General features: G+C 34.4%; 1 protein-coding gene across 1 annotated transcript; it reads right to left on the bottom strand.

Moving 5' to 3' along the window:
- Positions 1-20,186: 20,186 nt before the first annotated feature.
- TDRD1 (tudor domain containing 1) lies at positions 20,187-67,145 on the bottom strand. Its single transcript, XM_044662582.1, has 24 exons — positions 66,848-67,145; positions 63,181-63,236; positions 62,248-62,395; positions 60,144-60,249; positions 57,545-57,608; positions 56,644-56,748; positions 56,000-56,182; positions 55,220-55,363; positions 53,266-53,437; positions 52,266-52,352; positions 50,765-50,935; positions 50,526-50,633; positions 41,854-42,024; positions 41,356-41,601; positions 37,773-37,910; positions 34,879-34,989; positions 33,523-33,693; positions 32,494-32,769; positions 23,622-23,738; positions 22,518-22,634; positions 21,318-21,485; positions 20,586-20,813; positions 20,361-20,398; positions 20,187-20,279 (listed from the first exon to the last, which is right to left on the bottom strand). Exons 1-24 carry the CDS (start codon positions 67,143-67,145, stop codon positions 20,187-20,189), a joined length of 3,516 nt encoding a protein of 1,171 aa, XP_044518517.1.
- Between the last annotated feature and the right edge of the window lie 4,944 nt (positions 67,146-72,089).

Here is a 72,089-nt window from a genome sequence, read left to right as displayed (position 1 = left end):
TCCCTCAATCTTGTGGCTATACAGGAAGTCAAGCAGATGATTATTGGGATATTCCTGTCCACAATAAGTCATTTATTAAACATTTACTAAGTGCCAGGCACTATGCTAAGAGCTGAGAATATAAATACAAACAGAAAGACAGCCCATACCCTCAAGAACTTACATTCTAAGTGGGGAAGAAAACACAGAAAAGGTAGCAAAAAAAAAAGGGGGGGGTGGGCAGGAGGCAGAAAAGACAAAGGCTTTGTAGATAAAGTTCTGGAGAGTCAGGGGTACAGCCAGGAGGGGAAGGAAAACATAGCTACCTAGTCTAGGCATTCTTTTTAAAATGAAGGTTCTGGGAGGAATTAGCCAATCAAAGAGAGACCACAGGAGAGAAAGCTAGTTCCAGTGTGTAAAATCCAGGGTGAACTGAATTTACTGAGTAAAGAGACCTCTGAGACATTGTTCAGAAAAGTATGGGTAAGTCAAGAGTAAAGTCTAGAAAAGAATACCAACCACAAGAAGACACAGGTCTCCAATAATGTCCTGTTACATTTTAAAGGAGGAGATTGGATTATTTATAGGTTCTATCAAAAGTCTCTTCCAGGGGCATCTGGGTAGCTCAGTGGATTGAGAGCCAGGCCTAGAGACAGGAGGTCCTAGGTTCAAATCCGGCCTCAGACACTTCCCAGCTGTGTGACCCTGGGCAAGTCACTTGACCCCCATTGCCTACCCTTACCAATCTTCCACCTATAAGTCAATACACAGAAGTTAAGGGTTTAAAATTTAAAAAAAAAGGTCTCTTCCAGCTTTATATATATGATTCTATGAGAATAGGTTAATGAGCCTGGGAAATTGGGAAGAAGTCTTCAATGCCACTAGACTAAGTGCATGAGAAGTTATTTCGGATGAAAAACATTCCTTACACTTAAACGCTTATAAATTTAATTAATAAGCTACCAAAGGTAATGGGCTGCTTTGCTGTTGGGCTAGGCAGGGTCTTGGGGTCTCAAAGTTGGCTTGTCCCAGGTTTGGAACCTGGAGCATTGGGGAGGGGGAAGTAGCTTTCTTCTAGCTTCTAGGGTTCAATTATTACCTTTACAGAGATAAATGGAAAAAAAAAAAAACAAGCACTGATCAAAGAGTTGGTGATGTAAGCATCAAAAAAAAGTTTACTGTCTACATAAAGCTTATACTCTAATAGGTAAAGACAATAAACACAGAAGAATCTCATATACTGGGAGGGGAGTTTTGGTCTGGGGAGCCACTAGATGAATGAATGAATGAATGAATGAATGAATGAATGAATGAATGAAAAAACACTTATTTTTATGTATTTCCAGAAGTAATGATACTATTGTTTTATTGATTTGATTACTGTGCCCATAGCAAGAGGGACATTTATTATTATATGCCCCAGTGGCAAACACTTGACAAAATGACCTCTGGGTGGAGGACTGGATGGCTAGATGGGATGTAAAGATAAAGCCAAGTCTGGTGCCTAGAGCCAGCTAGTAGATATAGTGAGCTGTGGTCTTGTTTACAATTACTAATCAGCTGGGCTGCACCCTAGGATTGGAGCTACAAATATTAGTGGATTATTTTTTCCAGGGACTCAGGATATGGGCTCTCCAGCTCCATGGTCCAGAGGTCCAGATTTGGAGGTGTTATACCTCCTAGATAAATATATTCAACACAAAACTACCTACTGAACATCTCCAACTATATATCCCATAAGCGTCTTAAATTCAAAACATCCAAAACAATTTTTATCATCTTTCCTCCCAAACCTACTCTTTCTGAATGTCCCTATTTCTTTTGAGGATATCACCATTCTTCCAAGGAACCCAGGTTCACAACATCAAATTCAGTCTCAATTCTTTTTCTCTACAATCTAGTCAAGTTGTCAAATCTGGTTGATTCTACCTCCATTTTAACTCTCAAATCTATTCCTATCCAAAATGATCCTCCATAGCCATAAGTCTCCTATATAATATTAGAATATCGATTAGGTTATCCATTAGATATCTATTCTTTTGCTATTAGAATATCTTTTTCTTAATTCTCTCTTTTTATATTTATCTCCAGCACAATGACTGGCCCATAGAAAGTACTTAATGATTTTTATTCTATTGCTTATTCATGTGCTCCCTACTCAGGTCTACTACCTTCATTCAAATTCTCATCCCCTCTCCTCTGGACTATTACAATTGCCTTCTAATTATTTTTCCTGACTTCAGTCTCTCTTGTCTTCAATGACCTGTTCTGAGAGTACAGGTCACTCTACTTATTCAATAAGCTCAACTGGCTCCCTGTTATCTCTAGGAAAAATACAAATTTCTCTTTTTAGCATTTAAAGCTTTTTATAACCTTGCTCCAGTCTACCTTTCCAGTTTATATACTTATATAAACTCATGTCTTGCCAAACTTTTTTTTTTGGCTGTTCCTCAAATTCTATATTTCTTCTCCTTTCTTCATGATTTGCTTGGCTGTCCCCAGGCCTGAAATTCACTCTTTCCTAACCTCTTAGAATCCCAAGTTTCCTTTAAAGCTCTGTCCAAGTGCTACTGCCTGTTTAAAGCTTTTTCGGATGGCCCTTCTCCCAGAGTCTAGTACTCTCCCCAAATTACCTGGTATTTTATATTTATTTTCTATTTCCCCAGTAGAATATAAATTTCCTGAGAGCAGAGAATAGTTCCTTTGTTTTTGTCTAGTATTCCTCTTCTCTTGCATGGTGCTTGGCATATAGTAAGACTTTTTAATGAATCATCTAGCACAGTGCCTGGCACATAGTAGGCACTATATAAATGTTAGCTATTATTATTATTATTATGAGCTTGTCGATGGATTAATAGACAGTGATAAAACAGGAGTGCAAGTGGCTTTGGAGTAGAGGATAGTTTAAAGTTGAACTGGTTAAGTATAAGTTAAGGAAGAACAAAAAATGAATCAAGAACAGGGATGAGGACCCAGGAAATCAAGCACTGTGAGATGGAGTGATTGGAGGTCATGATGATGATAAAATAGGTTTTAGGGAAGAAATGGAATGTTCTGACAGAGGAATTTCAGAATTCTTGAGAACACTTGAAGAACTAGGAGGCCTATGTGTTTAATGAAACATCAACATATATTCTCAAGTGAATGGTTTGGAAGCAGCTAGGTGGCTCTGTAGTTAGAGAGTCAGGCCTGGGGATGGGAGGGCTTGGGTTCAAATCTGACCTCAGATACTTCCTAGCTGTGTGACTCTGGGCAAGTTACTTTAATTCCTTTACTGTTCTTTTTTTTAATGTATTTTATTTTTTGTGAAGATATATAATTTTACCAATTATATATAACAACAATTTTTTACATAAGTTTTTGAAATTATGTAATCCAAATTGTCTTCCTCCTTCCCTTACCTCCCCTTTCCCAGAGCTGGTAAGCAATTCAATATGGGTTACACAAGTGTTATCATACAAAACATATTTCAGTATTCATTTTTGTAAGAGAATACTCAAATAAAACCAAAACCCCCAAATAAACTAAAGTAAAAAATTGTATACTTTCATCCACATTTCAACTCCAACAGTTCTTTCTCTGGAGGTGGATACTATTCTTTGTTATATGTACCTTCCTACGTTTCTCTTGAATCTTGTATTTGGGAATCAAATTTAGAACTGATCTTTTAATCAGGCATTCTTGGAAATCTATTTTATTAAATGACCACTTTTCCCCCTAAAAGAATATACTCAGTTTTGCCAAGTAGGTGATTCTTGGCTGCAAACATTGTTTCCTTTGCCTTTTAGAATCATATTCTAAACCTTCCAGTCCTTCAGTGAAGAAGCTTCTAAGTCCTGTGTAATCCCAACTCTGGCTCCTTGATATTTCAATCATTTCTTTCTGGCTGTTGCAGTATTTTCTCGTTAGCCTGGGAGCTCTGAAATTTGACTATAATATTCCTGGGAGTTGTCATTTGGGGATTTATGACAGGAGGTTGTAGATGGATTCTTTTCATTTCTATTTTACCCTCTTGTTCAAGAATAGCAGCGCATTAGAAGGAAAGCAACAAACTGCAAATGGAAAAAAAAATTCATAAAACTTTCTAACAAAAGCTTAATTTCCCAAATATATAAGGAACTAATTCACATTTACAAAAAAATCAAGCAATTTTGCAATTGACAAATGGTCAAAGGATAGGAATAGGCAATTTTCATATGAAGAAATAAAAAATAAGCACATGGAAAAATGTTCTAAATCCCTCTTGATTAGAGAAATGCAAATAAAAACATCTCTGAGGTACCACCTCATACCTAGCAGATTGGCTAATATGGCAGCAAAGGAAAGTGATAAATGTTAGAGGGGATGTGGCAAAATTGGAGTATTAATGCACTGTTGGTGGAGTTGTTAATTGATCCAACCATTCTGGAGTGCAATTTGGAACTATATACAAAGGGCTTTAAAAGACTATCTACCCTTTGATCCAGCCGTACCACAGCTGGGTTTGCACCCCAAATTGATAATAAGGAAAATATGTGTACAAAAATATTCATATTTTTGTACACTCTTTGTGATGGCAAAAAATTGGAAAATGAGGGGGTGTCCTTTGATTGGGGAATGGCTGAACAAATCGTGGTATCTATTGGTGATGGAATATTATTGTACTGAAAGGAATAATGAACTGGAGAATTTCTATGTGAATTGGAATGATCTCCAGGAATTGATGCAGAGGGAAAAGAGCAGAACCAGGAGAACATTGTACATGGAGACCAATACACTGTTACACAATCAAATGTAATAGACTTCTGTACTAGCAGCAATGCAATGACCCAGGACAATCCTGAGGAATTTATGAGAAAGAACGCTATCCATATCCAGAGGAAGAACTGTGAGAGTAGAAACACAGAAGAAAAACATATGATTGATCACATGATTTGAGGGGGATATGATTGGGTATCGTGACTTTCAGGTAGTCCAATAATTCTTAGATTGCCTCTCCTGGATCTGTTTTCCAGGTTGTTTGTTTTTTCAATGATATGTTTCATTTATTCTTCTATTTTTTTCTATTTCATTTTGACTTTTTTAAATTGCTTGTTGATGGCTCATGAAGTCATTAGCTTTTATTTTACCAATTCTAATGTTTAAGAAATGATTTTCTTCTGTGAGCAAAATTTTGAACCTCCTTTTCCATTTGGTCTATTCTACTTTTTATGCAACTCTTTTCTTCACTGGATTTTTGTGCCCCCTTTTCCATTTGGCCAATTCTGCTTGTTAAGCCATTATCTTCTTTTTGCACTACTTTCAGTTTTTTTCTTCTTCCTTTATTATTTGATTTTTGAATAACTTTTTTCAGCTCTTCCAGAGCCTGAGACCAATTCCTATTTTTTTTTCAAGTTTTACATGTGGCTCCTTTGATCCCGCTGTTTCCTTCTGAGTCTGTGCCTTACTCTTCTTTGTCTCCATAAAAATTTTCTATGGTTAAGTTTTTTTGGTTTGTTTTTCATGTTTACTCATTTCCCCAGCCTTTAAAAAAATCAAAACAAAACTTTTACTTTTATCTTAAAGGCGAGCTCTGTTCTCAGGGTAGAGGAGGCACTCTCTTAAACTTGTTTTTCCTTGCTGCTACCCTCAGCTCTAGTTCTCAGTTTCCATAAGTTCTTCCAAGGTGGTGTAATGGCCTGTGGGCTGGCTGTTCTGAAAGCTAACTCCTCCTGCTGATTCAGTCTTCTCCAGGAATTGCTGATGGCTTATAGGGCTCAGAGCACTGTGAGCTACCTTGTGCTCGAGCTCAGGGCTAACCCCAAGCCAGGGCAGGGGCTCTGAGCCTCACTCTGGGCTTGCACAGGCCTGTTCCACTATAGACTGCTTTGCCTTGGGACTGGGGCCTCAGTGCTGGCTTGGGCAGGGATCTGGGTCTCCACTTATAGCACCAGCCAGACAAGGACTGCCTTGCACTGGGGTTGTTCTGGGGTTTGGGTCTTCACTGCTTGTCTGGGCAGGGGCTTAGAGCCTCACCCTAGGCTTTTCTCAGCCCCAGGCACTGTGGACTGCCCTGCAATGGAGCTTGTAGCCTTCTAGGCCTTTCTTTAGGCTTGAATGAGATGAGTGCCATGGACTGCCTTGTGTTAGGACTTGATACCTCACTGCAGGCTTGTGCCAGGGCTTGGAACTTCAAAGGGAGAGTTTATGGGCTACTTTGTTGTTGGGCTAGGAAGGGTCTTGGGGTCTCAAAGGTGGCTTGTCCCAGGTTTGGAACCTGGAGCATTGTGGGGGGGGGGGGGAGAAGTAGCTTGAACTTCTTGGTGCAGAGCTTTCTTCTAGCTCACTTCTCACCCTAATGAAGTAGCCCCTTTGCCCAGCTTTTGAGTTGTTTTCTGCAGGAGAGTTACTTCACTCCTTCCCCTTACTAGTTCTGTGACTTCAGTATTCATTTTGAGGGGCTACTTTAAGGTTGATTTGAGAGGATTCTCCAGCTTTCATGCCACTCCACCATCTTGGCTCCTTAGCCCTCCAAAAGAATCCAAATTTAAATATTTTGATTTATTTAAAATCAAATTTAAAATCAGTTAAAAAACCAATGATTGGAAAATTTTCCATTTTTCTCCACAAATTTAGAATGCTCTTAAAATTGTATAATACTCAGTGGATTGGTGAGTCACTACTTTGATAGAAAAAAAGGTTCTAGATCTCATCCCCTTCCCTTCCTAAGTAGATTTGTGTTACTAATTCTAGGTCTTTGCTAAACCAACTAATTAAATATCAAGACTCTTATGCTTCCAATAAAATAAGAACTATTTAGCATATTTTAAGGTGGGTTTGGGGAGAGGGATAGTTGGCCTTTGACCATTTGATTTCTATCACCACCACTACCACTGTCCTTTCTCACATGTAAACAAGCCAAAAAGACCACATGGGTTATGCCTTTGATTTTCTATGGGGTTGATGAGGGACATTTAAAATAAAACAACCCACAGGAAAAAAGATATTTAATGAATTGAATATTAAAATTCTTAAATGCAGTTATTCAGTGTTGAGGCAAAATATTTTAGGTAAGAAAAAACCTTTTAAATTATAAAATGGAAATCAATGAGAAAATTATTCCATAGATACTTATTTTACACAGAATCTATCAACAAGCATTTATTAAGGGCTCACTATGCATCAGGCACTGTGCTAGTTGCTCAGGATACAAACAGAAAAATAAAAGCCCCGGACTCTAAGAAGTTTATATTAACTCGAGGGTAAACAATATGTACTTGTAACTACTATGTAATTTGTACATAAATAGTTAGTTACAAAGGGTACATTAGTGCAACAGCAAGGGGAGTAGCAAGACCTAGCAGAGGAATCAGAAAATGTCTCTTGTAGTGTTACTTGAGCTGAACTTTGAAGGAAAATAGGAATCCTCAGATGTGAAGTTAAGGTGGAAGTATTCCAGGTATAGGAAAGAATCCATGTAAAGGCACTAAGGCAGTACATGAGGACAACAAGCAGGCCAGTTGGACTGGATGGGAGTAATGTGTAATGTCTGGAAAGGAAAACTGGAGTCAGGTTATGAAAGGGCTTTAAATTAATTGAAATATAGCATGGACAGATTGATGATTTATTTTTTTCAAATGTCAAGTAATATTCTGTCTCCTAGATTAAAGGGAGCACAAGAGTGCATTTCTACACTAACTCTGTGTTCTGTGTTGTTTCGTCCCTTTGACCATTTCAAATTAAAATGAGGTTCAACTGATGCTTCTTCTCCTTATTTGGGTAGACATCCTGATTTCATGAATTAAGTCCCTACACTATTCTTCCCCCCTTTTTTCTCCAAACTTTTCTTCTTTTAAGATAACCAAAACATTAAAAAAAAAAACCACTACCAGACATCTTATTTGACTCCATGCTAGGAAGTGTCTGAAGTCACATTTCAACCCAGAACCTCCAGTCTCTAAGCCTAGAACTTTATCCCTTGAGTCATATAGTTACCTCTTCTTTCAGGATTTCTTGAAATATGATATCCAGGCTTATTTTGGTCATGGTTTTCAGATAGTCCAATTTAAAAAAATATATGTACTTGATATTTTATTTTTACCCAATTACATGTGAAAACAATTTTTAACATTAATTTTTAAACTTTCAGTTCCAAATTTTCTCCTTCCTTCAATCTGCTATAGATTTTACATAACATGTAAAACATTTTTCCATATTAGTCATTTTTGGGAAGAGATTTTTAAAAAGAGGTGAAATATAGTATGTTTCAGTCTGCATTTAAACTTCAATTCTTTCTTGGAGGGCAGATGGCATTTTTCATCATGAGTCTCTGGGAGTTTCTTGGGTCACTGTATTGTTAAGAATAACTAGGTCATTCACAACTGTTTATAAAATAATTGTTGCCACTGTGTACAATGTTTGGGTTCTGCTCATTTCCCTTTGTATCAGTCCAAATTTTTCTGAAATCATCCTGCTTGTCATTTCATGTGGCATAATAGTATTCCATCATAATCCTGTACAACTTGCCCTTAATTTCCAATTTTTTGCTACCACTAAAAGAGCTACAATTAATATTTTTGTACAAATAGGTCCTTTCCCCTATTTGGGGGATCTCTTTGGGATATAGACTTAGTAGTGATACTATTGGATCAAAGGGTATGCAGAGTTTGAATTCTTTGGTGAAAGTTCCCAGTTGCTCTCCAGAATGGTTGGATCACATTACAACTCCACCAACAGTGTATTAATGATCCAATTTTCCCACATCCCCTCCAAAATTTATCATTTTGCTTTTATGTTATACTGGTCAATCAGATAGCTGTGGGGTGGTACTTCAGAGTTGTTTTAATTTGCATTTTTTGAATTGAGTGATTTAGACTATTTTTTCATGACTATAGATGGCTTTGATTTCTTCATCTAAAAACCTGTTCATATATCCTTTGACCATTTTATCAATTAGAGAGTGACATATATTTGATTTAGTTCTCTATAAATTTGAGAAATAAGAGCTTTATTGAGATTCTTAGGAACATTTTTTCATAGTTTTTTGCTTTCCTTCTAATTTTGGTTGCAGTTTTTAAAATCTTAATGATTTCTCCTTGGATGTGTTTTCTGTCAGCTATTGGTTTTTTATTTCATTTTTTGTCATGTGGAGTCATTAACTTGTTTGGTCTATTTTAATTTTCAGGGAGTCTATTTTTGGGTTAGGTTTATACCTACTATGCTAAGCTTTTAATTTTTTTCCAAGGTTTTCCTCTATAGCTCTCATTCCCCCTCACCCCCAATTATTTTCTCCAGTCCTCTCACATCACTAAAGGAAATGTTTTATCATTTCTTCCAGGAATATGAATTGATCATATTAGGGTAAGATGTGTTTTTCAAAGCTTTCCTTATGAGTATTTTGGATTTATTCTTCTGGGTTTATCTTGGACAACTTTGGTATCAGAATTGTAAGCTGAAAGTGAAGGGAGGAAGGTAGGAATGTTGGATGGAATGTGAGAAAGAAGAGAGGAAGGTAGAGGAAGGCAAAGAAAGGTAGCTCCCCAGCCCCTGCTGGGGGAAATTGACCAGAGCCCTTTGGGGCTCAAATAAAGATCTGAGAGCAACTTTAGGGTTTAGAATAGCTAGATTTCATTTAAATTAGAAAGGTGAAGGTCTAGGAAAAACTAGGAGGTAGATAGAAAGGGGAAAAGGCGCTGAGAGAGATCAGGGTAAATAGCATCAGCCAGCCTCCAGACTCAAGAGAGCAGAGAGCTAAAAGGTGCCCAAACTTTCTCTTCCATACTTTCTCCGACACATCCCACAAAGGAAGATGGAGGTGTCAGGGGAAGTTGTAGCAGGGAGCCCTGGGAATTGTAGTCTTCCAGGGCTTACAACAATTCCAAATGGCACAATCATACTTTATTTATTCTTCCAGCCTTACTTCCAGATTTAAACTTTGTGTTAGGTCTAGGTTCTGTCCACTTCTGGTGGAACTGTATCTGGTGTCATGCTACTAGAATCTGAGAGACATTCAACAACTCTCCTCCACTGGGGAAGGGGATGGAGGGCGATGACTAGCTCTAAGATCCTGGGCCATGCTTATTCCATATTGTCACTTGCCTGTGGGTCAAATATGTGCTCTAATGTGGAACAACTCATTGTGGCTTCTTCTTTTGTTTGTGATCAGTACTTGATTTCACTCATCTGAAATCTTTCTTGGAGTAGTTTTAAGAGGGGCTGCATTGCTTTTCATCTGGTTGGTCCTAGCTTGTGCTTTAAAAATAGAATTCAAGTAACCATGTCATGGTTTGGAGACAAGAGAACCTAAAGACAAAGTGATCAATTGAGAGCCTATTCTTAGTACAGGTAAGAGGTGATGAATGTCTAAACTAGGGTGATAATTTTGGGAGCAGTGAAACAACTGACCTCAAAAAAGGTAGTAGGTGGCATAAAACTTGGCAACTGATTGCCCATGTAGGGTGAAGGAGAATGAAGATTTGGGTGACTGGAAAAATGGCAGTGTCTTTAACAGAAATAGGCAAGTTCTGAAAAGGAATGGATTTTGAGGGAAAGATACAAGACCTATGTTTCAGATGGATAGGCTAAATTTTAGATTTCTATGGGACATTTAGTTAGAAATGTGCAGTGTGAGACTGGAGCTCAGGAGCACTAGGGTTCCATGTAGAGAGAGCAGGAAGAAATCTGACTAGAGATAACTAAATTAATGGGTGTTAACAAGATCACCAAAAGAGAGCACAGACAGCAAGAAAAAGCCTAGGGAAAAGTCTTAGTATACAACCAAAATTAGGGGCTTTGATGTGGATAATGATCCAGCAAAAATGACTAAGAGGAGGCAAATATGGAGAAGAATAAAGAGAAGACAGTGTCATGAAAATCCAAAGAGAAGAGAATATCCAAAAAAGAATGGACTCAGTTTAACTGCATAAATATCTTGAATTTTAAGTATTGAGCTATAATTAAAATGGGAGTACCATAGAGGAAAAGAACACATAATGATCCTTTAGAATCTTCAAAAGACCTCTATAATAAATAATGTAAGCAAAGTTACTATTTGCAATTTGAATTTATAAAATTGAAAAACAGAATTGATATTTTACAAAATTACACAGGATTTCTATGACTTCCAAGTCTTCCTTATGTAAATAAAATTTAGAACAATATTTTTAGAAATAATTTTTCAAAAATACCTTTATTTTTAAATTTCACATCTCTAAGCCAATCATACAAGGCCATTAGTTCTACTTCCAGGATTTGGAAATCTACCTATGATTAAAAAACCACAACTCAATGTTCTCATCCAGCTTAGTTTCAACTCCATAATAATGAAACCTTTTAAATGATTTATTGTAAATATTAAAGAACAATACAACCAGTTGCACTGAAGCTATTTACATTGAAATAAATGAATTTCAACATAGAAAATATAACTTTTTAGTTACTCCTCTCACTCCATTAAATTTTTTCATCAACTCATTCTTTTCCTCACAAGGAAACAGTATTTTCTTCTTTTGGTTCTGTTTCCCCCCCCCCCCCCTTTGCGTTATTTTAGTTCTTTTCATAATTTTTTATATTTCTCATACCTGCTGATCTTAATTATGACATTATAACATTAACAGATCATAATTCTTTTAGCCTTCACCTCTACTGTTAGACTTTTAAGTTGCTTCTAGTTTTTTTGCATTTTCAAAAAGCCCCTAAATGCTATGAAGATCTTAGAACAGAGAACATTGATTTAAAAAAAAAAAGTTTAGTCCCAATAATGGAATTATTGCATCAAAAGGTACAATTTTTGCTAACTGATTTCAAATGGCTAGACTCTAAGAACATTTGACTGATTTTCAATTCCATCAGCAGTCTCTATTTTTTAACAACCCTCCCAGCATGACAGCAGGTTTAATTTTTGCCAATTTGATGTCATTATGAGGTTAATAGCATGGACGCCTCTTAACTAGAATGAGGGTATTTTAAATACATTTAACAATTTCTTTGAAAATTAGCTCTTTATACACTTTGATAATGTATCCATTGTGGCCTGGAGTTGCCTTTGTAAAATTTTACACTTACTCATGTTTTACAGGTCAACTTTGTCATATTTGCCATATTCCTAATTTTAATCTTGTTCTTGTTTTTAACAATTTTGTTGTGGTAGAAGTTTATTTCTAATGCATGTTTTCTTGTCCTCAATAAGGTTATCTTCCTTTCACTTCAGAGATGTTATTCTATTTTTTAACATGATTTTTACTATTTCTACAAAGTTTGTTATCCATCTAGAATGCAATGAGATGTATCTTATGTGCCATGTGGACTTAAATTAAAGGTTCTTTACCTCTTTTGTTTCATGGATCCCTGTGGCAGTCTGGAGAAGCCCACGGACTCCCTTCACAGAATGGTGTTTTACAAAGAATTACAAAGGAAACAAAAGATGTAACTCCCCCCTTTCCCCTATTAGTTGATAGCGCCTCTTGAAATTTATGAAATCTACATGAAATCCAGACTTAAATGCATTTTTTTTTACTAAAAGGCTAACCAGTTTTCCCAAGTATATTAATTAAACAATTCTTTCTTCAGTTTTAAGTCTGTTAGTTTTTAAAAAAAATTAATGTTTTATGTGGATATGGTTAGGTGTCAACTATTTTTATTCAATTTCATTGCTCTACCAAATTTTTTTAAAGCCCTTACCCTTCCATCTTAGAATCAATACTGTGTATTGGTTCTAAGGCACAAGAGCGACAAGGGCTAGGCAATGAGGGGAAAGTGACCTGTCCAGGGTCACAGTTAGAAAGTGTCTGAGGCCAGGTTTGAACACACATTGTCTCTAGGTCTGGCTTTCCATCCACTGAGCCACCCAGCTGCCCCTACCAGATAGTTTTGATAACTGCTCTGTAACATGTTTCAGTGTGGGATCCCCTTAACATGCCTCTTGATAGTTCTTGCCCATTTGCTTTTCTTCATACATTTCATTATCATTTTATCTGTACTAAAAAGAAATCCCTTCATTATTTGCCTTTTTAAAAAAGTGAGACCTGTGATTTCATTGGTAAACAAAACTCCTGAAGAAACTCACCCCCTCCCCCATCAGGGCATATCTGTACCTATTTGCCATTTATCATCTGAGTTGTCTTAAGCTAAGGAGAGGCTAAATGACCAGGGCAAAGCCGCTAAACCCAGCGGTGCAGAACCAGAAGTCAGCTTTTCCTGACACTGGGGCCAAGTCCCGATACACCATATAACTATATAAATTGTGGAAATATTTTATTCATCTAATTTCACCCATAAATATCAAATCTCTTCAGTTACTTCATTATTTCAGTCAGAGGATTAGTTATAGGGTATGTGTATTTTAAGTGTGTTAATTCTTCCACATTTGGCTATTACTACACATTGTTCCTCATGTTTTCTTGGTCCATATTGATGCTAAGTAAGAATTTGAATGATTTTTTGAAGTTAATATCATCTGAAAATATTTCAACCTCCTCATTTCCAGCATTAATCCTTCTAACATCTTTCCACTGTTTATTATAATTACTTACACTTACGAAAATTTAGCAAAAATGGTCAGTATATACCTCTGTTTTGTATATTCTGTGCATGTAGTTTTTTTCAATTGCTCTCCAAGGTAATGCAAACTTTTGAAGGCTATACACACTAAAATACCAGTTCACAACTTGGGGGCTGTGTACTTGTTACTTGTAGAATTACAAATATATATATTACAAATATATATATTAACACAGATTGTGTTAAAATAGCAAATATATTCATATATTTGCTATTTTATATATATTTGCTATTTTAACACAATTTGTTTCCTTTGTAATTCTATGTATTTTATATACTTAAAAACTTTATTCTGAGAAAGGGGCAGACCTCACCAGACTTCCAAAGGCATCTATGACACAAAATATTAAGAGCCAGTGCCTTAAAACTTTATTCATACTGCAAAAAATTAAAAGTAGACAATAGAATGGTTAGTTCTACTTTTGAGACTGACTTTCAAATATGTGACTCTGTGCAACTAATAGTGTCTCTGGGTCTTATTTTCCATATCTGGAAAAGAAAAGAGTTAGTCTAGTCTCTTACTGCTCCAACTCTAACCTTTCTATGTTGGGAAGAACAACATATTATGACTAAATTGAGGTAAAGGAATGAAAAACATTAGCAGAGGGAGGAGATGAAGAAGAAAAAGAGGAGTCGCAAAGGCACAATAAATTAATTTAGAGGGAACCAAAAGATCAGAGGTGTTCTTGAAAGTCTGAACAGCAACTATTGACATGAGAGGGGTGAAGGGTGAGCAGATGAAAGAACAAGACACAATGCATACGAAATGAAAAATAAATGAAAAAGAAAACATAAAGAGACCTAATTCTATGGCTCTGGAAAAATAACAAATGCTAGGAGAGAAATTATTAAGAGAAAGAAGAGGATGATGTACCACTTTCCATTAGGAAGGTCAAGATTCAATAGGCTGAAAGCTGTAGATAGGATACTAGGGAAAAAAACATTCAGTTCTTAACACTGAGATTTATAATTTATTTTAATGGAATTTAGTTTTATATATGAGTATATTTTATTTTTCTGGGAGTATCAGGCAGACTTTACTGAATATAGGTACAAAACACATCTTTCTTTATCAAAGGAAAAGGAACAAAAGTCAAGTTTTGCCCTTACCCCTGAAATTATGTATTTTTTCACTTCACACCAAACTTACACCTAGCATGTATTCTTTGTATTAATTATATTGTACTAATTATATTAATTGAAGCCATTTATTGCTTTTCTTTGGTTAGCACATGTATATAGAAACATACACACAAACATACACATGTGTATATATGTCTTTCCATATGACAATACCCAAACTAACATAGACTATAACTTCTAGGGGGAAAATGAATTTTATATATTTCATTTTTAACAGAGCCTAATATCAAACAGGGGCAGTTAGAGAGTACAGAATGCTGTGCATTCTATCAAGAAGACCCAAATTCACATCTGGACTCAGACACTTCCAAGTTGGGTGATTCTGAACAAATTACAATTTCTATTTGCCTAGGAAGCAGCCAAGTGGCTCAGTGGAAAGTGTTGGTCCTGGAGCCTAGAATACTTGTGTTCAAACACGGCCTCAGATATCCAATAACTGTGCCCTGAGCAAGTCTCTTAACCACTGTTTGCCTTAATCAATTGGAGAAGGAAATGCCAAACCATTCTTTCATCTTTGCCAAGAAAACCCAAAGGACAGTATGGTTTATAGGGTCAAGAAGATTCATGACACAACTGAACGGCTAAACCACAACAAAAATATCTAACTGGCACAAATTCAAATCTGTTTTTTGAGGAAGGTTTTTTTTTAATTGAAAGTATATTATATGGCAAGTATTAAAATAAGCAATAAGTGAATGAGTTAACTCTCTCATAATGGAAACAATTGGCAGCAGCAAATTTTAATCACGGTACTCAATTAAAATTAATTTAATTGGTTGGCTAGATATCATGCTAGATGAGTCACTATAATAGCAAGCATTTATAGAGCACTTTAAAATTAAAATGCTTTACATGCTACCTCACGTGAAATGGATCTATGGCTTTCTTTTGAAGGCAGAGGTTCCTAACCTTTTTTTGGTATCATGGACCCCCTTTGAAAATCTGATGAAACATAAGGACCCATTCTCAGAATAATGTTTTTAAATAATTCAAAGAAATGCTAAACTTTGGTTAAGGGTTAGTAGAAAATGAAGATGTAATTTTTTCCTATCCAAATTTATGGACCTCTTGAAATTTAGGTTAAGAACTTCTGCTATCTGGGCTCAAAAATCTAAATTTATAAATATCAAGATATTTCATCCCTTCAGTTATTCATTCATTTATGTTATCACCTAATGGGGAACAATGAGATATTTCTTGCCCACAAAGACCTTGAGTTCTTGATAAATGTGACCTAGAGCTTTTTGCTATGTTTATGTCATGAGTAAAAAGTAGCTACTTTTTTCATGAAATAGTGATAAAGATAATTCATTGCCTAAGGTCATACTGCTACACAGATATTTTATAAAGCTATTTTTCCTTTGACTCAGTACTCAGTTATTAGCATTGACTATGTTTGTCAACCCATTCTAAGCATGTTAAGTATTCTCCATGTAAGAAGAGATTGTTATACACTGCATTACTCTGATCATTTTAATTTGGTTGGTAAAAGATCTATTTATCATAAAACATAGAGGAGCAAACCAGAACATTAGTAGAACATTTAATGACACTGAGTACATTAAAGTTTTTTTTTAAAGTTAACAAAAGTTACCATCAAAATCAAGGAGTAAAGAAATAATTACAAGTCAAAACAAATTATGATTTCTAGGCACTAGTTACACAGTAATTTACTCCAACAATACTGTGGATTCAATAGCATTTGAAACATAAGCATGTAGAACAAGCATAAAAGTAAGCAGGAGGGACAGACTTGTCTGTCACTTGTTACCCTCTATAAAAATTCTTCACAGAGAAATGAATACTAAGATCAAAAGTGATCTTTTACAGAAAATTCAAACCAAAACTCTACTGGTAGAGGTCAACTGTCATTTCAAAAAATAACCACTATAACAAAATAGCTAGATAACAAGAAATTACCAAGCTTCACTTATTTCAAGCAATATTCCATACAACTAAATTCCAGTACAACAAAATAAGATGTACACTGCTTTTAAGTGTGACATAATGGTATTTGACTTGTATTTGAAAGAATACAACACTTATTTTGTGCTATTAGTATGTGTTGCCAATCCACTTCAAGGTTAACTTTGTTTTGAAAGATTTTTTTTCCGTATTTTCCCCCTGTGATTTGAACTCCTTGGGGAAAAAAAAAGTTGATGAAGAACTATATTGTTCAGCTTTTTATGTAAGTCAGTTTTTTATATACTATTAAGTACAAAGGGAGAGGCAAAAATCTTTTGGGTAAGGAAAGTAAGTATAAAGTAAAATCTTTTAAGCTACCATGGTGTTTTAAGTAGAAAGATTTCTAATTTATTAAAACTTTTACTATTTTGTGAGTTTTTTCTCCCTCTCTTGTACAAGAAACCCAAGTTTAAGATTCTGTGTTTTCAACTGCTTTCATATCTCACTGATGCTTCAGGAAATATTTTTAGCTGGAATCTGTATGAATAGTAAACACAACAGAATAAAAACCCTATTTTCAAGCTATTTTTAAATAAGAAAAGGAAATGAAAATATTGGCCCATGGTAATAAGTCGGATAGTCTGTTTGGAGAAGAGAGATAAGGCCAACTACAAAATGGCAGAATTTTAATATCTGGTAAAAAAAGAGAAAAATAATGTTTGCTTGAAAAAAATTATAATATTCAATGTATAATAAAAATTGAAGAGTAATGATAATAAAGGGGAGGAAAGTCTGTGTGAGATCCAAATCTGAAAAGATTTTAATATGAATTCATGACTTGACTTTTCCAAAATTGTAATGGAGTATAAGGAGAAAATTCAAAGTACTATTCTCAAAACTGTGTTGCATTGGCAGGATATGAATTTAGGACATCTTTAACACATCTTTGTTTTCATGGAAACTTTTTAAATCCTCTACACTGGGCTATTTTGAAGAAATTTGTACCCTTATCAGGACAACTGCTTTTCTGTTTCAAAACTTAGTAAATGCTATTTGGAATCAAATTCTACATCATTACCATTAATGGAATGGCTATAGGTTTGAAAAAGAGAAAATGATGGTAAAGATGCTATATGACAATGCCATTGAAAAAAACAGGTCAATTTAGAGTTGGAACTGGATTGAAAGAGATGGGGAGAACTAGGGGCGTGATAATGGGGTCAGGGGAAGTAAACGATATATAAGCCAATGTTCTAGGAAGAAAAAAAACATAAGTTAGCATTTTACCAATAGGGGAAAAAAAAAAGGAGGGTGGCTGGAGTAAGCTGTATGAAGGGAGCCCAGTACAGAAAAGTAGAGGGAAAGGAAAGAAAAATTCAGAATACAAAGATTCCTTATTTTCTCTCCTAAATGAGTCTAGGCTCTCTACTGCTTAATTCCACTATATCCTATTGCTAGCCATTTCTATTTCCCATCTTAAAGTGTTTTTCTTATAATGACTACATTTCTGATAAAACAGAAAATCAGCAGCCCTTATGTATGCATTATACAATAGGCTCACTTATTATGGTTCTCAAATTATTCATTTTTCCTCCATATTTTGAGCATAAAATAAACTAAGCATACCTGAACAGAAATCAGTTTTGTTTAAGTGAAGCAGCTTATATAATTTGACAGATCTTCCATGCAGTTAGAAAATAATTCCATTATACCATCACTATGGCTTTATATTTGATGTACAATAGAAGTTTCCACCTTTCCACATGATTAAACAAAAGAAAATACATTTTATATTGGTATATGTATTCACAGTAATAGTTCCACCAGTTGTAAGAGATGACAGCCAGGTTGCAGTACCACTTGTGTCCTAATCACCACAGCACTCTCTTGTTTTGGTCAATTATTTTACTGAAAAGGTTGAAACAAAAATGAAATATTTATAAAAGTTATTCTCAATTCAAGTATACATTATTAGTGAAATCCTCTACCCCAAAATGACACAATACACCATGACACAAATTCAAAAATTTCTCCAATGGTTAGAAAACATTCTCAATATATTTTAAACCTATCAGCCATATCCACTGAAAGTATGCTTTGGATAGCTGAAAAAAATAAAGAATTGTATAGAAAGGAGAAGGGATATTTGAGCAATCAAGTCAACATTTTTCATAACAAGGACCTTGACGCTGACATTCATCTCTTCTAAAAAAGTTATTCTAATATTGTATCTTGAATACAGATGAAATCCTAGATGCATTCACTCAATAGGGAGGGGTACTTTGACAAAGAAGTGACTCTGGATTCTTGAAAGTTAAGTCAGCAGAGGACAAGCTCTGCCAGGTCCTACAACCAAGTTGGAAAGGTTTCTAGTTCAGGCCATGTGATACATCATGAGGACCAACCTAGCTAAGTTTGGGAAGGCTCATCATCAGAAGACCAGTCATCAGGTGATGAGCCTTTTTGGCTACAGCAACTCATGAAACCATCTACTAAACATGAAGGAGTTCGCTGGTAATGGGTGTGTACCCACACCGATGAAATCACAGCTCTTCTGACGTACTGAAGAAAAGTGTTCCGTTACACAGATTTCTTGTTCATCTACCAGTCCGGTCAAAAGGCTACCTTTGGGGATTAATAACTGAAAATACACATCATTTTTCATCTAAATAGATTGTTTTATAAATCATCCTCACAACACCCCTGTGAGATAGGCACATTTTACAGATGAGAAAACTGAGGCACAGCAAAGTTAAATGACATGCTTAAAGTTTTACTGTGATTTAGTGGCAGAACAATTATGTTCATACCATACATGTTTGTATCAATCAACATAGTGTTCATGAAGCTAGCTTTGATTTTTAATATGTATTTGAATTACAAATATCTAAAACAAAGGATAGATTTTTTACAACTCTACAGAAATCAATATAATTTTTAAAAACTAAAACAATTTAACCTGTGATCTTATGATTTTAAGTAAAAAATAAAACAAAAATTCCTATTTATCTTCCATTGACAACCTATATTATATTGGTTTAGAATTTGGATAGTTTTTGAAAATAAAAACCAAACAAAGAAACTGAGCAAAGCAAGCTGATGGGAAATTCCCACCACTGTCTAAAAATTCAACTAACATTTCTTGAGTGCCTAGGTTTATGGATTTATTAAACCTGAGTCATCAAAGCCACAAATAAAGATTTGTTTTGATATGAAATACATCAATACCTCAGTGTTTTCTGATTACCACTATAAAAAGTATGTGTATCTATAAATGTATATACACAAAACTTTCTTTATAAAAGTAAAATAAAGTATGAGATTTCACTTCAAAATCTGCATGTATAGGTCCATGACTCAACTAAAATTAAAGGTTATATTTCAAAAACTAAATATTTTTTAAATGAAGTTATTATAATAAGTAAATTTTACTACAACCCCAACTTCTCTTACATAGGATTTTCATCAGCAGTAGTAAACTGTATAAAAACTAAGACAACCTGAAAACATATTTTAAGTAATTAGATTTGGAATAGAGTTATTTCAAGATGTTATTCAGGAAGACATATTCAAACAATAACATACTTCACTATGATTTTTCTTAGCAAGTACAAAAAAAATGAATCACATGTCATTTAACATACTTAACTTTTTAGCAACTTTTTCATTTCAGTAAATTTATCTTGATTTGTTGGGTTATTTAAGAGGAAAAGTAGTATCTGTTCATGTTTTTCCACCTATGGGTATAAAAAACAAAATTATATTCACTATTACTAAAAATTTAAGAAATTCTTTTTCACTTTAATGAGGCAACTTACTTGTTTCCTTAACTCTATGCAGCAACAATCAGTCTGTCCTATAAGGAAACAGAAAAAAAACTATTAGCAAGTCAGTAAAATGTGCTATAATGATAAAAATTAAATACTCTAAACACAAACACATCTACTTCAACTATTTCTACATTAAAAGAAAAAAGGTGAGAAGTGTTCAACTGAATTTTACTAATGATTCTAAAAGTGTAATTTTAAGTTTGAGAAGATTACCTTTATTCAAAACACTTTGATTTTTAGTTGTGATATGCTTTGCCAGACCTTCCATCACTAGTTTATCAGCTATGTTAATAGTACCATTTTCAGAACGTTTCTGAACAGACACTGCATGGACATTCTTAATGATTCCTTTTATTGAAACCATGACATTCTGATTCAACATGAGTTTTTTTAACAGCTCTATTACTAATGGAGACCAATCTCCATCCAATTCCATTATTCCTGGAAAAAAATTAGTTACAATAATTAGTTGACAAAAATGATAGCATTCCCACATTCTCTTATTTTGCGCATAATCTTAATTGTAAAAGTGATGATATTTGGCAATCTTCTGAATCCACTGATGAAGGTCAAAATAAATTTACATATTTTAGGTGGCCCCCAAGTACTGTTTTCCTAGGGAAGATAATTTTATTAATAAATCTGGCTCCCCTCAAGCACATAAACATTCTAAGTAGTCTAATCTCATCTAGCTGGATTTATGGCTAGGATAGTTTTTTAAATGGCCTTTATTACAAATATTAAAAAAAAACCTTTTTAGTCTCATTCAAATGTTCACCAAAAACTCCAAGCAAATTATTAAATTGAGGCAGGTATATACTATAGCCTTAATACTTAGAAGGTTGTAAGGTTAGAAAAGTTCAGTTCATTGTAGGAAAATGTGTCAATAAGATGAGGCAAAGTTACAAAAAATTCACATTTGGAAAATAACCATTAAAAGTTTACCTTCAAATGAGCACCTAATTATTTGAAAAGGAAGTTCCAAGTAGCTGGTAGTGATTGGCTGAATCCGAGAAAAAGGCAAAGTTTCAATGTTTCCATAGTCAGCATAGAGTACTTTCACCTCAGATTCCGAGACCTTCAGAATGATAGCCCGGTACCAATAATTATCACCTAGAAGATGAGACCTCAAATAAGAAATTACATTTGATGTTCTCATCCCTCGAAAGTTAGCCAGTAAAATAATTTTAAATCACTCAAAAATTGTCAATGCACATATATAAAAGAAAAGGAGAGATTCTACATATTTCCTTACTTTTGACTTGTCATTACTAAAACTGTTTCAATCTGTTATATTACCAAGTTTATAGCCTACCATGGCACACAATGGGAAGTTGAATCAATAAACATACAAGACCATTTGCCTGTCCTAAAGTTTGAGAGCTTAGTTGATTTCTATGCTTCCCTTCAAATACATATAGTACAGAAGTTTAAAGATTAGTCTTTCATTTTGTTTAAAATTGTTTTCTATTATTATCAAACAACTAGTTTTTTGTTTTCTTTTTAGTAATCAGCATTTTATACAATAACAAAATATAGTCAACAAGCTATAACTTGAAGTAGCTTGGAATGCACTAATCTGTTTATAAAAAAATCAAGCATTCTATTTTGGTTGTCATATTTTTGAGGTAAATCTACAACGTCTGAGACATCAACACATTTGCTCATGTAAATATGACTATTTGGAAAAAGGTTAACATTATCTGTACCCTTTTAATTTTAATTTTTTTTAAATGAAATCAACTACTTTCCATTACATACTTTATGACATAGAACAACTGTTATTATTTACAAGCACATAATACTTTCACACACAAACATGACATTTCTCACCTATCATAAGTAGGGTATGGACAAATTGTTTTTCTAGAAGTGTTGATGGGTTTGTACAAATCAACTTATATTCTTGCCCAAATTCCAATTGTGACAGTTCTCTGCAACAGCTAGTCACAAAACAGACAAATACATTTTTCCACACATTGGGAACAAACCCTTGGCCTTGTTAAACACTATTCTAAATGACTTATCTATACGTGAATAGACAGAGAGCCCCTTAGGAGCTTAGCATTTAAAATATTTAAAATCTCCAGTTACACATAAAAAGAAACATATAAAGAGCTACTCCTTTAATGGAAAGATCCTTACTTGTGAATCTGGCACAGCACACATCTCCAATTCTTGGTTTAAAGAGTACTCTATTTTTTTGCGTGTTGCAATGTTCTGTTAATTTAACTGTCATCAAATTTAATTTTTCTTGGTCTGCTTAAAACATATAAAAAGTTATTCTGTGAGAAGTTTTAACTTGTATACCCTACATTTAACTCAAGATAAATAGGAAGAGCAAATTAATACATCATTTCAAGTGTATTTAGACAAGAATATGAACATTTTTGTGTGTTATGTTGTCCTTTGTAGATTTTTTAAAAAGATATCCATTCTTATTTTGTATTCTGTTACCTACAGAGCTGTCATAATGCTTGATCCCTAAATTTTTTTGGTACAGTTCTCAATTCATGATTAACTTTGATATTGGATAGGATGATGAAGTCAGGTACAAAGCAGATCATAGCTTTCATCATGCTTCTGGACTTAAATTTTTATTAAAAATAAGACCTTATTTGAGGCCTAAAATTCATGACTCTATCCAACTTAGATTTATTTAACTGCTCTCAATAATGTAATCTTGTATAGGAATACAAATTTCCATGTAAAAAGTAGAAAGGTATGAGTAGAAATAAAAATTTCAAAACTGAGAAAATACTGGTTTGAAACATATACAATAAAACTTTAATCAGAATTCTTAGGCAAATGACTTTTGAGTAATCAGCAAATCTTTTTCATGTCAACTCTTTGTTAAAATATTTTTGAGACATGCATTTTTCTTTCTTAGCACACTGAATGATTTAAAAATTCTTTGATGAACTGGGCTTCCTGAACTTATTACTGTATAATATCATATACTACACAGAAACTAGGTTGATGTGCTGATCTAGCTATAACCCGAAGATTTTGTTTTCTCTTGTATTTTGTTTTCTCTTGTATTTTATAAATTATGTTACTGATAGGCAAATCCTAAGCAAATTTCTCTCCTAAAATCAGGGCACAACAATGTTATAAGTAAAGAATACAAAATAACTCACAATTCACTATATGTGTATGCATATGTGTATACCATATATTTATATATACACATACATATTATTTTAAGCAAACTTCATAAATACTGGGCATGAAAATTTAGTTTCTTACCTCTGCTCTCAATTGGTAAGGCATAAAACAAGCTTGGACTTATTATTTCTAGTATACAAGCTGGTACAATTTCATCAACTGGAAACTCTATTGTCTTCCACTGCTCAGAAGAGGTAGCTAATAGGATATAAAATGTAGCTCTTGCATTAAATCTATACAGAATGGGAATAAGAATGCAATTCATCAACATGCAATTAAGTGCTTCATGACAAGCACTTTGGTAAGTACTGGGAATATAAAGGAAAAAACAAAAGTCTATTCTTAAGAAATTTTATGTTCTAATGAGGGAGACAACACGTACATTAAAAGCTACATGTGTGCCACTATCTGCTTCTTGATAGAGAGCTAACAAACTCTAAAGACTGAAGCCTATTTTCTTTGCGCGCTCTCGCTCTCGCTCTCTCGCTCTCTCTCTCTCTCTCTCTCTCTGTCTCTGTCTCTGTCTCTTTGGTGGGGAATGGGGAATGGAAGGATATGGCTAAAGCTGTAATTTGTTTTGCCTGACTATATACCCTTTGTAATAGATTTTGTTTTTCTTGCCTTCTAAACAGGTGGGGGAGGGAAAGAAAAGAGGGAAAGAATTCAAAATGGAAAAAAACTGAATAAAGAAAAATATATATGTAAGATATAAACAGAATAAGTAATAAGTAACATACAGGAAAGAAACAGCAGATAGAAGGACCCTGAAAGACTTTCTGCAGAAAAGTGGCATTTAGCTGAATCTTGAAGAAAGTCTCAGGGATTCTAGTGGAGGTGAGGAAAGAGAGTTTAGGACTGAGAATTAGCCAGTGCAAAGGCTAACTTTCCTATCACTTTCAAGAGTACCTCTATCCTTGTGATCACCTTGCAACCTATGTGCCATCCTCAACTCTTCACTTTCTTATCTACTATATCCAATTAGTTGCCTATTCCTGTTGTTTCTAGCTCTGTAACAAGTTTCACATATATCTTCTTTTGAACTCTGACATTTCCACCAGTCTCATGAATACTCTTATCACCTCATACTGGGAATATTGTAAGTTTTGGGGTTGGTCACCCTGCCTCAAGTCTCTCCCCACTCCAGGCGATCTTCCACTCAGCGGTCAAATTGATGTTCCTATAACACATATGACCCCATTTCCTTTCCCCCCATTCAATAAATTCAGTGGCTACCTATTGCCCCTGGGATTAAATATAAAATTCTCTGTTTTTTTAAATTTTAAAACCCTAATATCTTATATATATATATATATATATATGTACATATATATCCTTATATATTAATTTTATTGTTACAGGGCTAGGCAATGGGGTTTAAGTGACTTGCCCAGGGTCATACAGCTAGGAAGTGTCTGAGGCTAGATTTGAACCTAGGACCTCCTGTCTCCAGGGCTGGCTCTCAATCCACTGAGCCACCCAGTTGCCCCCTCTAACTGGTTTTTAAAGCACACCATAACCTGACCTCCCCACCTTATAATCTTCTTACATGTTACTCCCACCCCTCCAGTATTCTATAATCCTATAATATTGACTCTTTGCTTTTCTTTTATGATACTCAGTTCCTCTCTCAACTCTAGGCATTTTCACTGGCTGTCCCTCAAGCTTGCAACTCTCCTAATTTTTCTCTTAACTTCTGCATTTTGTATCCTTAATCTTAGTGCCTTTCTTCTGAGAGTCTCTCAATTATCTTTTACATAATATATCCTATTTTATGGTTTGTTTGCATGCTGTCTTCTCCATTAAACTGTGAATTTCTTGAGAACAAGGGGCTGGTGGGGTTTTTTCCCCCATACTACTTTGTGTACTCAGTGCTTAGTACAATGCCTGGCATATAATAGGTGCTTAATGCTTGCTGACTGATTGAAGGATTGGAGATATAGATGTGGGGTGCTGACTGAAGTCATGGGAGCTGATGAAATAATCAAATGAGAATATATAAAGAGAAAAAGGCTTAAGTGGTCAGAAAGGCATAGGAGTAGAACCAAGATCAATCCCAGTAAAGAGAAATAGTCAACAATATCAAATGCCATGAAGAAGGATGAGATTTAGAAAAGGCTTTCATAAAATTTGATAATTAAGAAGAGTTCATTGGTAACTCTGGAGGAAGTTGTTTCAGATGAATGGCGAGTTCAGAAACCATATGGTATACAATCTAGAAGTGAATGAGAGGGGCAGCTGGGTAGCTCAGTGGATTGAGAGTCAGGCCTAGAGTTGGGAGGTCCTAGGTTCAAAACCGGCCTCAGACACTTCCCAGCTGTGTGACCCTAGGCAAGTCAGTTGACCCCCATTGCCCACCCTTACCACTCTTCCACCTAGGAGCCATACACAAAAGTTAAGGGTTTAAAAACAAAAAAGAAGTGAATGAGAGAAGGGTTGAGGGAACTTAGTACTTGTAGCAGATGGCTTCTTCAAGATTAGCTGAAAAAGGAAGGAGATATTTGATGATATCTTGGGGGATTGGTAAAGTCTAATAAACATTTAAAAAATTCATCATTCAAGTTCCATGAGATTCATCAAGTTTTTGTTTCATGATTCTGAAGGCTGGTGTCATCATTATAAATATTAATTACCACTATGTGGTAGTGTTTAAAAAAGTAGTTATCTGAGCATTTTTGGTTTTCCATATGAATAGAAATTTACCATATTTGTTAACATTAACAAACACATACTAACCACAACATGAAAAATAAGATTGCATATGGTAACTTCAAGCTTATGGACATTTACACACTGAAAATTTTAATTTAGTTTAAAATACTTTAGATTTTTAAAAATAGAATTTAGGAAATTTAATTTTTAACTTCAATGCCTTGTTTTGGCCAGCAGGTAATTCTAGGTTCTCAAAGGCTGCATTGGCAGAACACAACCTGACAGATTCTATCATGCTGAAAAAGTTTTGAATACTGTCAAGATGATGGATTGTCTCTACTATAACTAAAGTCTGCTTGTATCCTCTCTAATTGCTCATGCCTCTCACCCACTTTCCATTTTACCTTGTATATTTTTTTGCATATATGTATGTTGTCATATTAGACTATAAGCTCCATGAGGACAGGAGCTGTTTCACTTTTCTCTATTTCTAGCACCTAGCAGTGTTTTGTAGATAGTGAGAGAGCAAGTATTACAGAGATAGAGGAAGAGAAGGAGAAAGTGAGAGTAAGATACATATATACATTTAAGAAGCCTCTTTTTTATAGGTATGTGTTTAGCTTCATAACCTTATAAGGCCCGTGAAGAAGATAAATGTAAGAAGAACAAGTATTCTAAAAAAAGGAACAACCACAGGCAATGCCACCCAGTCCTAAGCAACTGGAATGCCTGGGAATTTCAATGTATATAGTCTGAGAAGAAGCAAGTAGATAGAATACCTCAGAAGAAAATGATAAGAGGGCAGAAATAACATAGTTAGATTATACAACTGATCTGTTTAAATGTTTGTGTTTTCCATTAGATCCAGAAGATATGTCCTTTGGAGCAGTGTTGTCAAATGCAAAGAGAAATGGATCAATATGGGCCATATATTAACTTAGAAAATGAAAAATTAACATTTCCTATATTGTATTCTATTTCTACTTATTTTAATAAACATTTCCAAATTATATTTTAATTTGCTTCAGTTTGATATCTCTGCTCTGGAGTATATGAACAGGTGGGTCTTAGGGATCATAGGCAGCTATGTCTCACCCTCACTAGGACAAGCTATCTGTGGGATTTCCACAATTCTACTTATATGGAAAACAAAAATGCTCAGATATACAATATCTAGTTATAGTGTAGATCTAAAAAGTAATAGTGATCATTCTTTTTCCCTTAGTGGAGACAGTGTTTATAACTGCCCAGATGCTATTAATGAGATGATTTTAAAACAAGATGCTGATCTTGGTGGAATTACTACATTTGAGATGAGATCATGCATTTATTAATTGTCTATATGCCAGGCAATAATGACTTGTGCAGTGGCTACAAATAACTAGGACTTAAAAAAAATTTGTGTGTGAATTCAACAATTATTAACCATCACAAACATCTCAAGACAAAAGAGAATCATAAAAGAAATTATGACCTGTTCCTGTATACAATGTTTTATATGCATACATATATGCATGTATACATGCACACACACATACACAGATTAGAAATTAGGGGAAGTTTGGCTTGAGAGCGGTTCTGTGATAATTGGATTACCTCTACACTGCCCATCTTTAGATTTAATCACCAAAGGCGAGAGCACCTTCCAATTCTGGGAGGTCCTAACCCGCATGTGCTAGAGTGAGTAACCAAGCAGGATCAACGCTTTCTATGAGAAAGCATCTATTGTGATTGGTCATGCAGGCTAGGGGAAGGCACTGGAAGTGACATGTATGTGACCCCTTCCAAAGAGGAGGGAGTGAGGCTGCGACTGGTGTGGTGAAGGAGACCTGAGGAAGTTTTGCTGGTTCATGACCCAGACTGTTCCACGTGGATAAGTTAGGCTGATTCTCTTTCTCTTCCCTTGGCATTTCTGGTGTCTATACCCTCAAGGAGGCCTCTCTTGCCTCTCTAATTGTAAAAGGCCTTGTGGCTAGAAGCCTTGTTTAATTAACCTCTGTGCCCCAACTCCTAGGCCTCTAAATTCTTACTTGGTCCAGGCCTCTAGTCTGGGCCAAAGTTTCTCTCTCTCAATTTCCCTACCTTCAACCTTCCTAATTCTAAATAAATCACCATAAAAGTCAATTTTGACTTGAGATTATTTCTTAATTGGGGAAATTTCCCCTGGCGACCACCTTTTAATATACTGAACCCATAAAACCCCTTTTCCCCCCTTACAGTTCATCCAGAAAAAGATTTGGGGATTTCAGCTAACATCAAGTTTAATATGTGTCAATATTTTGACATGGCTACCAAGAAATGGAAATTAAAGAGGATGCCTATCAATTGGGGAATGGAATAGCTAAATCAATGGTGGTATATAAATGTATGGGAATATTATTGTGGTGACTTGGAAGAACTGATGCAGACTGAAGTGAGAAAAACAGGAGACCAATTTATAAAAACATAAAAACTGCACAAAAAACCCAAAAAACAAACAAAAAGAAATCTTGTGTACCACCTGACAGAGGTAATAGGACATTTGGTGCAGAAGTGTGTACACACACACACACACACACACACACACACACACACACAGACATGGCCATAATATGCATTAATATGCATTTTTCTGTTTTTTTTAAACCCTTAACTTCTGTGTATTGACTTATAGGTGGAAGATTGGTAAGGGTAGGCAATGGGGGTCAAGTGACTTGCCCAGGTTCACACGGCCGGGAAGTGTCTGAGGCCGAATTTGAACCTAGGACCTCCTGTCTCTAGGCCTGGCTCTCAATCCACTGAGCTACCCAGTTGCCCCCGCATTTTTCTGTTTTTAATAGGGGACATGGTTAGCATAAATAATGAGAAAAAAGGACCATAAACATTTTAAAAATGCATAGAGAAGAATGGAATGAAGTTCAGAAGAAAATTAATACAGACAGGGCAATTTTGAAAGTAATGGTTTGAATTTGTTACATTAAAAAAAAAAGCAGTATAAAATGGAGACCCATAGTTTTATATGCAACTCTTTTTTTGTGCTTTGCTATGAATATGAATGTTCATTTTTTCACATTTAAATTCAGAATAAAAAATTTATCAAGTGAACAGAGGAAGTCAAAGTTAAGACAATTTTCTAGTTTTGCAGCAAATGGGAGATATATAGTACTTTAATTTGACAGGATTAAGTTAAATGAGTTTTTTTTTTAAATCCCAACCTTCCATCTTGGAATCAAGGCAGAAGAGCGATAAGGGCTAGGCAATGGGGGTCAAGTGACTTGCCCAGGGTCACACAGCTAGGAAGTATGTGAGGCCAGATTTGAACCTAGGACTTCCAGTCTCTAGGCCTGGCTCTCAATCCACTGAGATACCCAGCTGCCCCCTAAATGAGAGTTTCTTAAGGAACAGGGAGACCCAGTACTATTGGAAGTGTGAAAGGAGCCAGTAGATAGGGAAACATTGGAATTTAGAGGGAGAAAGAAGAAAAGGCCGACAGTCTTTCATAAGAGAAAGAAGCGGTAGGGAGGCAAGGGCTACTATGTATGAAGCATTATGCATATGAAGACAAAAATTAAATATAGATTTATCCAGTTCTAATTTCTCTTGACCTCTCAGTATCACATCTTCAGCTTCCTATTGGACATCTTGAAATGGATGTTTCTCAGATATTTTAGTATCTTTTCCCCAAAACTGTCCCTTCTCAACTTTGCTACAACTATCAAGGAGATCACAATCCTCTTAATCATCCAGGCTTGCAGTCTAGCGTCACCTATGACTCATCCCTCTTTTTCCTCTTAAATATCCAGTTACTGAGTCTTGATGTTTTAATCTCTGTAACATCAATCTGATGTAGGTACACCACAGTATAGGTCTTCAACCTCTCACACATGAACTATTTCAATAGTCTTCCGAGTAGTCTTCCTGACTCAACTGTCTCTTCACTGCAGGCCATCCTCTGCTCAGCTTTTAGACTTATCTACCTAAAGCACAGGTCTGTCCACATCATTCTATTATTCAATAGACTCCTCCTGGCTCTCTTCCCATATCTAATATAAAGTTCTCAGTTTGGTTTGGAAAGCCCTTCATAACTTGGCCCCTTTCTAACTTTATAGTCTTCTTACACCTTGCTCCCCACTCCCTCCATATACTTTGTGATCTAGTGGCACTAGCCTTAATATTCCTCAGTGTTCCTCACACAAGACATTGCATTTCCACACTCTACAGATTCAATAACTGCCACCTATGCCTAGAATTCTTTCTGTCCTCCTGGCTTCCTTCACATTTTAACTAAATTCCCACCTTCTGAAAGAAACCTTTCTAGATGTTCCTTCATGATAGTGCCTTCCCTCTGGAGTTATATCCAATTTACCCTGAAAATATTTTGTTTGTGCATAGTCACTTACACAGTTTCTTCCCATTAGACTCCCTGAGAGCAGACTTTTTTTTGTTTTGTTTTGCCTTTCTTTGTATCCTCAGCACTTAACAGAGCACCTGGTCCTTAAAATCTGACTTGATAGAATATCTGCCCTCAAAGAATTTATATTCTGTCAAAGGAAATCATATGTAAGCATAATATACACAAGATGGTAGGAAGAAGGGAAAGTCAATGTTATTTGTCCCTTTTTCCTTGGGATTAGTGACATCACACGGTGATGTCATGACTTGCAAGTGAATTGGATTTAGATGAGACAGAGCTGCACAAAACCATCAGCCTCTCTCTCTCCCAGAGTCTTTGAAATCCAGAGGCAAGACAAGAGTCCAGATGATTGGAGGTGGCTGGGGATGCAGTGGATGAAGCTCAATCATAGTACCTCCTTTCCTTTGGAACAAACTATCCTCATCTGGTCATTCTCCTGGGGAGAATCTTCATAAGCTTGTGGTAGACAGCCTCCTAACTCATCAACAAGATTTAGGCCTATGGGTTACCCCTGTCTGCCGAGACAGTTTTACTGAATTGTGGCCACTATTCATGCTACAGTTTCTTGGAGATGCAGGTGAGTTAGGTGAAAAGTGGACACCAAAGGTGGATGAGCAGCTCTGAAAAGCCCTCAGCATGCCCTCACACCAGAGGTGCTAGTCCTTCCTTAACACATCCTATACAACCATCAGGGGGTCATGAAGGGCCTTTTGATGAGCTCTGAAGGAAACCAGGAATATATATCCTTAGGGAATAAATGAGTAACATAGAGAACAGCCATCTTCTAGATTATGGCCAACATTATAAACAGAAGCAAATGGCAGAGGAGGAAATAATTACATACCTGTAAATTCGCACTATAAAACAGATTGGCCATACTTAAAGCAGATATAACTGACATAGCCAATTCAATATATGAAAAACAAGACTTCACAAAACCTATCTGGGTGCTCTACAAATAACATATATTATAATGTAATTCCTTAAAATATCAAACTCTCCTCATATATTTAAAATAAAATTTGATTGAAAAATTTTATTCCATACAAACTTTTTAGCAACAGATCTACTGCATAATATAGTATGAAACAAGAAATAGCATGGTTTAGAAAAGTGCTGACCTGGAGTTGGGAGGAATTAGATTAAAATTCTGTGTCTGATACATGAGCTATATGATCATGGCCAAATCATTTAGCCTTTTGGAACCTATGTCTTCTCATCCATAAAATGGAGATAATATTTGAAGTACCCATCTCAAAGAATCATTGTAACACAGTGGATACAGAGTTTAGCCTTGAAGTCAGGAAGACCTGAGTTCTAATCCCGATTCTGACTCACATATTGGCTGTGTGACCCAAGGAAAGTCACTTAATCTCTCAGTGTTCTAGAAAATGCTAACCTGCAAAAGTAGAGGAAATTTCCTTACTAGGGAGTTTATATCAATGAAATCTCAGGTCCAGTCCCTATCCCTAACCTACATACCTACCTTATAGTATGGTTGTAAAGGGTCAAAAAAGAATGTATTTTGAATTTTAAAATGCTATAAAAGTAAATGTTAGCTATTATCATGCCTGTAGGGAAAATTACATTAGAAAATGTATATAATATTAGTTTTCAACACAGTGGCTTCTTATAGCATTTCAACAATTAACAGATACTGACAAAATCATTGAGGCTTGGATCTAATACAAAATTCTTTTTCTGAAAAGTCATATACAAGATTCTAAACTTCATGAGCAAAATGCTTTTTGTGTGTGTGTGTGTATATGTGTATATATATATATGGTATATATTCAACAGATGCTTACTGAATTAAATTGCTATCAGAAAATTAGGAGTCACTCAAAAAGGAAATCCTAAAATCTATAAGGAAATGTTTTATTATTATACATTTTTTAAATGCAGTCTTACCTTGAAGAACATCAGGATCAAATGGCAAGTCAATTTTACTAACAGATTTGTTATTTTGTGTATCTTTACATGGTGGTTCATCTTTTAAAACCAAATGTTCACCAATAAGTATATCACTTATAATTTTTGGATAAGAAGTAGAAAGGTCAGTGAGTTCAACTCCAGCACCATTATCTGTGAGATCCACAACCTTAGCCTGAAGTTTTATCCCTGCAACACACATCTGAAATCTTGCTGTGGCTTCTTTACTCCAATGCTTGTTTCTAGGTTTTATATCTGGAGAACAATAATTATATTTAGAATTTCCAGGAGAAATTTTCTTTTATCATCCATTAGTGCATTTCATGTCCTACTTATGATCTTTGATCCTTCTTGCTCATGTTTGCTAACAATTTTCAACCAATTGTGCCTTTTATCTCTAAGCATAAAGCCTACAACACTTGCAATTTCTACTCTTAAAATAATGACAACAAATTTGCAAAACTAGAAAATGAAATGGTGCTCTAGGATTATACACCTAACCTAATAATTTCCAGTGAAAGGAATTACAAATTCATTTCAGAATCTAACAATATTCCTTCAAATACTATATCAATGTTACTAAATTATTGTGGCTCACAAGTAAGATTTCAAAAAGCTTTAAAAGTCACAACTGTCAAAAGGTAATTTCTTAATTTTATAGTTAAGTTGAACATATTTGATCTTCTCCCCAAATAATTTTAAATTACTAAATTTATCCAAAATTACTTTTCTTAGAATGGTATGACTATTTAAGCCAGTGTTTAAAACAAGTATTTTTCAAGATTTCATGATAGGCAGTAGTATCTTCCAGTATAAAAGAAGTACTTGTGCCACCCCACCCCCCAATTTAAAAATGTAATACCTCTACATTTAATATTGTTCAATAATCATATATTTTAAGTATTTTTACTATTTACATATATTTACTACATATATATGTGTGTGTATACAAACACACACATATACATACACCATTACTAAAAAATAATTTTATATTCTCCAACATACCTACTAGCCAGCATCGGATTCCTTGAAATGGAAGTTTTAAGAACTTGGACGACATCCTTCTAAGTTTATCAGCAGTAACTTCTTCAATGTTTCCATAATCCACAAAGTGAACTTTAACAGTTTCATTTGGTAATATCTCCTTTACTAAAGCACGATACCAATTACCATCATCTAGATTTTACATAAAGAATTTAAGTACTTATGATGAAATACTGTTTTTTCTTACTTCATCATGCTACACATACTGAGAGTAGTATATCTAACTTTTTGAGTTAAGTAAACAGTAAGCTTATTTCCCTTCTTTCATGTCTACTGTACCCCACCATTTGCTCTACTCTATTAGGGAAGGGACTTCTGGATTAAGATGGTTGCAGAGTAGAAGCAGGGCGCTTAACTCTCCTGATCGACCCATACAAGATACCTCAAAAGGACACAAAAACCAAATCCAGATGAATGAAGGGACCCCACAATAGGGTACAGCATTGAAGGTACCATGGGACTTGGGCATTTCCATGCTATCGGGGGGGTGAAATAGCTCTCAATAAAACGCGAGCTGATCTGCTCTATTAGGGGATCATCTTAGCTGTTCTGGGAAGGCATTTTATACTCAATACTTTAGAGTTTTTACATTTAAGATGAAGGTTATATAGACAACCTACCTAGTAAATAAATGTTAAACTCTAGTTAAGATTTTAAAGTTTTAGAAATTATGAATATAAGAATCAAATTTGCAATAATTTATCTCTATTACTATTTCAGATCCTGTTTTATATGACATAAACAACAAATTATGTCAAATGGTAGCAGGCCAAACTCATTCCCAAGTTCAAATTTCATAAGGAACATTTTACAAATGCATTTATAAAGGATGATTTCACATGTTTAAACTACAAAAAACTAAATTGGTCAACTAAAACTTAAGTTTATGTTAGGTTTTAGATAGGGAATCTTAACTTGGAAGCCATGAAAATAATTTAGTAATTCTATTTAAATATAATTGGCTTCCTTTGTTATCTTACATATTTAATTTTATGCATTAAAAAAATTCTTAGAAGGGGTCCACAGACTTCACTAGATGTACAAAAAGGGTCCATAGCACAAATAGGGTAAAAAAAAAATCTAGCTTAGCAGAAGTTCATACATATTAACAGAGGTTCCAGAAATAAAAGCTCTTAAATAGTATTCTGAAAAAGGAAGTATAATCTGAAGATTCTTAGAAGAAATGAAGAGAAAATTCAAGTCAAATGGAAAGCTTAATTTATGGTCTAAAAAGAAAGGATACTTTTAGTAAAGCACATGAAAGGTACAAAGAACAGAGGTCCTAACAAAGTTAAGTATACATCCTGGGTATCTTACCTGTAAAATAAGCACAACAAGGCTCTCCAATTTCAGGTTTAAAATCATTGGTCATTTTTTGTTGGCAGTATTCTGCTAGAGACCTGTTCACTTCATTTAATCCACTTAATGCTGAAAATACAATATGAAAAAATTTAATCCTGAATAATACTTTAATGTGTGAGCACAGCTAAAATTTATTTAATTAGGAAAAATGTATTTTGAAAGGAAAAAGTAAGATGAAATCATAATACTAGAAGAGACTCCAAGGTCAACTCAGTATTAAGTAAATTGTGTTTAATAATAAAAATACACTTTAATGTAAAATAATCAAACATTTGCAGATCTAATTTTTTTGTCTGTCATATATGGGTACTGATTTATATGATAAAAGGTGCTTTTAGTTCCAATTTTTTAAACTGTTACACTCTTGATAAAAATTTCAATTTATCAAAATACTAATTTTTATATATTAGACAAAATTCTAACCCCTTAGCATGGCATTTAAGGCTTTCCTTCCACAGTACTCAAAGTCAATCTTATCATCTACTGCTCGTCTGCTCAAATTCCATCCAAACTGGTCTCATTTTAATTTATCAAGGGATCTATAACATCATCAACACAGACATTATGTAGGTCTTTCTTTCAGTGATGCAGACTACAACCCATCCTTGCCTGCTAAACCCATTCTACTTCTGTACATGTCTGTCTATAACTTCACCATAGGAAGTTTACCCAAAATGCTGGGGATCTTCATTATGTTCTCTTGACAAAGAGAGTAACAATGGACCAGGCAAGCTATCCACGGAGTGTACCTTGGCCTTCGTATATATCATTATTTAGTTGTGTCTGACTCTTTGTGTCCTCATTTGGGATTTTCTGGGCAAAGATACGATTTTGCCATTTTCTTCTCCAGCTCATTTGACATGAGGCAATGGAAGCAAACAGGGTTAAGTGCCTTGCTCTGGGTCACATAGCTACTAAGTGTTTGAGGTCAGGTTTGAAAGATGATTCTTCCTGCCTTCAGGCCCAGCAGTCTATCTACTCTATCTATTCCTAACCACCTAACTTGCCACATGACCAATTTCTTAATAATATCTTGCTCCTTCTTGCTTCATTAATTTTCTTTCTTAAAAAAAAGCTTTTATCATCTTTCTTATAATTGATACTAATTATCAGTATCAGGGCAGAAGAATGGTAAGGGCTGGGCAATAGGGGTTAAGTGACTTGCTCAGGGTCACACAGTTAGAAAGTATTTTGAATCTAGGACCTCCTATCTCCAGGCCTGGATCTCTATCCACTAAGCAACCTAGCTCCCCACCTTTCTTCCCCCTTATTTCTCCATATTTCTCCCACCTGGAAAGAATTTTCATTTTTTTCTCCTTGTATGGGAATCTGGTTCAGTTCAAGTATATTCCATCCAACTAGAATTGTCCAGCAAACAGTTACAAATGTGGGATTTGAATTGATAGCATCCTTTTACATATTTCTTATTTTAAAATGCAGACTCCCTGAAATCCTTGATAATTTAACTGATAGGAATCCCACTCAGACCTCACTTTTTTTTTTTTTAAAAACCCTCAATTTCCATCTTAGAATTAATACAGTGTATTGGTTCCAAGGCAGAAGAGCAGTAAGGGCTAGGCAGTGGAATGGGGGTTAAGTGCCTTGCCCACAATCACAAAGCTAGGGAGTGTCTGAGGCCACATTTGAACCAAGGACCTCCCATCTGTAGGCCTGGCTCTGAATCCACTGAGCCATCCAGCTGTCCCTGCCACCCCCCTACCCCCCAAATTTCTTTCAAGAAACCATTAACATGGGACCAGGCAAGCTTAGTTTTGTGGCATTCCTTAGGAACCACAGGACCTGCACTCTTTTCTCAGCTTTGTTTCTTATTAGCTCTGACTTTGGGCAAGCCACTTCAGCTCCATGGGACTCAGTTTCCTTATCTGTAAAATGAAAAGATTTTACTGTATGATCTTTCAAATCTCTTTTAGCTCTAAGATTCTATGAATTAGATTAAAACCAAAGTTTATCTTACTGAATCAACATTTAGGAAAGAATTAATCAGGAACCAAGATTATGTGGTACTTGATTTCTTCCAATGATTCCTTTTTTGAAATTTGAGGGGAATATTTAAAATTTTTTTTCTCTGTAAAATAAATGTAGACTTATTACTTAAAACAGTGGCCTAGTAATACAAGTGATGTGAAAACAAACTGAGTTGTTTAGGTGTTTCTCACAAAAGTAGAAATCCAATAGTTTATTATGGTGTAGAGGTGCTCATGAGATGTTAAAAAATTATGCCAACATAATACAGTGGAAAGAGCACTGGGGTTATAAATAGAAGATACTTGCATTTAAAACCTGCCTTGGATATTTATTAGCTCTATGTGGCCATGGGCAAGTCACTTACCCACCCTAAGTCTCAGTCGACTCATAGTAAGATGGAGAAAAAAGTTATTGTGAGGCTCAAGTAACAAAACAATCTGCAAAGAATGACAGGTCACACAAAACACTGTAGTTCTTTTAGCATATCACTTCTACACAGGTAGGGATGTGTGATCAGAAAAAGAGGTGGTCTGGTTACGTATCAAGAAAAGAATAATAGATGGGCAACCCACATTCTACAGTGGTACTCACATAAAGTTAAAAATATGAGTAAATGGACCTAAGGGAGGACCTACATGGATTATTATTAGCACAACTGGAAGGAACATCTATATCAATAAGTTGGAAGAACCATAAATATAGGGAAGTATGAAAGTTAACTTATTTAAAGCAAATTATTGTTTAAAAATAGGAAGACACATTACTCCATTAAAGAGATGAATGTTTATCACTGTGTCAAATATAGTTACACATTAGTAAAATGAAGACTATATAAATTGGTATAGAATTAATAAGTAACTTACCATCCTCTTTAAGTATATGACAATAGAATTCTCCAGGATTATATAACATACAAACCACAACATTTACAGTCTCATTAATAGCTAGTTCGACCCAAGTCCATTCAAATTTATTTACTGTTTCTTCAACAGTTAAGGGAGCTATGAAGACAAAAAGTAAAATGCTTTAGAATATTAAAAGAAGAAAAACTCCAAATACATAGTATTTTATATCTTTTTTGACTCTGTCTTCTATTTTTACATTATGGTCATTTATACATACATTTTTCTCTCTCCTTCCCCCTGTCCTCCCCAGGATATTAAGCTCTTTGAAGGTAAGGATCATGGTAATAATTATCTTTGCATGCCTTACACATAGATGCTGCTGAATATACTCAGAGACTCAGTTTATGTTGTTTGTATGTTGGGAGAGAAGGAAAGAAGATAAGAACATCAATAAGAACAGGAGGAAGAGTAATGGAAGAAAAACTGGATGGCCTGCTCCTAAAAAGGTTAATCGAGCCTAAGTGAGAAGCTGCATGGTAGCACTGCTAGACTTGAAATCAGAGAAACCTAGGTTAAAATCACCTCAGACACTAGCTACATAGTCCTGGGCAAGTCATTTAACCTCAGTCCTTTCCCATTCTAAACATTTTCTGCTTTAAATTGATGATAATAAATTATTTTCCCAGAAAATACACTAAAAACCGCAAATGTAATATCTTTAATACTGACTATTTCTATAGCATTTTAAGGTTTGTTTTACTTATGCTATATCTGAGCCTTATAACTGTAGAAGTGGGTGCTTTTAATATTCCTACTTCACAAAGGAGGAAACAAGGCCCAAGGAGTTAAATGATTTATTCAGGATCACTCACAGTCAATCAAGTATCAGACAAGACTCACACTCTTGGCTACCTGACTTGAAGCATAGGATTCTAACCCACTAGGTCACATGGTCTATTTCTAACGGATTTTCTCTTTCTTTTCTTTTCTTTTTTTTTAAACCCTTACCTTCTGTCTTGGAGTTAATACTGTGTATTGGCTCCTTGGTGGAAGAGTGGTTAAGGGTTAGGCAATGGGGCTCAAGTGACTTGCCCAGGGTCACACAGCTGGGAAGTGTCTGAGGCCACATTTGAACCCAGCACCTCCCATCTCTAAATCAACTGAGCTACCCAGCTGCCCCTGCCCTCCACGTGCTCTTGATCCCAATTTGCTCTCATCTTCAGATTACTCCATCACTCCTCTCATTTTTTTAAACTTTGATCTTTTTATCTTCTACTGGTTTCTCCTTTGATGCCTACAAACATATCAGACTCTTCCTCTTTAAAAAAAAAAAAAAAGAGGGGGCAGCTGGGTAGCTCAGTGGATTGAGAGCCAGGCCTAGAGATGGGAGGTCCTGGGTTCAAATGTGGCCTCAGACACTTCCCAGCTGTGTGACCCTGGGCAAGTCACTTGACCCCCATTGCCCACCCTTACCACTCTTCCACCAAGGAGCCAATACACAGACATTAAGGGTTTAAAAACAAAACAAAAAAAAAAAAAAAGAAAGAAAGAAAACAAAAAGAAACAGCCAAAACCTTTTACTAGAACCTATCTTCTCTTCAGACTATTATTCTCTCTTTACCCTCATCCAAACTCCAAAGGGGATGGGAGGGGGGAAAGTTTATACTCAGTGCTTTTATTTCTCCTCTAACTTACTCTCTAATCCCTTGTATTCTGGTTTCCATGTTCATCATTCAACTGATACTTCTTTTTCAAGCTACTAATGATTTCTTTACTGCCAAATCTGACAGTATTCTATCAAGTTTCATCCTTTTTGTCTTCCTGAGCACTTGATACTGCTGACCATGTCTTCTCCTGAATTCTCACTCTACTATGGGTATTTGGGACACCATTTTCTCCAGGTTCTCCTTCTACTTGATTCTCGGTTCCTTTTCGGCCTCCTATAATTGATCATTGCCTCCTGTGTTTTCCAAGGCTCTTATCCTATGCCCTTCTCTTCTTTCTCAACACCCTCACTCGACATCATCTTTACCAGGTTTAATTCTCATTTCTATGGAGATGATTCTTAGACCCATATATTCATCCCCAGCCTCTCTCCAGAGCTCTAGAACTGTATGCTCAACTGCTTATTATATATTTCAAATTAAATGACCTATAGATATGTCAAATTCAACATTTCCAGAATAGAATTCATTTGTTATCTTCCACTACCCCAAATTTAGTCATCTCTGAACTTCTCTATTTCTGTCAGGGTTTCCACCATTCTTCTACTTACCAAGCTTAGCAACTTTACCAAGTATATTTCACCTCATTTTCCCAAATTCTTGTCAAACTTTGTTTTTATTCCTCTCTAGAATAATTTTCATCTGACTCTTCATTCTTCACACAACCATCACCTTGGTTCAAATGCACATTACCTACTGTTTGAACTTTTGCAAAAGCTTCCAAATTGTCCTCCTCATTTCAAACCCCTCTCCATTCCAATCCATCCACATAGCTGCCAATGATATTCCTTTTTAAATTTTATTTTTCCCCAATAATTTGATTTTATTTTCAGGTTCAAATTCTCTCCTTTCTCCCTCCTCATCCCACTTACTGAGAAAGTAAGAAAACAAAACACCTTACAAATATAGTCATGCAAAACACATTTTTGCATTTGTTACATTCAAAAGTAGAAAAAGAAAATATGCTTCAATTGTACTCAGAGTCCATCAACTATGATGAGGTGATTAGTATGTTTAATCATAAATCCTTTGGAATTATGGTTAGTCATGATGTTGATCAGTTCTTAAATCTTTTAATTATCTTTACAACAGTGTTGTTACTATAAAAATTATTATTCTGATTCTTTTTGCTTCACTATACATCAGTTCATACACATTTTCCTAGGTTTCTTCTAAAGTGATTTTCCTTACAGGTGAGACCATATCATTCCTTTACTCTAGCTCTAGTGGCTCCCTTTTGAAGAAGTGGTTGCCATTTACACAATTCATGTAATGGAACATATAATTAACACTAGTATCAAATATAAACTCCTCTGGCATTTAAAACCCTTTGCAACTTGGCCTCATTCTCTCATTCCAGCTTCATTATACATTATTTCTTTTTTGGTCTAGTCAAACTGGTCTCTTACTACTCTTTTCACTTGCTGTGCTCCATACCTGTAACACTCTCTCATCACCTTAATCTTGTAGAATTCCTTATGTCCTTTGAGACTCAGATGAAACACCACCTTCTATATGAAGCTTTTCTTGGGTCTCTGCAGCTAGTGTTTTCCTAAAATTATATTTTATTTATTTTTTATTAATTCTATCTATATTTACAAATGTACTTGTCTCTCCCAATAGAATGTAAACTCCTTAAGAATAAGGACTGGCCCATTTTTGCCTGGTATCCCCAATGCCTGGTAAACAAGTGCTTTCTTCTTGATATTTAAATGAACCCTACTGTTATTCCTCTTATCAGTCTACCTATACCATGAATGTAACTGAATTATTAGTCAGATATGTTCAGTTTTATGTTTTGTTAAAACATATACTTTTTTCCATTTAGTTATTCTTCTATATTTGCAAACAGGTTTACTAACCAAACATTTACTTACCATTAATTTCTCTCAAGTCATTGGATAAATCTGTTGTCAATATCATGCCTTCTCCTACAGCAAAGCCAGCTTCTATGAGGATTTTAGAAACATTGATGCTGGGTTTAACGGACTTATCTATAAGCTCCACTACAGAACTATTTTCCTTCTTGTCTACAACTTTCACTGTAATCATTTTATTTCGTATTAATTTTTTCATAAGACAAATTGCCTCTGGAGACCAGATTCCTGATGATGGTTTCACTCCTTAAAAGAGTATTAAAAAAAAGTTACTTATATTTCTTAAAGCAATAATTCAAAAACCAAAAGATGAATAGAGCCAAAAAGTGAGCAAAATACTTTTATGGAAATTATAGTATGAATTCCCAATTATTCCTTTCATATTACCCTCTTTTAAAACATGGAAAAAATTCATCCTTTCATAAAACTTATAGCATAAATTTTATATTGTTTTCATACCACCCTCTCCTAAACTTTTCAACTTTCACTATTTCATACCTGCCAAGATACACTTTATGGCCTGCATTGGCAATTCCAATAATCTTGGTGCCATGGGACAAAGTCTATTCAAGTCAAGGATTTCAAAATTTCCATAATCTACGTAGCCAACTAAAGCAGATTCTTCAGAAGCATAAGCCAGAACTGAGGCACGATACCATTGGTTATCCTCTGAAAAATATGGACATCTATAAATTAGGCCAAAGTGCTTTTCTAACATTGATATGAACACATCTTTAATATTAAATATGTTTTAAGCAAACTGGAAATCTGTTTCAACAATACCATATTTCTTCTTTAGCCACCATTTCCTAAAATGCAGTATTTTGCCAAGAACTAATGACATACTTTAATTTCAGAGAATATTAGAACTGTTATATAATAGTTTTTAAGGGTCAATCAATGAACAATTCTTTACTACATGCTCACAATGTGCCCATTAAACCTCATTTTGGTGGTAACTATTATAAGTTATGTTGCAAAAATATAGTACTCCACAACAGAAAGATTAGGTGTCTTCCTCTCTTTAAAACTCCACAAAAAGGTTTGAAGATGTCATTCTGACCTCCAAGGCCATCAATTAATTGCTCCACTCCTGGCATTCTCTCTGAACACTCCCCAATCCTGAAGCTCGCCATTCCTTACCTCCAGCTCCTGCCTTCCCCTCAAGTCTACTCAATTCCACTTTCAATAAGAAGCCTTTTCCCCCAGAACCTGCTCTTTGAGATCACTGCAATTTTTTTTTCTGTAAATGTCTTCTTTGTACAATTGTTTGTATGTTGCCTCCTCCATCAAAGAGTGAGCCTCTCGAGAGCAAGAACTGTTTTTTGGCCTCTGCATCTCTAGTGTTCAGCACAGTGCTTGAAGCAGAGTAGGCACTTAATAATAGCTGCTGACTTGACTGACTTCAGGCAGCTTAAAAATAAATGGCAGGGGCAGCTAGGTGGCTCAAGAGATAGAGGGTTGGGAGGACTTGGATTCTTGTCTTAGACACTTCCTTATCTGTATGACCCTGAGCAAGTCACATAATCCTGATTACCTGGCCATTACCACTCTTCTGCCTTGGAACCAATACTTGTATGGATTTAAAACAGAAGGGTTTTTTTTTTTAAAGGTAAATCAAAGACAGGTCTATGATACTCTAAGTTTTATAGACTAATCATGTGTGTGTGTACATGAATATGTGTTTTACCAATCCAGCCTGTGAGTTCACTGTTTAAGAAACTGTTGTGAGGAAACTTCCTTACCAGTGCAGGTGTGCAACTGGCATCTTAGAGAATTGCCTAGAACAATGAAACTTTTAATATCTTCCCTTAGGGTTATATAGCCAATTAAGAGCAATACAGGTTTTCCTGACTATATAAGGCCAATTTTCTATCTAGTAAATTTCACACCTCTACTGAACAATTCCATGGTATTGAAAATACAATAGTTATTCTTTTTAAAGCATCTCAGAAAAATTCATAATTCTACAAATATTAAAACTTGATTTTATACATAGGATTGGTTATTTCTTTTAAATTTTTTCATTTTCTCTCAATTACATATAAAACAAATTTTGATATATATTTTAAAAAAGTTTTGATTACAAAATTCTACTCATTCCTCCCTGTCCCTTCTTAAGAAGGCAAGCAATTTGATATAGATTATACATGTGCAGTCATGTAAAACGTGTTTTCATATTAGCCATGTTGCAAAAGAAAACCCAAACACCCCCAAGAATAATAATGTAAAAAAAAAAAAGTATGCGTGCATCTCCATTCAGATTTCATTAGTTCTTTCTCTGGAGGTGGATAGCATATTTCATTATAAGTCTTTCAGAAATATCTTGGATCATTATGTTGCTGAAAATAGCTAAGTCATTCATAGTTGATTATTATACAATATTACCTGGACAATATTCTCCTGGTTTGACCACTTCACTCTGCATGAGTTCAAATTAAGTCTTTTTAGTTTTTTCTGAAAGCATCCTGCTGGTCATTTCTTATAGCAGTTCTATTATAATCACATACAACAACATTGCCCAAGTGATGAGCATCCCCTCAATCTCATAGTTAAGAGCTGCTATTGATAATTTTTACATATAAGTCCTTTTCCCTTTTTCTTTGATCTCTATGGGATAGAGACCCAGTAGTGGTATGCAGCTTTATAGGCCTTTAAGCATAATTATAAATTTCTATCTGGAATGGCCAGATTAGTTTACAATTCAAACCAACAATGCATTAGAGGCCCAGTTTTCCCACACTTCTAACATTTCTCACTTTCCCCTTCTGTAATATCAGCCAATTTGATGAGCATAAATGGTACCTTGGAATTGTTTTAATTTGCATTTCTCTAACCAATAGTGATTTAGAGCATTTTTTTCCACATGACTATAGACAGCATTGACTTGTTCTGAAAATTGCCTGTTTACATCCTTTGACCATTTATCAATTGAGGAATGACTTGTTTTCGTACAGATTAGACTCAGTTTTCTGTATTTTTGAGAAATTAAGCTTTTATCAGAGAAACGTGCTTGCAAAGTTTCCCCCCAGGTTTCTTCTAATTTCGACAGCATTGGTTTTGTTGGTGCAAAACCTTTCTAATGTAATACAATGTAAATTATCCTTTTTACATTATACTAAATCTAACAATGCACTCTATCTTATCTCGTTTGGTTATAAATTCTTACCTTATAATAGAAAGGATAGGTAAAATATTCTATGTTCCCCTAATTGCTTATATTACCCTTTATGTCTAAATCATTTCCCTATTTTATTTAACCTTACTTGGTATATGGTATGAGATGCTGGTTTATATCTAGTTTCTGACGAATGGCTTTCCAGTTTTCCCAGCAATTTTTGTTAAATATTGAGTTCATGTTGCAAAAGCTTAGATCTTTGGGTTTGTCAAACACTAGATTACTATGGTCATTTACTACTATGTATTATGTACCTAATCTATTGTTCAGACCCACCATTCTAATTCTTGGCCTATCTATCAGATTGTTGTAATGATTACCACTCTGAAAAACAATTGAGACCTCCCTTCACATATTTTTCATTGATTCACTTGGTATTCTTGACTTTTTGTTCTGCCAGATGAATTTTATTATTTCTTCTGCCTTTATAAAATAATTTGTTGGCAATTTGATTGGTTAAGACACTGAATAAAATAAATTAGGTATTATTGTCATTTTCATTATATTGGCATATTCACATGCATTTAGTATTTCTCTAATTGTTTAGATCTAACTTTATGTGAACACTGTTTTGCAATAGTATTCGTATAGTTCCTGGGTTTGTCTTGGCAGGTACTCTCCCAAGTATTTTATATTGTCTATGGTTTATTTTAAATGGAATTTCTCTGTCTCTTGCTGCTGGACTTTGTTGGTAACATATGGAAATGTGGATGATTATGCACGTTTATTTTATATCCTATAATATTCAGGATTTCCAATTTGGTATTTAATTGGAAATTTTTTATTTATTATTTTTCTAGTTTCTTTTTTAAAGTCATATGCCCAATTTAATTGATTTGCTCTTTCTCTATTTTAATGAAGCATTTGGAAATATGAAATTTCTCCAAAGTACTCTTTTGGTCGCATCCCACATATTTTGATATGTAATCTCATTAATTGTCATCTTCCTAAGAGAAATTATTTGTTTTCTTTTATTTCTTCAATTAATACTCATTCTTTAGATTTAGATTATTTCATTTCCAATTAATTTTTAATGTTTCCATAATCCTTCATTTAATATGATCTTTATTGAATTATGATTTGAAAGGGATACACCTCTGCTTTTCTGCATTTGGTAGTGAGGTTTTTATGCCTTAAAACATGGTTAATTTTTGTGAAGATACCATCTATGGATGAGGAAAAAGGTATACATACTCCTTTCAATTCCCATTTAATTTTCTTTGAAAGTTTATCATATCTAACATTTCTAAAATTCTATTCATCTCTTTAATTTTTTAGTGAGATTTACCTAGCTCTGTGAGAAGAAAGTTAAAAGATCACTTTCCCCTGCTCCCCCACTCAGTATACTTAAGTCTATTTTCTCTTATAACTCACTTAACTATTTGGTGCGTACATGTTTACTATTGATATTATTTGTCTATGGTATACTTTTTAGCAAAATGTGGATTCCCCATTTCTCTCTTTCAATTAGGCCTATTTTTGCTCTTGCTTTGTCTGAGAGCATGTTGCTACCCAGGTTTTTTTTTTTTTTTTTTTTTTTTTTTACTGCAGCTGAAGCAGAAAAAAAAACCAAAACTCCAGCCCCTCATTTTTACTTTTTGTGTCTATTTATCAAATGTGTTTCTTAGGGGCAACTGGGTAGCTCAGTGGATTGAGAGCCAGGCCTAGAAACGGGAGGACTTAAGTTCAAATCTGACTTCAGACACTTTCCAGCTATGCGACCCTGGGCAAGTCACTTGACCCCCATTGCCTACCCTTATCACTCTTCTGCCTTGGAGCTAATACCCAGTATTGACTCCAAGACAGAAGGAAATGTTTTAAAAAAAAAGTGTTTCTTGTAAATAATGTATTTCCAGATTTGGGTTTTTAATCCTATCTGCTTTTCTTTAATGTAAGAGAACATCCTATTCACATTCACAATTACAGTTAGTGTATTTCCCTCCAACCAACTCCCCCCCTCCTCCCCATTTATCCTTTTCTCTCTTTTTAACTTGTCCCTTCTCAAAAGTGTTTTGCTTTTGACTACCTCACTTAATCCATCCTCCCTTCTCTTCCTATTTTCCTTCTGAGTAAGATAGATTTTTATACCCGACTCTGTATGCTATTCCCCCTTAAGGCAATTCCAATGAGAGTAAGCTTCAAGTGTTGCACACCACCCTCTATCTTTCTCTCCACTGTAAAAACTCTTTAATTTCACACTTCTTGAGATAATTTTCCCCACTGCATCTCTCCCTTACTCCTCTCCTCAGTGCATCCCTCTTTCTTACCCATTAATTATATTCTTTTGAAGTCATCCCAACATAAGTCAATTCACACCTACTTTATACTCTTTGTATACTCCTAATTATCCTACTAGTGAAAAGTTCTTAGGAATTACAATTATCACCTTCCCATATAAAAATGTAAAGTGTTTAACCCTTTACAATTTCTTTTTCCTATTTATCTATTTATATCTGCCTTGAGTCTTGTATTTAAAAGACGAATTTTTTATTCAGATATAATCTTTTCTTCCAAGATTGCCTGAAAGTCCTCTTTTTCATTAAATATCTATTTTTTTCCATGAATGATCATACTTAGTTTTTGCAGGATAGATTATTTTTGGTTGTAACGTAGTTCTTTTGTCTTCTGGAATACCATACTCCAAACCTGCAATTCCTTTAATGTATAAGCTGCTATATTTTGTGTGATTCTGACTGTTGCTCCACAATATCTGAATTTTCTTTCCATTTGCTTGCAATATTTTCTCCTTGACCTGGGAGTTCTGGTATTTGGCTATCTTATAGGGAGTTTTCATTATGAGATTTCTTTCAGGGGGTGAAGATGATTTATTCCATTTCCATTTTACCTTTTGGTTCTAGGATATCAAGACAGTTTTCCTTGATAATTACCCATAATAAGATATTTAGGTTATTTTTTTATCTTGACTTTCAGGTAGTTTAATAATTCTTAAATGATCTCTCCTCAATCTATTTTCCAGGTCAGTTGTTTTTCCAGAGAGATATTTCACATCTCCCCCTTATATTTCATTCTTTTAATTTTTGATATCTCATGGAGTTGTCAGCTTGTACCACTTGTCCAACTCAAAATTTTAAGAAATTATTTTCTTTTGCAAGCTTTTAAAACTTTTTCCATTTGGACAAAGGAGTTCTTTTCTTTAGTGAATTTTTGTGGCTCTTACCATTAGGCCAATTCTGAAGTTTTTTTCAGGGGGCAGGGAGGAGCAGAGGGGAGAAAGAGATAGACAGACTTTTACCAAGCTGTTGACTCTTTCCATAATTTTCTTGTATCACTCATTTCTCTCCAACTTTTACTGCACCATTCTTGATTAAGAAAAAACAAAACAATCCTTACCTTCCACCTTAAAATCAATACTATGTATTGGTTCCAAGGCAGAAGAGTGGTAAGGGCAAGGCAATGGGGGTTAAGTGACTTGCCCAGGGTCACACTGCTAGGAAGTATCTGAGGCCACTTTTGAACCTAGGACCTTCCATTCTCTAGGCCTGGCTCTCAATCCACCAAGCTACCCTGCTGCCCCTCTTATTTGGTTTTAAAAATCCATTTTTGAGCTCTTCCAGAAATTCTTCTTGGGCTTGTGTCTAAATTACTTTTTTTCTTTGAGCTTTACAGGTAGCTGTTTTGACTCCATTGTTTTCTTCCTTTATATCTTGATCTTCCCTGCCATCATAATAACTTTATATGGCAAGATGCTTTTTTGTTGTTATTTGCTCATTTTTTGTGGTTTATTTCTTGACTTTTAACTTTATTTTAAAGTTAAGTTATATTATTGGAATGGAGTACTATCCCAAACTTGAGATTTTTTTTTTGTGCTGCTATTTTCTTTTTATTATTTAGAATATTTTTCCATGGTTACATGATTCATGTTCTCTCCCTCTTCTTCTCTACCCCCTCTTAGACTTGAAAAGCAATTCCACTGGGTTATACATGTATCACTGTTCAAAATCTACTTCCATGTTACTCTTATTTGCAGTAGAGTGATCCTTTAACATCAAAACCCCAATCATATTCCCATTGAACTATGTGATCGATCATATGTTTTTCTTTTGTGTTTCTACTCCCACAGTTCTTTCTCTGGATATAGATAGCGTTCTTTCTCATAAGTTCCTACAGATTGTCCTGGTCATTGCATTGCCTCAAGTAGAAAAGTCTATTACATTCAACTGTGCCACAGTTTATCCGTCTCTGTGTATAATGTTCTCCATGTTATGCTCCTTTTGCTCTGCATCAATTCCTGGAGTTCTTTCCAATTCACACGGAATTCCTCCATTTCTTTATTCCTTTCAGCACAATAATATTCCATCACCAACATATACCACAATTTGTTCAGCCAACCCTCCCCAATCGATGCACACCCTCTTATTTTCCAATTTTTTTGCCACCACAAAAAGCGCAGCTATAAATATTTTCGTACAAGTCTGTTTATCTATGATCTCTTTGGGGTACAAACCCAGCAATGGTATGGCTGAATCAAAGGGCAACAGACTTTTAAAGCCCTTTGGGCATAATTCCAAATTGCCCTTCATAATGGTTGGACCAATTCACAACTCCAACAGCAATGCATTAGTGTCCCAATCTTTGTGCTGCTATTTTCAAAGCTAGTTCTGGTGGTCTGTAAGTTTTTGGTTTTCCAAGGTTGTAAGGAGAGGTATGGTTCCAGCTCTCATAGCTTGTGCTCTGTTCTGTGAAAAACTGTAAGTACTCTTCACCGCCCTGGAATTGTGATCAGAGCCCCTGCTCCTCATGTACTAATTTTCTTGTGCTCTTCTTCATCCTGGGATTGTGACCCAGAATTACATGTGGGTAATGCAACATGGTCCTGCACTCAGTGCCAGGAAAAGAGTTTTCTGTATTCTCCTAATCAGTTATCTGACGCACTTACCATTTTTTGTCTGAAAGCTTCTGACAATGCTGCTGTCATTGATAAAACTGCTTCTAAGGCCTGTTATTTGCTTGCTGGAGCATAGCTTATGCTTCATTATCCGCCAGGCCAAGCCACCATCTTGGTGAGATAGACCTCTTTCCTTCTCTGACCTCCTATATGTCTTGGGTTTGAAAATTATTTCACCGACCTTTGTTCATTCTGCCATTTGAGAATTTGATTTGAGGCATTACTTTAAAGTTGTTTGGATGACCGCTGCTTTATAGTATAGTTTAATATCTGGTACTGCTAGGCCACCTTCCTTCACATTTTTTTTCATTATTTCCCTTGATATTTTTGATCTTTGTTATTCCAAATGAACTTTGTTATAGTTTTTTCCAATTCAGTAAAAAAGTTTTTTGGTAGTTAGATAGGTATGGCGCTAAATAGGTAAATTAATTTGGGTAGAATGGTCATTTTTATTATGTTAGCTCATCCTACCCATGAGCAATCAATGTTTTTCCAATTGTTTAGATCTAGTTTTAATTGTTTGGAAAGTGTTTTGTAGTTGTTTTCGTATAATTCTTGTGTTTGTTTTGGTAGATAGATTCCTAAATATTTTATGTTATCTAGGGTGATTTTAAATGGTGTTTCTCTTTCTACCTCTTGCTGCTATGATGTGTTGGAAATATATAGAAATGCTGATGATTTATTTGCATTTCTTTTGTATCCTGCAACTTTGCTAAAGTTGTTGATTATTTCTACAAGCTTCATAGTTGATTCTCTAGGATTTTTTAAGTAGACCATCATATCAGGGGAATTTGGAAGAGTTCAGTTGAGTTTCTGCCTTTACTCAGCCATCTTTGTCTTGATTACTTCTTTTAAAAAATATAATTGATTCATTTTGATAATTCAGGTTTCGCTGTTACTAATTTGGTGCAAACTATGAGATTTAATTTTTATTGTTCTTAATTTGTAATTAGTCTTAATAACCACAGTCACTTAAAGGGAAGAAAATGGATAACTTTCTTGAAAATGAGCAGTAGCAGTGGGCCAATACATACTGATGCTGCCTTGCCCAAATATAATAGAATTGGCACTATAATCTTCCCTTACCTGAGAACTGTGCACAACAGATATCACCAATGGCTGGATAAAAGTCAGATTGGGTAGACATTTTATTACAATACTCGCTGAGAGATAATTGAAGTTCAGCAAGCTGACCTATAGACAGAAAGTATGTTTTTAAAAATACAAATAACCATTTGTAAATTAGTAAGAAAATATATGAAGAAATACACAAGGGAAAGTGTGCTGGCATTCTGCAGCTAGTAGGTAAAATGAAATTTACTTACGGCCACTTTGCAGCTGTTGACAAAAGAAGTCTTCTGGAGTTTGAATATGGGCAACAACACCACAAAATTCATCTCCAACATTTAGGGATAACACTTTTGGAATCAGATTACTCTTACACTCAGCCAGTGTTTTATCTTTGCTTGTTTTTTCTCCAAGATCTTCAAAATCACCTTCCCAGAAAATTCAAGTAATAAACATTTAGGATTAATTAAAATAACTTTTAAATGCATTTTAGTCACTTATAAAAGGAGACAAGACTTAATAAACTCCTGAATTTTTATGATTCCTTTATTCCATTATCTCCATGGCTGCTATTTGCAAATAACTTATAGGTACTATTCCACTAATTTAGTAGATATGTTTTTAACCACAGTTAACAGTTAAATGAAAAGTCCCAAACCTGACTCTCTATAATATTTGTCAATGACATAGGAATCAATATATTATAAGGAAAATATTTAGTTAAACCAGAGAAATACAGATTATAAATTATAACACAAAACTGGGAAAACAGGAACAAAATTTCTCCTGAAAGACAGTGAGGAAGAATGAAAAGTATTGGTCCTAGAATCAGAATACTGAGTTCAAATCCTACATTGTACCTCTGCTTGGTTTGAATCCCAAGGAACATGATGCCCCTAGGCCAAGTTACCCCTCACCCCCCACCCCTTTCTGGCTTCCTTGTGTTGTGTTGTCTTTCTCTGTTAGAAAGTAAACCTCTTGAGGATAGGGACTGTCTTTCTTATGCCTGGCATTCAGACAGTACTTAATAAAAATTTGTTGAATTAAAAATCCAGTTTTAAAAAAAAAAACAACCCCTTATCTTCCATCTTGGAATCAATACTGTGTATTGGTTCCAAGGCAGAAGAGTGGTTAAGGGCTAGGCAATGGGGGATGTGACTTGCCCAGGGTCACACAGCTGGGAAGTGTCTGAGGCCACATAGTTTTGATATTATTAGCAGTATGATGAAGGAAAGATAAGAGTCTTTCTAAATTCTATATCCCTTATTACTTTTTTCAATATCTATTTCCTCATCTATATGAGGAAAGCACTTTGTAAACTGCACTACAGAAATATCTGTACTTATTTTAAGCAATGTGGTCTACTGAAGGGGTCTGATCTAAGAGAATAGTTGTTAAAAGTCATGCCTCATTTAAACTCCTTAGCAAACTAGCCAACTGTCCAAGACTAATTAGATGTTGTTGATGCAGTTGCTGCTTTGCATTGGTAGAAATAGTTTTTGAGCCCTCTGCCAACAAAATGTTTAGCCACTCCCCTAAATTGGTAAATATAACCTTATTTAATGCAAAATGGTAAAAAGATTTCTTCACAATTAAATTTAAGAGAGTGACATACTATATATCTTATAAGAAATTATATAAATAGTGGGGAAAAGCAATAAGACAGAAATTTTATGCCACACTCAATTTGGAATAATTTTCTCCATCTGAAGTCAGTATTTTTGGTACCCAAAATATTTCAACAACATGGATACTCACTTTTATCTGAACTTTGCATCTTAGAATTTTGTCCTTTGGATCTCAAACCATATCCCATTTCCAAAAGTACGTAGTCTAAGTGTTTTCCTAGGAGAGATAAGCAAATGATTATTTCTTTTAAAAAATGTACAATGCCCTTTTATCAAATGGTATGGCAAAGACTACATACCTTCAAATATTATCAGTAAATTGGATCAAAAGGACTTGAAACATTTAGTAAATAAATTTCTTTTGAGTTTAAGGGCATTATGTTTTGGGAAATAGCTACTTACTTTAAAAATGACATTAAAAAAGGGAAATTTTGCAAAATATAAAAAATGCAAACTTTATATAATACTAATTACTTGACATGCCTAAAGGTTATGCTGAATGAGAATAACTGACAATACAGTAAAATTAATATTATAAAAAGTTTTCTGAAATGACATTCAAATACTGACATATTTAAACAGTAAGCTACTCAACTAGCTAACATTGATGAAACTTCTCTGAAAATATATTTTTTTAAAAGCCTGACAAAAGTTATAGCAATTTCAACAAAAATCACATGAATCCCCAAACAGCAAAGATATGATTTCAGAAACTGAAAGGGAGATCAGTGTTAAATATACTATATTTAACTGAATTCTCATCTACCACTTCACATTTGTTAGGCTTAAATCAAGGAAGACTATTTTAAAATTCATTCAGAAGTCAAAGTTCTTTAAAATTAACAAAAAAAAGTCCAATTATTTTTAGGGGCTTATAATGCCTCATTGACAGACTGATGAAATACAATTTCATGGAAATTGCTTAGAGAAATTACTGACAGGAATTTAATATCAATTACTTAGGAAAGGAAAGGATCTTTCACATTAAAAAGTATTATTACTAGAAATGATTGGCATGGATCTCATATTTCCTTGTTTTCTTCTCAGGATTACTTAGAACATAAATGAGAAAACTGAAATGTCTAAAATTCTACAGAAAGATGGAAGAAAAAATTATTTTTTTATCTTACCAGAGCCTGGAAGCAAAACATCAACAGCAAAAGAAATCATTTCCTCTTGTAATATATCAAGAATTTTAAAAGAACAATACTGCTCTACTATTAAGGGTTTTATAGCATTGGTACAATCATTATTCCAACTTCCTTCTGCTGGGATTACACTGGCAACAAAGCACTTTATGGCCTGAAAGAGATTAAAAGTATACCAAAAGGATGGGCAATAACCAATTTTCCTCTTTAAGAACTCACAAATATTTAAGTTTGTGTTTTACATTCAAGTGATATCCAGAAATTTCAAACTCTTAGTTACTTAAGAAAAACTCAAAAATTCCATAGAAGAAAACCTTTTTATTTCCAACCACTGTACATTGTACAAATGTACATCAGATGTGTACTTATTTGGAGGTATTTTAATTTAAAGAAATCACAAAAGTAAATCTTTTCAAAACTCCTTTCTTTTATGTCATAAAAAATAGCTTTACCTGCAAGACCTATTTATATCCTTGGGGATAAAATAGGATTTTCCTTTAATGTCATGTCAAAATTTCTCCTTTAGGCTTTTAAAGCATTCACTATCTCTCTAGTCTCATTAGATAATATTCTCTTTTAAGTCCAACCAACTTTTGCTCCTCTCACAGATGATATTCCATCCCAACACCACCTTTTTCAGTGGTCGTCTCCCATGCCTAGAATGCTTTCCTAATGAACTTGTCTTAAAGTCTTTTTTTCTTTCAAGATGCAACTCAAAGCACCACTTTTCTACATATTTTTGACTGACTGAAACCTTGCCAGATTTCTCCCAAAAGCTGATGCCTTCCCTCCCAAATTGTCTTGTATTTAATTTTGTATATACTATTGTATATACGTATTGTATCCCCAGAAAAGGTAAGATCCTTGAGAGCAAGGAAAGTGTCATGTTTTTGTTTTTGTATCACTAGTTCCTAGCACAATGCCTGGTACATAGGAAGCAATTAATGCTTGTAGAAAAGGTAAATGATTCCAGAATGTGTACTGCAAAGTTATATTTAACTGGGACAGGTAGGTGGCTCAGTGGGTAGACAGCCAGGCTTCAAGATGGGAGGTTCCAAGTTCAAATTTGATCTCAGATACTTCCTAGCTGTGCAACTCTGGGCAAGTTACTTAACTCTTTTGCCTCGGAACCAACACTTAGCATTGATTCCAAGATAGAAAGTAAGGGTTTAAAAAATTAAATTTAACTAATTTAAAAAAAAAATGATGTGCTGAAAAGTAGAGTTGCACATCTATGACTAGAACTTTAATAATAAATTAGGTGCTTTTTAAAAAAAGGAAAAATATGATTAAATATTTATTAAGCACCTACTATATTCCATCAAAAGAAATACAATGAATCAATCCTTATTCAATAAGGAGAAAGGGGTGGGAGGGAAAGGGTAAGGAAAGAAGGAGGAAAAATTAGAACAAATGTAAGGTTTTCAAAGTTTGCATTATGTTTTACTACTCAAGTGCTATCTTCAGATGTAGTAGAAGTAAAGAACAAGCTAAAATAGTACTATTATTTGTGAATTCACAATGCAATTATCCTGCATATTAAAGTACAGAAACTGGTCATTCCAACAATACATCTCACACCAATAATTTCTAAATTAATTTGGTCACAAAATCAACAAACATTTATAACTTGTAGTTCAAATACCAACAGAACCTATAAATTGTGATCTAGGAAGCATGGCCTTAAGATAAAGGAAAGTGTGAGTAAATTTTACCATATTACATTCATTTTCAAAATAAAAAAGCCTCTATAGATATATATTTCGATATAAAATTTCAAAATTAACATTCTAGAGGGGGAAGTATCATTACAAGAGAAATTCTGTCACAAAAGCCCGTTCACAGTGTTCCATTAAACATTGTAGGAAGACTTTGGGTTCCTTGGAATGTAGTCTTAAACTGCTAAGAGTTTAATGTAAAACAAAAATAAACTCACACAGGGGGGAAACAATTCAATATTTTTGTTCAGTTGCTGAATTTGGCTTGTTGGAATAACTTCTCCATTTCCATAATCAATATATAAAACTTGTACTTTCTTCTGCTGAACATCAACATCTTGTACTATTACTCTGTTCCAGGTCTATAGGAAACAAAACACACTACTTTGTTACAGAATTTCAGAATAAAACACAAAACTCAACCAATCTATGTTTTACATAAAGAAATTTCATTATTCAAAGTAGGTTTTAAAGAAAACTTTTTTTTCTTTTCAGGGAACCTCAAGAAACTAAGAATTCATTACAATTATTGTTCATTTTAAATGTGTACAAATGATTATTTTATCTGTCATGTTTTATATCAATTGGAAATGTATAAGCTATTTAAAAAATCATTAACCTAAAACTAATGAATGATAAGAATACAGAAGAGGAAATATAAGATTAGATTTAAAATTAACTCTTTTTTTTTTTTAAACCCTTGTACTTCGGTGTATTGGCTCCTAGGTGGAAGAGTGGTAAGGGTGGGCAATGGGGGTCAAGTGACTTGCCCAGGGTCACACAGCTGGGAAGTGGCTGAGTCCGGGTTTGAACCTAGGACCTCCTGTCTCTAAGCCTGACTCTTACTCCACTAAGCTACCCAGCTGCCCCCTTAAAATTAACTCTTAATAGATTTTCTAAATACTAAGATTCCTATGGATTATCTAAATGATAAGGCAATAAAAATAAATGTGTACAGTAGTTATACTTAATAGTTATTGCTTTATTTTAGAGATTACCTGATCCACAGAGTACTTGGCAACACAGATTTCCCCTTTAATAGGGATGTATTCTTCTTGAGGCACCATATTCATATATGATTCTTTTAAGCTTGTAGAAAGTTTTCTGATATATTCTAAAACTTCTGAAGTACAGATCTGTACATAAAATTCACCTGGATGCTTGAATTCGGTAACTGTACCCTTTTTGACAGTAAGAACAAAAATATGCAATTACAAGCATTCAACTACAAAGGAACTTCTTGGAAATGTTTTATAAACAAAAGATTCAATCAATATTCAGAATAGTTTACAAAAAAACTATGTTAATTATTAATGATATTTATAAAGTATAGTTTCACTGAAAGCTAACAGTGAAGAAAGTAAAAGTAACTAGGAATATTTTGTAAACTACTGTCTTTTGAAAGTAAGTTTGAATAATGAATATAGAAATATATTTTGTATGATAGCACATCTATAACCAATATCAAATTGGTTACCCATTCTCAGAGAGGGGAAAAGGAGGAAGAGAAGGAAAAGGATGTAGAAATTAAAATGTTAGAAAACGAATGCAAAAAACATGTTTTTACATGTAATTGGGGAAAAAATAAAATGCTACTAAAGAAAAGTAATAAATTTGAAGATATCATATAAGTAATCAATACCTTTATTTCCATAGTTTTTCTTAGCTGTAGATTTTGTAAATCAGAAAACATTATTTTCTTATTACATCCTATTATTTCTGTGGTGATTCCAAGTTGATAATCTTCCTGTTTAGAAATAGAAAATTACTAACTCAGAAGGCTTCTTTTTTGCTATATTGCAGAAAGCAAAAATTCCCCAAATCCTTAAAATTAGTGTCATTACAGACTTGAGAAATATTAAAACCCTAAAAGTATATATTGTTCTCACTACTTTCATTTTACTCCCTGTATTCAGCAAATAGGTCAAGGAAATATGTGATATGATTTGCTCAGACATGAAAGTCTAAATTACTAGTAAATAAAATAATGTATTCCCGATTTCCTTTTTAATACATAGAAATGTATATTAATAGTATTTTAACATGAACTTTTCAGAGGTAGATGAATGCTTCATAATCATATAGGAAGTAAATATAGGCTGTAAAAATGTCTATAATTAAGAAGAGGGTCACAGTGGAACATATTAATAGGTTAAGTAATTTACTGAAGTTAAATTTACAATGATTTGTGCTGATCTAGCCCACATATTAACAAAACTGGTATCAATGGAGCTACTGTCTTCCTAAATATTTGTTAAAAGGTCAAGCACACTCACAGTTGGAGGGCATGCATAAAATATTACTAAGGGGAGTAGGAGATTCTCACAAGTGAGCTTTAAAAACATTTTAAAAATGATTTCTGGCACCATATGGCTCTACTCTTAATATTGCATAGGATGGTGTATCACTCCTACAACAAAATAAGTATTATTTAAAAGGCCAAAGGAGGAAAAGTATATGGGTTATAATAATTAAGCTGTTAACTCTTACTTCAATATAAACCTTGTCCAAATTATAAATCTAAAGAAAAATATGTTATATACCTCTTTATTAACTTCCATTTTCTTTGTTTCACAAGATAACTTAGTATCTTCAGATTTAGGGAAACTGGAACATAGCAAATGATTCAAATATTAATACTATAGAATTAAAGGAGGCAAATAAAACACAATTATCCTTAAAAACAAAAATAGTTTAATTCCTCTCTGAAAAATGCAACAATAAAATAAAACATTAATTCAATGTTAGAAAGACAATGAGTGATGGCTGGATATTAAAAAATTCATGATAGAGAGATGATTGTTATGGTTCTCTTTAATATATAAATAGTTGAAAGAGGTATTAAAAATTACACTCTGTTAAAACTGACAAAGTACCTTAAAACTGATTCATTTTCTATTATTTATTATGTATTCATATGCACAGACCACTATATAAGAGCTGGGAAAAATAGAATTTAAATTTGATATACTCTCTCTTTTCATTGGGTTTCTAATCCAAGAAAGGGCCTTGTACATTTCTTGAAAATGAATGACAAGCACACAAATAATGTAATACAATAACTATTGTGCAGACTATAGTAAGCACACAAGACAAGTTCAAGGTCAGAGGAAGGAAAGATAATTTCTGGAGAGAAGAATGAGAAAATTCAAAGGTTTTCTGAAAGAAATAGCATTAAATCTGGGCTTTGAAGGATAGGTAATAATGCAAAGACAAAGATGGGTGATAAAGAAATTTCTAAGCATAGGGAATACCATGAATACAGGTACAGACAGGAATGTAAAGTACTGGTCATGTGCAAGAGAAAGTAAATAATTCACTTAGCAAAAGAAATACAAGAAAGATGATATAAGGCAAGGGTGAAGAAGACCCAAAATATTTATATGGTAGGCTGTAGAGAGCCGCTAAAGTGCTCTAAACAAAACAGCATAATTAGAACTGTGCACAGCAGAAACTAATCTGACATTTATGTAAAGAGCAAACCAGAAAAGAGAAAGACTTAAAAGTAGGGGCAGGCAAACAACAAAAAAATCTGACATTTCTGAAAGAAGCTGGAGCTAGAAACTCTAGGGCTTGATAATTAGATAGGAGAATCAGGGAAAGTGAAATCAAACCTAACACTATCTAGTTGTGCAACTTTGGGCAAGGCATTTAACCCTGCTTACCTCAGTTTCCTCATCTGTGAAATGAGCTGGAGAAGGAAATGACAAATCACTGCAGTATCTTTGCCAAGAAAACACTAAATGGGTTCATGAAGAGTCAGATCCTACTGAAACAACTCAACAACCAACTGAGTGAGTGGTGATAGCACTGACACACAAATACTGAATTCAGAAGGGGAAAATAATCACTTGAGAGTTGGGGTAAAGAGAATTAAATAGGCATGGCATTTCTAATGCCTCCCAAAAGGTGATGGGTTTACTGATAAACAATACTACAAATAAAGCAGAAAGTGTGTGTGTGCATGCAAAGGCCAGCACATTTATTTCCCAAAGTCTTTGACTTGCCCTTAAAAAAGTATTTCTGTCAAAAGTTTTGGGATGCAGGAAAAAGAATGAGAAAGCGTCAAGTAGCCTGCAAACTATGCTGGCCTCAGAGAGCAACTGCTCAGACCAACATGTCAGTATTGCTGCCTTTACTTCCCAATAACAGAATGGTTAGAGTCGAGACCCAGGTCTGCTCATTACTATGGGCAGTCAGCATCAGCAGGGTAAGTTAGATGAGAAGCACAGCTTGATTGTAAAGCACCTCGGCTAGCAGCTTCTGGGGAGTATCAACTGGTGACATGGAAGGCACATTTTTACTACTCTGATTCCTACAATATTTCTTTGTCCTGGTTGAATGACTCTCCAGATCTCTAAAATGAGGCTGTAGGACTCACAACTTCTGCCTCTAATCCCTTCAACACCTGGGTAAAGTGAGAAGTGTTCAGAAGAAAAGTTTTCTACTTCAAGAAATGTTTAAGAGAAATGGAGGAGGTTGTGAGGCCACCATCTGAGTACTAAACAGAGCAGCTTTAGTACTATATAGAAAAGCTCTTAAGAAGCAACAAATCTTTTTCTTTGCATAATGAACATGCACAAGTTTAGTGTGGTATGACAGAAAATACAGAAAGTTAGTCAGATTGAAGAGAATTTCTCAAAAACAGGGTAGGGGTAAATACCTACAGAGATTTCTGTTTCATGTTCTGGTTTCATTTTCCTAGCTCAATTCTGAATCAGGGCTAGCATCATGGTCCCACAAAAAAAGTCCACCAGGAGAAGAAAGCAGGTTATAAGGTTGGAGGAAAGCTATCTTCTGATGAGTAGAAGAGATAAAGTAGCCACTGGAAAAGCCAACACAAACAAACCTAAGTATGACAAGGCTCTGATGTCCTCTTGGTATCCTGAGGGTAGTGCCATAGGCTGATTGAAATATATTCTACATTCTCTAGTTAATGGATAGTCTCTGAAGAGTGCCGAAAAGCATGGAAATAAGTCAGATATTAACAGATAAAGTAAATATTAGAACTTGGAACTTCAGATATTAATAGCTCCAAAAGGAAAATTCTAATAAAACAGAAGTTTTTAAATAGCTATATCTTTAAGAGTTTTAACTATATTTTGAAACTGCTTTCTTCCATAATAAATCTCATATACTTACTTTTGTTTAATAGGTTTGCACACAATACTGTGTGCAGACCAGTCTCTTCTCTGGCATGCAACACAGCAATAGTATGTTTGCTTGCACTGTGAACACCGCAGGGATCCTAAACAATATAAGAAGTTACTAATGCGCTGTTCAAAATTGAAATCCAAACTTTTAGCAAATTAATACTTACAATTTTTTTCAGTAATGTCATATAATCTATCCTCAATTCCCTAAGATTAAAGTCCAAAAGGAACAATGCTATTTTATGATACTATTTATACTTCCATTTGGGTAAGGATTAGACAATATAACTATTAACAGATGAATTAATGAGCATATCATTTATAGTTTCAAAGTTGTTATTTTGTAAAAGTTTTATTATCATAAAAGAATTTTTATTTATTGCATTTTTATTTATGTATTTGTTATTGTAAAAGAACTATTATGGTAGGTCAAATACACATGATCAGTCTAATCTCACATTCTCTCTCTCTCAAGATACAGGTTGTGGAATGCCACGTGTCTTTCTTGCCACCAATGTAAAAATTCAGTGATACAATAAAATAAAATTCTAGTTTCCTCTATTAATTTAAGGAATAACAAGTTTAGAGTAGATTATCTAAATTTTCTCTGAAGCTATATTTTCAGTTTATAACTCAACTTGGGATAACAAAAGTCACAAATATATAATTTTACGTATGATAGTATGCCCTTGCTTTAAGCAAAATCTGAAGCTTATTTTTTAGTATACTAAAAGGTCCTAAAAGGTTGTCCTAAAGGCATGTGGTATGTGTGTCCCTAGGGGATTTTATTTTATTTTTTGGGAGGGGAGAGATGTGGAATACTCAACTATAAAAGCCATTGTTTATTTATAAAACGGAAGAAACTAAAACAAACTTAATTTCTAAAAATAACCCAAACTTCACCCATAAACCCCTGAACCTTTCTTTCTTTCCAACCTTACTTTTCATCTTAGAAACAATACTATGTATTGGTTCTAAGGCAGAAGAATAGTAAGGGCTACACAATGGGGGTTAAGTGATTTGCCTAGGGTCATACAGCTAGGAAATGTCTGAGGCCAAATTTGAACCTAGGACCTCCCATCTATTGGCTAGGTTCTCAACCAACTGGGCCACCCAGCTGTGTGCCCCCACAGAGAGCTCCTTTGAATTCAAATCCTACTCTCTACCCAAACAAGACAACACATTTTCCACCTTATCTTGCTGGTTAAAAGCATCTTTCCAACTGGACCTTATTCCATTTGCCCTGCACTTTGCCATGAAGGGCCTGCTGTGAAATTAAAAAACTTGTAACAAAAGATGCATCTGTTAAAAATCTTAATTCCTTTGTCTCTCTTACCTGTCCCAGAGTCCCAGAAGCCACATAATATAGGATGAGTTATAGAAAACAAAGTGGCCCAAGAAGTCAAAAGGGAAAATGTCTAATTGATATGACTAGCCAGCTAGGAGGGAAGGAAGAAAGCAGAGAGATTCTCTGATCTCAACAGGCCCTGGGCTCCTCCATGTAGATTCACCACTAGAGCAGGTTAGGAAACTCTATGGAGAAACTGAAGAGGGATAACCAAGGGATTAGACATACTTCTTTCCACAAAGACCCTTTCAGAAATTGAAGAGAAGTTAATTGGGAACAGAAGAAATCAGGAGTAGTTGTGGCAGCTGCAGCAACCAGATATACACAGAAACTGGGAAGATTCATCTTAGCATCCCACTAAAAGCTGATGGTTCATTAAATTGTGCTTCAGTACACCCTATATGCACACATATACAATTATGTAATATTATCCAGGATTCAAACTCAGGTCTTCTGATTCTAATTCTAGCTATCTACAATACTATGTTGCCTATTATAGCAGTAAAATCCTCCTTTTTTCTGGCAATCCTATTTCTAGCCTAAAATGTATCATAGGAAATATCCATTTTTATAAAAAGAAAATGCCTTTGGCTATGCCATTACAAAAGAGCACATATTCAATTATATTTTACACCTAATTTTCCCTTTCTAAAAGATTAGAGTAGTATTATTTATGTAGTTTCAGAAATACTTGGATATACACACTTAAAATAACAAGAGATCCTGAAGGAAATGACACACTTACCATATAGCCCACACCGATGGCAAGTAGTTGATCGAGGTGATGGTATTAATGAGTTAAATAATTTGGAATCATAGTTTAGAGACAAAGGATTCTCACTCAAATTCTGTAACATTTTTGGTTTTGCAGGAGACAAATGAGTACTAAGCTTCTATAAAAAAAAGAGATAAGAAAAACTGGATAATTTTCAGAAGTAATCAGGTAAAAGGTTAAGGGAACAGGGATCAGAAAACTGTGGTAGAATTTTCAGATAAGGAAACTCTCTTTACCTTCTTAGCAAAAAAAAATACACACACACTCTCTCTAATCTTTTTTGTATCATGGATTCCTTTGGAAACCTTGAAACCTCAGTTTTCAAGCACAAAAATAAGATATATAAGAATAGAAACCAATTCTATTGAAATTAAAATGGAATCCTCTCCAAGTATTCACCCCAAAAATCTATCAATAGATCCAATACCTCCAGGTTATCTTAAAGAGTTGTCCAATGAACTGAGAGGTTAAGTGAACTGACTAGGATCATACAGTTGTCCAGAGAGGGGCTTGAATTTAGATCTTCTTGTCTCCAAATTCAGCTCTCAAATCTACTTTGCTATGCTGTCTCTCAAAAGTTAGTAAACTGAATTTAAGATGATCACCTCAGATTAAAGGGCAATTAGGTGGCACAATAGATAAGACTCCCAGGCTGGAGTCAAGAAGATCCGAGTTCAAATCCAGCCTTGGACACTTACTAGCTCGTGTGACCCTGAGCAGGCCACCCTTGTTTGCCTTAATTTCCTAATTTATAAAATGAGCTGGGTAAGAAAATGGCAAACCACTTCAAATGGGGTCATTAAAAGTTGGATATGACTGAACAAAATCTCCAACTTAAGGAATTCTGACTTCCCAAGAAAATATTAGATTTTTAACCAAAAAGAAACAATAAAAAAAACTCACAGTGTTCAGTTCTTTGGCTGGCAAATTATTTCCAATGTTTAATGCTGCTGAGTTCCCTGGGGAAGAAAAATACTTGTATATGAACGTCTTTAATTAAAAAAAAAAAGCTAAAATGCACTTAAATAACCCAAAACACACTATTTAAGAATGTTTCAAAAATCTTATACTAATTATAAATACTTTTAGATAAAAAGCTCCACTAGAGCAATAACTATTTATCTAAACTTTACACTTCTATCTGCAGTGTTTAACACATAATAGGTATGAAATGTTGACAAAAGTAGCAAGAATAAAATTGGTAATGGCCCTGATTTCCTTAAGGATGAATATGGTCTAATAATAAATAATGATTATTTCACTACAAAAGGCTTTACCTGAGAAACATGAAGAGATATTGTACAAATTGATACCTCTCAGTTACTTCAACATATGTGACCTCTTTAAGAGTAGATAATTCCCTTTACTAGTACAAGTCACAATCTGTGTGATTCCCAATACATGCCTTTCTATAAATACTCCATAGATGAATCACCCAAAGTATGGGGAACATATTCTGGACCTTTAATATATTATAGACATTGGTGAAGCATTCCAATTGACAAACTTCATTCTTGCCTTTATGAATATCCTGCTTCTTCCTTTCTGGAGATATTTGTCCTTGATGACTCTTTTATTCTATTTTTGGCACAGGCCTTATGGCTAATACATAGCAGCACTTTTATACCTGCTCTCTATCTTTCCATGGCCTTTAGGCCGTGTACAACTTTAATTCCTCTGAAATCATACTGTTTGACTGCTAGGAGCACAAAAAGATAGGCTTTTGTATTAGTTAGGAGTTGTGTTCAAAGAAAGTGCTGTGTAATTTCTCAAATGCAATTCAGCCCTAGTTCATGACTTTCAGGCCCAGTTCATTCATAGTTAATTCACAGTTCCCGCTCAAATACACAGGTACTGATAGACTCAGTGGACTCTGCATTCATATGCAGTATAAGATACATTCTTTGTCAATGTTTCTATGAGGAGAGCAACATCTTAGTTCAATCTCTTTTGTGAAGTGTAGATCTCACTGAAGTGGCCCTGTGACCTTCAAGGGCTCAAGGTAACGCATATGCTGTCAAAAATAGGATTATCTGAAGAAATTGCTTATCAAAGGGTAAATCTTTTTGAACTTTGTATGGAGTATCTTCTAAGGAACTTGAACAGCTGATGAAAACATACCTTCCTGTTTTATGTCTCATTTAATGTTGATATCAGTAATGATGATGATTATGGTAATATTATCTAATGTGCATATAGATCTACCAATATTATCTCATTTGACCTCACAGCAAGCATTTGAAGTAAAAGTCATTATTATTCCTACTTTACAGATAAGGAAACTGAGGCTAGGAGAAGTTAAGTGATTTGCCTTGAGTCACACAGTTAATAAGTGTTTAAACTGGATTCAAACTCAGGCCTTCTTGACTCCAACTGAAGTACTCTATATTATAAATAACTAGGTAGCATAGTGAGGAATGAATTCAAAAACTGTGCTTTCTTAACCTTTAAATACTATATAAATGTTAAGCTATTATAGTAGGATCTCATTTTTGGTAACTAATACATTCCAAGATCCTTTGCCTAAGCTAAAAAATTGTGCATAATAGTGAACCCCATTATTTAATAAGCATTTCTTATATGAAAATACCTAGGCACTTTCCAACCTTTTCTAAGATTTATTGGAGCTACCAGCATCATTGCTCTTATACTCTGGAGCCATTATTAATAGCAAAATAGTATTAAAGAAACATATGAGAAGGGCTGCTCTGACTACACAACTTGTTACAAGGAAGAACTCTGGACATGGATTGATGAGGGAGCTAATGTTTGGGGCAAAACAATGTAATGACTCGCATTAACTCAACAATGATTTTGATTGGTGAACTGGTTAAACATCTCTTAGGAAAATGCAATGGATTTAGGGCATAATTAAAAATTTTTATTTTATGTATTTTTCTGCCTTTCTTTTTTTTCAACTGCCAATCATGTACACCTGAATTGACATGTGTAAAATGAGGTTCTATTGTATATCCATCATTCTAATTAGCTGTCTGTCGATTAAATCAAGTTTAAATCAAGGAGTTTAATGAATGTTTGTTAAACTGACTGTAATTCTCCTCAATTTCAAGCTATTTTCAAGGTGTTTGCACACAATCCTCAAAAGATTTTGTAGAAATGATCAAATCAGCATATGGGTCAGTAGTTGCTGATGATCTATTCCATTCTTCAGGTATCTGTAGGAATCTTTATTTCCTTGAGATAGTTTGAAAACTAGATCCCATGTGCCTTTTAAAATTGTGCTACCTTCAATATAGATTTCTGTTGTATATGTATTGGGACAGGATCCAGCAAATCTTCACATCTTCATCTTCTTAGATATATAATATAAAGTCATTGAGATGGTGGAGTCAGGTGTGTGGTCCTACTATCAAGTACTGATGACCACAAACTGCCAAAATAACAGCAATAGATTCATTCCAATCCATGTCTATTAATAATCTTTCTAATTTCATTCAAAAATTATCTTGGGATTATTTGCTTTACACTTAAGTCTCACAATAAGCACACTTCAGTTAAAAGTGGTAGTTGCCTATAATCACATATACTATGTTCTTATTGACATTTTCTTCCTGGATGGTATTGAATTTTTGTCTAGTGCTTTAACCAATCATTTGACTACAAAAAAGAAAATGAAATGACTAACTAGTTTTTTCCCACTTAGGATGCAATCAATTCCACTTTTTGAGATGTTGTTTAGCATCCATATCTAGGACTGATGTCACTATTTAAATGGGCTTTACTGCAATAATGTCAAAGAGTCGTTTTTTCATTAGTAATTTTCGCCACTTTATATTCAATGCAGAGAATAACTCCTTTACCCATAGTGGAAAGACCATTTCATTAGTTGCTATGCACCATTATCCCTTTCTCCCTCTTCCCCCATAAAAAAAGGTCAGCTAACAGTCAACATTCTGATGATGAGTTTCTCAGCTTAACTACTGCTGGTCGTATACAACTAGCCAGAACTGGAATCACATGAAACACATGAAACACTAGTGTAGGATTTTAGTGGAAAATGCACATATTTAATTCATTTCATCATTTCGTAAACCTTTTTAAGCTCCTAGAATAGAAAATGCTCAATGTTAGGTGCTGAAGATTCAAAGATAAAACAGTCTTTGTCTTCAAGAAGCCTTTGGTTTTATAGGAGAAATACTAATAAACATAATACATATTAAAATATGACAAATATGTGAGAGAAGTAAAGTGTCAGGAGATTAAATGGGAGCAAAAATTTCCAGCTATGGGGCTAGAGAAAGATCCTGGAAGGTTTCAAGGAAGAGACACTCACAAGTAAAGTCACTTTATAATCACCCTCTCCTGGCATAAAAACCTTATTTCTGCCCATTATTACTATTTTAGCCATGTAGGCAATAGAGATGTATATGATAGCAGATTTTTGCACCTAAGTACTTTAATTTATATTTTGATTTTTGAAGGTAATCAGAATTCCAGACTAAGGAGACCTTTCTGAAGTTTTATCTCCTATTGGAATATGGTATACACATCTGACAAGCTGTAAGAATATCTAAAGTAAATATAATCAAAGAATGCTATTTTAAATCACCTGTTGATGTTTTCTTGTCGATTTTTGATCCAACTGCTTCTTTGTTAATACAGTTAGTGTTAGAAGGCGCTGAACTGTTTTCACAACTAGCAAAATATCGTTTAGTTTGTTCACAAAACAAAAAATTTTTTTTGGCCATTCCCACTGTTTTACTTGCATGCTCTGGGCTTTTCAACTTAAAGTTGGGATATGATCGAGGACTTCTTAAAGGTTCATGTGGAGGCTTGATTTCATTCCTCTCTATATTTAATTGCTCGGTCACTTTGCAAGCAGATATATCAGAATTATTTCTTGACATCTTATCAAACTGAAGTTTAAGATCACAGATACCTAAAGGAAGAAAAATGTTTAAGGGAGAGTTCTTTGAATTAACTACTAAGTTAAATGTTTCTTTACATTGTGGGTAAATAACTTAACACAAATAATTTTTTGTTCCTCAATAACATATACTTACAAGAAGCATTTAATACAAAAGATCTGTAGATATATAAATTAAAATTATTAAGCTGGTCAGTTACATCATGCAACTAAAATAAAAAACAAAAAAACTAACCCAAACAGCAGTAACAATATCTAATGAAGTAGATTTCAAAACATATAAACAATGACATTACATAATGGCAAAAGGAAATAATAACATGGCAATAGTTTTCAATTTATATGTATCAAACAATTTAACAGTTAAATATATTTTAGAAGGTTATGACCCAAGAAGAAATAAACTATAGTACAATAATAGTACAATAAGGGACTTTACTATAAAAGTGTAACAAATAAAAAGACTAACAAGTCATTTGAACTACTTACTTAATAAGCTGTATTATATATAGATAATGGAGAATTAAATGGACAAAATAGGGGATAAACAGTCTTTTCAAGTATACATGAAAACTTATAAATCACACACTATATAAATTAAATAGATTCTTATATAAATTAAAAACCCCAGAAATTAGAATTTAAAATATAATAGAAGCAAAAATTATACAACCACATGACAACTAAAAACAATTATAGTGTCTTAAAGAAAAAAATCAGAAAGACAACTAAGTTTTAAAAGCTGTCAGTGCCACATATCAAAACCTACTGAAGGCTGCCAGAGCTTTTAGGAAGGAAATTTGTGTTGCTAAGTGCCTACATTAACAAGAAAAAAATGGGAAAAATAAATAAAGCTTACAACATAAAGACTTTAAATAAGGAACAAAGTAATAATCCACGTAAAAATCGAAAAATGATAAAAATAAGAGCAGAAATAAATAAAGCTGCAAAATCAAGACTGACATGAAAGGAAAATAATTACAAAAGAAAACAAGAATATTAGGGAAATACTATATAAATATATTATAACAAATGCGAAAGCTTAGAGAAAAATTATTAAGTACAATGAATGAATAAAAGAAAAATGAATAGAATGAATAATGAATAAAAGAAATGAATGAATATGAATAATGAAAAAAAGGAAAAAATCATTTATCAAGGGCTTATTATGTATCAGATATTGTGCTAAAGTCCCCAAGCTAGCACAACAGCAAATGAGTAATATACCTAGAAAAATCTAATAATTACAGAAATAAAGAAATAAATTACTCCACCCCAAATTAAAAAATAAAACATAGGCAGAAGTATGGTGGAACAAGTATGGTTTCAATTTTTCCAAGAATAATCTGCTACATATTATTCAGTTCATAAAAATAGAGAATATGCGTTTTATAAGGCAAATATGGTGTTAACTTTAAAAGCAAAGAAAGAGGAAAATGACTTATTTATACAAGAATATTTCCTTGGTAGCCAAAAAATTAGAAAGTGAAGGGGTATCCTCTTATTGGGGAATGAGTGGCTAAATAAACTGTGGTATGTGAATGTAATAGATTAATAATGTGCCATAAGAAATTATGAAATGAACAGGTTCAGAGGAAACTGGGAAAGCTACTATGAACTTATTCAGAATGAAATTAAGTTCTGTAGAACCAGGAGAATAATTTATGGGGGAAAAAAACTCTGAAAGATTTCAGAATTTTAACTGACAAACTGATCAAACATGATTCCAAAAGAATATTGACAGAATATTACACTTACTTTTCTGACAGAGAGGTGATGCACTTAAAATATAGAAAGACATACATGAACAAATTTGGACATGGCCAATATGAGAATTTGTTTTGGCTGGACTCTGAAGCTAAAGTATTGAGAGATTTATGTATTTACCCAGTTTGCTCAAGGAGGGTGCAGGTTTGTGGGTAATACAAAATAATTTTAAAAAATAAAGATACTAAAGGATATCTATGTTATGATGTGCCATATTTATTTCAATATAATTTATGGCTGTGCAGCGGTATCACTCTGAATTAAAACTCAGAGGCTGTATCACAATACCAAATAGAATATCGCAATACCAAAGAAGAATGGTGACAATATGCTATATCATTTTGCTACTAATAAAAAAATTACTTCAATGTATTGCTTTGGTAGGATATGACTGCTAGAAATATTACTGTTATTAGTAATGAAGAGAGAATATTTATTGAAAAAATGTGTCACATGCACTACACTGAAAGTGGACACTTTTTATTTTTAAATAATTGTACTGCTAAAATAAACATGCATGAAATTTAATTATAAATTGCCATTAGGTTTAATTAACTATATTAACATTTTATTGAAAATTTACTATTCAACATTAAAAAAGAAGTTTTCTTTACTGAATATGGGAAATTTTTTTGTTATGAATTTGACACAAACATTTTCACCTGCAAAACATTTTTAAAAAATTCCTACTTAGGGACTTTTCAATAAAGAATTAATTTAAAATGATAATACTGATGTGTCTTGCTTATCTGTTTCTCCTTCTGATGTTTTTTCTTCTAAAGAACCTATCTTTTAAGTTCCACAAAGCTGTAAAATGGAAAAGAAAGAAAAGAATCTAAATTCAATTAGGATATACTAGGTAGTCTTTTGGTTCCAGACCATGATTTCATAGGTTTAGGGAACTCCCAACACCAACACAGATGGGCCAACTGTTCTGTCATTTAGAGTTCTTCAAGAGCTTCCTGGGGTACTGAGAGATTAGTATTTTGCTTGAGATCACACTATCAATATATTTCAGATACTGGCCTTGAACCCCATCAGTTCTCTCAGACCCCTAGGATCACCTAGGCTTTCCAAGTAGAGAATCCAGTGCCAAAAAACAGGGTACTCTATATTCTGGCTAACCATGTCTACTTTCTGTTCCCACACAGGACATTTTATCTCTTGCCCCTATGACTCTGCACAGGCAATAACAGTAATTAATGTTTGCAAAGTACTTTCTGAATATTATCTCCTTTCATCTTCAAAACCACCCTGGAAGGGTAACCCTAGCTAAAGCGCCTGAGGCCAGATTTGATTTCAGGTTTTCCTGACTTCATGTTCAGTATATTATCCCCTGTGCCAACTAGCTTCACTGTACCTCTTATCCATGGAATTCTAGAAGATTCTTGAATTTCCTAGTTCCATTAAAGGCTCAAGCTCAAGACCTACCTTTTGTACCACTCTGCCTCTTCTGCCAAAAAAACAAAAAACAAAAACAAAAAAAAAACACCTCACTTGGGATATATTTTTGCTTTTTTATAATCTGTGCCAATGTTTTCTCCCAGTAGAATTTAAGCTGCTGGAAAAAAAAGAAATGCTCTTTTTTTGTCCTCTCCCCAATTTCTTGCAAGGTGTCTGGCACACAGTAGGTCCATAATAAGTGCTTGCTGAATGGAAGTAAAAACAAACTGTATAGGCTTGCTACTTCAATTACTACAGAGAAGTAAAGAGGATAGGAGTGATGGGACAAAGGACAGTGTTACTACTAGGGATAAGATGTTTTTTTATCTCTTGTTGAATACCAGAAGACTAAAAAAAAGTCTGACATATTCAAAAACCCTATAAAATAAAGCCATACTTACTTATATTAAGACATTTTTTTCCCAAGGTCACAGAAATAATACTACAAGATCGTTGATCAAATATTCAAACACAATTCTTTCTTTAAATGCCTGTTTTTCAGGTAAGTTGATACTCTCATTAATGGTTAATTTATTAAAAGGAAAAACTTGTACTACTGAGTTCTAATTCTTTATTCATAACACCACCAATTCAATAAAAAAACCCAACAGATGTGCAGTGGTGGAGGTCTCCTAATCATTAAGGAGGGATAAGTGCACGTTAAATAAATTCATTTTAATGTCATCTCTAAAATAGATGGCTAGAATGGGGGAGCCGTGAAGAACAGCCCTCTGGGTTGGGCTGGGCCCCATATACTGCAGTCAGGTGAAATAGCTTAGGGTTTACCATCTAGTCATATTGCTACTGACATCTCTGGCACAAAAATTTAGATCCTTCAAATAATTAAAATAATAGTTTAAAAGACTATTTAAAAATTTTGTTACATGTATATTTTAACAATATTTGAATTTCTTTAGCAGTATAGAAATAATAGAGTATAATAAAATGGAAGAGTACCAGGAAAGAAATTTCTATTTGACAATAACTGCTGAAAAATCTGGAAAGTAGTTAAGCAAAAATTAGATTCGGACCAATATCTTATATCATATACTTACAAGAGTTTAAATTGGATACATGCCCTTTATATTAATATCATTAAGAAAACCTCCATATGCTGACAAGGTCCCAGACTGATTCATTCCTCTTGCCAGAGATAAAATACCTGACCTCATTCCTCTGATTATCATATTCTGCCCCCAAATTATATCCTAATGACTGATGCTTTCGTGTCACTGTCTTCCCAACTGCCCCACTTCTCTTTTCTTCATCCTCCTCACCATCAATATACCATTCCAGGTCTCTCCATCCTCTTCCATGGGGTTCTGATCTATTCTATAAGTAACAAAACTGCTTTTATCTCAAAACCCTTTCTTTCTCATTCCTCCAGTCTTCTTGCACTCACTGAGACCTGGTACCATTCTAATGGCACAATGATCTGGGACCCCTTTCTAGAACTGGCTGCACTGTTCCATATGACCCAATCTTGCTTGGGAATAAAGATTCTTTCTGATCACCACTGGTACTTCCAGGTTCTCTCTTGCTTCCTCATTCAGCCTCACAATTCTAATGCCTTCCTTCTGGTATCTTCAATTTATCCTCTGTGTAGGTTCTTTAAACATGGATGTTTGTGTGTTGTCTCCCCATTAGACTGTGAACTTCTTGAGAGTGGGCAGTGTATCCCTAGCACTTAGTACACAGTGCTTGGCACAGAGTA

Source organism: Gracilinanus agilis, chromosome 2 (assembly GCF_016433145.1).
Source record: "Gracilinanus agilis isolate LMUSP501 chromosome 2, AgileGrace, whole genome shotgun sequence".
Taxonomy (NCBI): domain Eukaryota; kingdom Metazoa; phylum Chordata; class Mammalia; order Didelphimorphia; family Didelphidae; genus Gracilinanus; species Gracilinanus agilis.
This window is presented reverse-complemented; position numbering and strand designations above follow the sequence as displayed.

Coding starts and splice junctions, on each gene's coding strand:
- TDRD1 (XM_044662582.1), bottom strand. CDS start 67,145: ATGTCAAGAAATAATTCTGATATATCTGCTTGCAAAGTGACCGAGCAA. Junction 41,602..41,853: donor CATAAAGTGTATCTTGGCAG/GTATGAAATAGT, acceptor TACTCTTTTAAG/GAGTGAAACCATCATCAGGA. Junction 23,739..32,493: donor TGATCCTGATGTTCTTCAAG/GTAAGACTGCAT, acceptor ATATCCTATTAG/CTACCTCTTCTGAGCAGTGG.